Source organism: Telopea speciosissima, chromosome 9 (assembly GCF_018873765.1).
Source record: "Telopea speciosissima isolate NSW1024214 ecotype Mountain lineage chromosome 9, Tspe_v1, whole genome shotgun sequence".
Taxonomy (NCBI): domain Eukaryota; kingdom Viridiplantae; phylum Streptophyta; class Magnoliopsida; order Proteales; family Proteaceae; genus Telopea; species Telopea speciosissima.
In genome coordinates this window covers 22,242,788-22,310,752 of record NC_057924.1, presented here as the reverse complement: position 1 = coordinate 22,310,752, position 67,965 = coordinate 22,242,788, and the positions used below count along the sequence as shown (strand labels likewise).

General features: G+C 42.7%; 1 protein-coding gene across 3 annotated transcripts; it reads left to right on the top strand.

Moving 5' to 3' along the window:
- The first annotated feature begins 8,859 nt into the window (after nucleotides 1-8,859).
- LOC122640424 (protein SCAR3-like) lies at nucleotides 8,860-48,381 on the top strand. 3 transcript variants are annotated; one of them, XM_043833613.1, is made up of 9 exons: nucleotides 8,860-9,278; nucleotides 31,870-32,033; nucleotides 39,965-40,088; nucleotides 40,165-40,297; nucleotides 41,237-41,304; nucleotides 42,404-44,972; nucleotides 45,081-45,170; nucleotides 47,803-47,910; nucleotides 48,007-48,381. In XM_043833613.1, exons 1-9 carry the CDS (start codon nucleotides 9,124-9,126, stop codon nucleotides 48,055-48,057), a joined length of 3,462 nt encoding a protein of 1,153 aa, XP_043689548.1. In that variant the 5' UTR covers nucleotides 8,860-9,123; the 3' UTR covers nucleotides 48,058-48,381. The 3 variants fall into 3 exon arrangements, with proteins under 3 accessions (XP_043689548.1, XP_043689547.1, XP_043689549.1); XM_043833612.1 differs by having other exon boundaries at nucleotides 45,078-45,170; XM_043833614.1 differs by lacking the exons at nucleotides 8,860-9,278; nucleotides 31,870-32,033 and having other exon boundaries at nucleotides 40,165-40,292; nucleotides 45,078-45,170.
- The last annotated feature ends 19,584 nt before the right edge of the window (nucleotides 48,382-67,965 follow it).

The window sequence follows — 67,965 nt, the reverse complement described above, 5'->3', positions numbered from 1 at the left end:
ACGGGACGTGTCTCATTTAATGTTTTTTCCACTCCTCTACGTTATACTCCTCCCCCGTCTTCTTCGCCTTCCATTTTTCTTCTTTCCTTTTCATTTTCCCTTTCTGTTTTTTGCTTCCCCTTCCCTCTGTCCTATTCTTCGTCTGTCCTCTTCTCGTTATTCACCTTCTTTCTGCTGTAGTTCCTCTGTCTAGCTTTTTTTGGTATTCTCTGGTGGTCTCTTTCCAGTATGACACTGGGTGCTTCCTCTTCCCGCCTTCACGGTCTGGCTTCTGGTGGATCTGGCAGGGTCCCTTCTAAATCGGATTCTCGTTGTTTGGCTTCTTCTTATAGGTGTTCACCCTCCGCTGTTTGGCTTGCCTCGTCGACGCTCCCTGTCGTTTAGTCTGGTGAGGGTAGGGCACGATCGCTTTTTGCCTCTAAACTACTGTATGGGTTCACTTTGGGTTACCCTCGGCCCTCTCAGGATGTGTTGTGCTACAAGTTGGTAGATCTTTGGCAGTCGATGGGTGTGGTATATCTCTGTTGTTATGAGCAAGGCGGTTTCATGGTGGAGTTTAATACTTGTCTAGAATGTAATCGAGTTTGGGCTCTCAGGCCGTGGTGGTGTGGCCGTTCTCTAATTAACCTGGTTGAGCATGCGCTTGATGACGAGCGGTTTGCTTACGAGAGGAAATTCTTTCCCATCTGGGTCCAGCTTGGTAATGTGCCGTCTGAAATCTGTTCCTTTGACGCGGTAAAGCAGGCTGTGTCCTGTATTGGTAAACTTCTAGACCTTCACCTCTTTGGTCGTGATGATGACTCTCCGTCGACAGTGTTTCATGCTAAGGTTCTTTTCAGAATTAAGCAACAAGTTTGTTTGAACACCATTATTCGTCGAGTTTCTGGGGAGTCTATTCCAGTTTCTTTTAAATATGAAGCTTTCAAAATTTGTTATCGTTGTGGTCAGTTTTTTCATGTTGCTGACTTCTGCTCTTTTATTAAACCTCCGGCAGGCCATCGTTTACTTTGGGGTAGCTTTGATAGGACCCTTACAATACCTCTCTTTATCAACTCCATTGTCGCTCACTCCACTTCAGTGATGGATGTTGCTATGATGGACCTTGATCTTACCTCTTCTGATGAGTTTGGTTTGCTTCTAAGTCCGGATGTTTCTGTTCCTTCCGTCGCCAGTTGTTGTACCCTCATCTTACCTTATGGTGGAGTCTTCCTCACAGAGGGCCGATATTCCTGTGGAGGTTTTATGTGATGTACCATCTCAGTCTGTTGATATTTCTGATGCTCGTGTTTGTCCTCCGGCTGTGGAGCCCAGCACTACTCTGAAGGAGTTAAGTCCTTCTAGTGAAGATAATTTCATCTCCTCTCTTTTCGTGGATCTTCAGCCCATTCCTTTGTCGGGTGATTTCTTTGCTGATACTGTTTCTGTGGAAGCCTTGATTGCACCTGCACCTGGAGCAGCTGATGGTGATTGTTTCAAGCCCGATGTGCTTGTTGCTCCTGCCCCTGCCTGGTCGATTTCAGATGGCGGGAAGCCTGTGTTTTTCGATTCCTCGGTTGTTTCTCCTCCATGTAAAAAACACAAGTTTATGGCTGTGGACGTTCCCCCTCATCTCTCTTCGGCCTTCACCTCTGTGAAGGATTTCTTTGAATCGTCCCTAGCTGCTATTTCTGATCCTGATGGTCTGCTCTCCCTGTTGAAGGAGTGGTTGAATGAACTGCCACCGTGCTCGTCTTCTTCTGATGAAACTCATTCTTTATCTGGCACGTCCCTGACTTCAGACCCCGGAGTGTTACAAGAGCCACGGATCCCTAGTTTGGTACATTTCTTTTTTCTGCATTCTGATACTTTTAATTTTTGTTTGATACGGCTTACCTTTTTGTTCTGTGTTTCTGTTAGTATTTGCTTGCTTAATTCTCGTTTTCTGGCTCATTCCTTTTTTCCTCGCAGACATTTTTAGTTCTGTTTGGGTTCTTGCTCCTTTCTTTTTCATGTGTGTGTTTTCCCTGATTATTCTTTTCCTTATTGTCATTATGATTTTCATTGCTTGAAACATTCGTGGTATTAACAACTCTTTTTCTAGGCGTTGTGTTGGTTTACATGCTAAATGTGTCAATCCTGATTTGATCTTCCTCTATGAGACTAAATGCCATGATCACGCTGCTCTTCGCATCCCGAGGTTCTCCCCTTTCTATACTTTGATTACTTACTTTGACTGCCCTGTTGAGACGAAAGGTAAAGGGGTTTTTTGTCTCTTTGCTAAGACCTCTATTGTTATTCTGGAAACTGTTAGGGATTCCCTTTTTTGTGGTATTAAAATGATGGACAATTATGTGGGAATCTACTTGTGCATTTTCATTTATGCCCCTCCCCATCCTCAACTGCGTTTAGGATTTTGGACTAAACTTTTGAATTTTCTTTCTAGCTTTGTTGATCCCTATTGTGTTTTAGGGGATTTTAATGAAATTTTGGATCAATCTAAAAAGTTGGGAGGCAATCCTTTTCACCCTACGCCTTCATCTTTATTGCTGGTTGATTTGATCCGCTTGTGTAATCTTGAAGAAATTAAACTTTGCGGTTCACCCTTTACCAGGTCCAATCGTTGTAGACCACCTAAATTGATTAAGGAATGCATTGATAAAGCCTTCTGCTCCATTACCTAGTTTCAGTTGTTTCCCTTATTGTAGACATTGAATTTTGTCACCCCCCGGCGATGATGACAACAGGACAAGGATAGACATCGGTATCTCTCTCAAGAAGGACTCTTGTCCCTACATCTAAACCAAATCACCCTAACATCCCTAAAATAACTTATAAGACCCTTTTACCAAATGTTGAAGGAGGTACTGCTCACCCTCCCCCGCCACGGCGGTCCCGCTAGTCGGTTAGCGGGCCGTGGGGGTCTAGGGGGCAGGCGGCCCCCCTGCGGGGGCTGTAGGGGGGCGGAGCCCCTTGATAGAAAATTTTCTGAAGAGTCAGAAGGGAGCCAAAAACCCAAAAAAATAAGAAAAAATGGCACTGCGCCCCCACGGCGTCGTGAAATCCTTCCCACGGTGCCGTAGGCTCCTTCCCACGGCACCTTGGGGATGTGTACCGGATTTCCACGACCCCACGAGGGGGTGTGACATCAGCTTGCTGACGTCACCCACGACGCCGTGGAAAAGTCCCCCATAGCGCCGTGGAGGACTTTTCTGGCCAGGAGAGAGAGGGGACCCCTCCCTATAAATAGGAGGGTCCCCCTCCCTCATTTCTCAAGCTTTTCTCAGGTAAGGAGACCCTCCAGAGCTTGTTTTGCCCCCTTTTCACCCTCTTTTCCTCCGTCTTTTCCTCGTGAGTATGTGAGTGAGTAGAGTTCTTCGACGTGGGTAGATCCTTCGGTTAACTATCCAAGCATAGAGTGATTTTGCTCTTGGGTATTGTTATCCCGTCAGTGTACGGATAACGAAAAACCCCCTTCACAGCCGTTATTCTGTCTGTATATAGATAACGAGAATCTCTTATATAGCCGTTACTCTGCCTGAAGTTTGAGGGACAAAACTCATCTCGTATAGCCTCATCCTGTCCGACAAGAGAGAGACAAGCTGGTCGTCCGTCTCCACCTGAGCCGTGGAACATCACATATTTCGCCCTCAGTGCACTTTCATTTATTTCTTGCATTTCTAGACAGGTATCTGTCTCTTTCCCTCTCATTATTTTTGGCATAATGTAGACAATTAAAGTAACTCGTTTTAGTGTATATAGTAAATGATTTTTCTTTCTTTGTCATGATTAGTGCATCATAACTTAGCCTTACATGTTAGTATATGATATATTATTAAGGGAGAATATTCGAAAACCAGCATCTAGTAGAAAGATCGATTTATCCGGGCGAGGTGGGTGCCTAACACCTTCCCACCCTCGTAACCTAACTACTTACCCTGAATCTTTGACCAGACCATATGGAATCACGTAGCCCTTTCCGCTAACCCCGGATGGGGCTACACCCATTGGGTCCTAGGCCCTAATCTTAGGTGGCGACTCCATTACTTTATAAGGCATTATCTTAATCCCCATGATGATATATCAGAACGATACGCTGTTATTCATCGAAGCCAATCTTTGTCGCCATAAGGCTGAGGAACCCTCGTCCCGAGGACCACGGTACTTACACTTATCTTCTTTGAAAAAGGGTTCTTTTTTATGTTCTGTACCATAATCCAATCATCTTCAACACTTCCAATCTCAAAACCTCTTTCAAAAATTTCTTCCACTTCCAATTAGCCTAGACCCATCATCCCGATTTCAATAGCTTTGTTGATGATTTTTGGAAGCAGACTTCACCTGAGACTTTCCCATGTCGGTTAACTTCCTTTTCAAACCTTTTAAAACGTTGGAATAGAGATGTTTTTGGCCACATTGACAACCTTAAACGAAATTTAGTCTCTGAGTATGGCCTTCTGGAGGATCAATCTCCGTTTTGTAAGGAGGATCTTTTGTGTTGTTCCAACAAGCTTAAATGGATTCTAGTTGCTGAGGAATCTTATTGGCTACAGAAGTCGAGACATATATATTCCTTCTGGTGATAGAAATACTAAATTTTTTCATGGTCTGGCTAAGCATAATATACGACGACAGAGAATTGATTGTCTTTATCTAGAGAATGGAGATAAACTTATTGGTACCAAGGATATTGCTTTGGCTTGTGCTGATCATTTTCAGTCTATGTTCACTACCTCATCCCCTCTGGATGCTAGCTTTATCGAAGGTCTGTTTCCTCCTTGTGTTAATGTCCCTGCTGCTGGTTCTTTGTGTGTCCCTTCTTCCCTTGAGGAATTAAAACATGTGATTTTTTCTTGAGGACCCCTCAAAGCCCCTGGGGTGGATGGTTTCCATGCTTGTTTCTTTCAAAAATTTTGGGATATTGTTAAAGCCCCCCTCTTCTCGTTTATCTGTGACTGCTGCTCCTTTCTCTCCATTCTTGTTGCCATCAGCCACACTCTGCTCTGTCTCATACCTAAATCTACCTCTGCCTCTTCTGTCAGTGATTTTAGGCTGATTAGTCTTTGTACTGTTTTGTATAAATTCATTGCCAAAATCGTCGCCAAGCGTTTAAAACCTTTATTACCTTCCTTTATCTCACCCTACCAAGGTGCTTTTGTTTCTGGCCGACAAATCTCGGATAATATTATCATCTCTCAAGAAATTTTTCATTACCTTAATCATAAAAAAAGGAAAGATGGGGTGGGTGGAGATCAAAATTGATATGTCCAAGGCCTATGACCGAATGGAATGGTCTTTTATTACTTCTATACTTCATTTTTTGGGCTTTGAGCAACACTGGTGTACCTTTATCGGGCACCTTCTCTCCTCCACAACTTTTTCTGTTAAATTTGAAGGCACCCCATTTGGTTTTTTTAATGGCTCAAGAGGCATGAGGCAGGGTTGTCCTTTGAGCCCTTACCTGTTCATTATTGGGATGGAGGCCCTCTCTCGATTGATTACTGCTTATAGGGAGCTCAATCTCTTCAGGGGTATCAAGGTTGCTAGAGGAGCTCCTGAGATAACTCATCTTCTTTTTGCTGACGACATTTTTATTTTTTGCAGAGCTACTTCTGAGGATTTGCTTACCATCAAGGCCATTCTTGGTCTTTTTTCTGACCTTTCAAGACAGGAGATTAATTTGGTTAAGAGCGGTATGCATTTTAGTAGTAATGTCTCTTTAGGCGACAAATACCGCTTATGTAAAATCCTGGGAATCCCTGAAATGAAGACAGATTCCTCTTACTTGGGGACAAAACTTTTTTCTCAGAAGTCTAAGGTTAAACACCCTAGTCCTCTGGTCCAAAGAATTAAGTCTAGGTTGTCTTTTTGGAAATCTAATCACCTTTCTTTTGCAGGTCATACTGTTTTAATTAAATCTATCTTAAGTTCTCTTCCTGCTTATATAATGAGCTGTTTCTATTTTCCTAATACTATTTGCAAACAAATTGATCTGTTAGTTATAATTTCTGTTGTGGTGGTAATGAGACTTGTAGGAAGAATGGCATAGTTTCTTGGAAGACTATGTGTTCTCCTCCCCAGTTGGGGGGCTTGGGCTTTCGGCTGCTTGAACCCAAAACTTGGCTCTTTTGCTTAAACTTGGATGGAGACTTCTCTTTGAGCCTCAATTGGTTTGGGCAAAGTTTTTGAAGGCTAAGTATTACCCTCAAACTTCCCTCTTTGATCTCACAACTTTGCGGAAGAGGGGATCTTGGTGTTGGAACAGTATCACTAAGATGATTATACCTCTCCAGTCTATATGTTTTAGGAGGATAGGTAAGGGTACTGATACTTACTTTTGGACTGACCCTTGGGTTCCCTCAATCCCTTCCTTCACAATCAAACATGGTTTTACTCAGAGGATGTACCTTGAGAAAGTTGATTTGTTCCTCTCGGACTTTAGGTGGAAGGAGAATCTTCTCATGGACACTGTTCCTTCCCTTTTGCATCACATCTTAACTATCCCCTGTTCTGAAACTACTGATTCTTGGTGGTGCACTTTAACCAAGGATGGCCACTTTAAACTAAAGCTACAACTTTTTTTCTTTTGAGTAACTCATTAACTGATTTTGCTTCTATAGCCTGGTGGAAATTTTTTTGGAAACTCAAGCTTCATCCTAAGTTTAAAATTTTCTTCTGGCGTGTATTACATGTAGGGATTCCGGTTAAGGATTATGTTTCGAATTGGATTCAGATCGATCCCACTTGTACTCTCTGTGGCACTTGTAATGAGACCCTCTGGCATATCTTCCACTCTTGTGACTGGGTTAAGCACATTTGAGTAGCTGGTCCTTTGGGTTTGAGGACTGAACTCATTTCATTCCCCTCTATCAAACATTTCTGCACTTCTGTGTTGCTTGGTCGAAAGCTTAATAAGACCTCTTTAATCTAGTTTTTTTCTGTTTTATTATTACTTGTTATTTTATTTGGCAGGTTCGAAATGATTCTGTATTTAACTTTGTTGATCCTAACCTTGGTATGATTCTGAGGAAAATAAACCAGTGGTTATTGGACTTGAACATTTCCCAACCCTCCTTTATAAAGTGGATGCTTTTTCTCCTCCTGATTTGGATATTACTAACATTGTTCCTAATCCTAGGTTTGATTTACCTACTTTAGATTTTCCTATTTTGTTATGCGCAGGGTTCGATTCCAGAGAAATAGGTAAACCTGGATGGGCTTTTGGTTTTTTGATAGATGGGAAACTTCGTTTTCTGACAGCTGGGCGATGTACAAACAATCATTTTTTGGAACCTGAGTTGACTGCCATACTCAATGGTCTAGATTCTGCTGCCGTGAGAGGTTTGAAGCTGAAAGAAGTTTGGTGCTCTAATAAGGTGCTACCTGGACTTCTTCCAACTCCATCCCTATCTCCCTAACCTTTTGAAGTCCTTCCTTATTTTTTGAAGATTATGGATTGAACAAGTGGCATCCTTTTTAAACAACTTGCTAACCCTTCTCTAGTTTCTTGGTTTAAATATTGTGTTAATTCTGCTTCCCATACACCTTTTTGTCTTGATGATTGTACAAATTTGACTGTTTAGTCTTATAAAATTTCCTTTTTCATTATAAAAAAAAAAAAACACTTCTGTGTCATGCGAGTTCTAGTCCTAAAACCAGTGCTTCAAATTCAGCAAAATAGTTAACTTGCACTCCAATAAAAGGTTTTTTGGGCAAATTGGAGCCATGATATGATCTAAAATTAATTACTTTGACTATGAGCATTACTAAATAAGTTTGAGATATCTCATAAACAAACCGGTTCACTGGTAAGAGAGTCAATTCATAAAAAAAACCTTATTTTTTTTGGGACGCTGTTCTCTGTGCCATAGCGCAGCCTGCGCCCAAGCACATGGGGTGGGCGTAATGACCACCCTACCCCCTGCACAGAGAACATTCTCCTTTTTAAATAAAAAACAAAATTTATATGAAAGAACTAATTCATCATTCACCCTGATTGAACTATCCAAAAAGACCCTAAATCTCCTAATCAACCCCGTGAAGAAAAGAGCTAGATATTCAACTCCTTAGGGTTTACTTATAAAAAAAAATAAACAAATAAATAAAAAAATAAAATAAATATATATATGGGGAAAACAGATCGCATGGCCTCTGTGCTTAGACAATAGGTGAGACAAAAATAACCGCCCCACCCCCATGAAAAGGTGAAAATCCTGTCCCCCTGTGATGATAGCGTGCACGATCCTAGTGGTTCCAATGTTGATATAGGCCACCCGACTAGTGATTTCAATGTTGGCATGGTACACTGCCCTTGTGCCCAAACACAGGAACGTATGGAATGACCTCCACGTCTTGAAAATTCTCACCCCATAGAAAGACGGAATTTTCAGAGATGCGGTGGTCATTTTAAAATGAAAATTCCTAGTATGCAGTGATCATTTCGGGCGACCTTATGTCAATCTGGTCCTCACCGACCCTAAATCTTATTTCATGTATAGCGACTATTTTTGACTTAGCATGAGTTATTTTTTAAAAAAAAAACAAACACCTCCCTCACGTTTATGATTAGTCAAACCCCATTAAACTAAAGCGGCACTAAAACTCACCAGTCACCCTCATTTATTGTTTCCTAAAACCAAGGGCAAGACTCCAGGGTCAATATGGCAGTGGACCAGTCCCCACTTTATCAATAGGACCCACACCCTTCGCTTACGTGCCACGTCTACAGCCATTGCATCCACTCTAGGGCTACTTTTCGCTAATCTGACATCCACATCTGTATTTTGTCGGGACACAAGAGCCAATATTTTTTAACAACATGGGTATTTGAGGAAAATTCTAGTGTCGTTACCGGTAATGATGTATCGCTGAGATTGCCTTGCAGAGTTGGCAAGGGTCGTCGTCTTCGATCAGGGTAAGAGCTACTGTTCTGCCTGCTCGGCAGTTAAGCTGCTTACATCCAATCACCTAATCTTCCACTTCCCTCACCATTTTACCATTTTTTTTCTTAATCCATTTACGTCATAAGATGCCTTCTTCGAGCTCTCTTCTGCTTGTCTGTTTATTGATCATGACCAGAAGACCTCTCTATCAGTTTCAGATTTAAGGAAGAACCGAAGGAGAAAGGGAGAAAGGGAGAAAGAGAGAATGCCGCTTGCTCGGGTCGTTGTGAGGAATGAGTATGGTTTGGGGGCTCCAGAGCTCTACAATGCAGCCAACGGAGAAGATCCGAAGGCTATTCTTAACGGAGTCGCCATTTCAGGGCTTGTCGGGATTTTGCGACAGTTGGGCGATCTAGCTGAGTAAGTTTTCTATTTTTCGTCTCACTTGCTTTATGTTTCCCTCATTTTGAACTCTGTTTCTCTTGATAATGCGAGTTTTTAATTCACTATTTGATTAAGTATAATAGAATACAAATTTGATTTTTTTCGATTCCAGAGAACTTTTGTGGTTGTGTTATGTGACACTCTGCTGTGGTTTAGTTCGTTCAGAGTTTGTAATCTGACCTTTGCAGCGAGAAGTTATTTCTGTTTTGCTATAGTTGTTGGCACTTTGGGCTGTCTTAGTCTCTTGTTGGTTTTCGTTGCTTCAAGTCCTTGCTTCTAGTAATAGAAGGGGAACGGAGAACGTGTTCTTGATTTGCTGATGAAGATAGAATAGCGGTTCTGGATAAGGGCCGTACTGGATTTTCAAATGAAAATTTTGTTTTAATCGGGGTCTTCGGTGAGAAGCTATTGCAATTTGCTAACATGACTAATGAAAATGGAATGCTTCTGTTTGTAATTTAGTCAATCCAGTGTTGGAATGTCCTAGCGAATTACAAAGCTGGATTCCTCGTCGCATTTAACATGAAAAGTTAGCATCATGAAGAAAAATGTTAGGTTTTCATCTAGAGTGAAGGGTTAGATTGAAAAGAATAGTTGACTTCTCTTTCTGAATTCTTCAATGGAAGTATGACAGTCCGTCTCCTGCCAAGACACATGCCTTCTTTCTAATGTTTTGTCATTGCCTGTGCCATAACAAGACGATTAGAGAGACCCATCCATTAGAAAAAAGGGGGGAGATGATGAAGTTAGAATAAAAAGAATAAAGGGGTAAGTATGGCCATGTGGACATGAAATAATAATTGAAAGGTTGTACAAATCATGGTCTGATAATTTGCTAATTGAGAATAGAGAGTGATTAAAATGAGAAAGGGCAGCCATTTCTCATTAATTTTCACCTTAACTAAATTCCAGGCCTGCCAAAGACTACTCACTAACGAAAATAGGTCTAAGCCTATGCAAATGGGCTTATGACATCGATGCACAGAGTTGTCAAATGATGCAAGTTTTCAACTTAGGTAGCTGATGAACAAAACTACATATGAGGAGTGTTCCTACTTGTCTTCCAAGTGTGCTTGTCAAGATATGGAAGTCTAAGCCAAATAATAAATCTTTCATATGCCTATGCTATATGGTTGTGCTTTATGCGAGTTTTTGATATTGGAGGCCTTCTTCCTGAGCTATTTAATGAGTTGCTAAAATCTTGGAAAGCTACTGGGCGTAAGAAGAAAGGCCGGTTCTTACTTTGGCTAGTACCCCATGACATGAAGAGTGACATCTCAGGTATCTTAGGAAATATGGTGGTCTGTTGAGTATTGGAATCATATGAGTTCTGATTTTGTTGGTATTTCTGTACTTATCACAAAACCATAAGAGTTTCATCAGCAACCGAAATCCAATATTTTTTTTAATTGTTGAGTTGTATGGTCCTTTTACTTTTGTGTCTCTGAGGTTTTGCTTCTTTTCCTCCCTTCTAATAATATTTCTTTCCCAAAACAAAGAGGTGAAACAGAGTAGTGACATAACTTCCTTGGGAAGAGTGGGTTCTATATTTTGAATTTTGCATGATTTGTTTGGTGGAGTGCAAGTTGTGTTCAAATAATCATGACATCTTTTTTTCTTGGACCACTTTAATGACTGGTTGATGTATTTATCAGATGCAAGTTTAGGAGAGCTTTTCATGAACTCGACTCAACAAAATGATGTTACTGGGTTGCATTCTATCAATTTAGGGGCTTGCATTTGTCCTCCCTTTAAGTAGTCATAAAGTTCTCTACCCAATTTCTGTCTTCGATCAAATGGGACATGTGAACTGTAGTTTATGTTGTCCCGTTATACTGAATGTAATTGTAAATTCCTTTTCATGTAATCTTTCCTTTGTCATGAAAACTTTGGGGGTTGAGAAGAGAGTATGGTGTCCAATTGTCCCCTTAAAATTTTAAGTATTTGATTTCATTATGTGCATTTGGTTAATGATCTAGAGGGCTAAAGTTTGTTGACTTCAATATTGGAGATGAAGTGAAAGAGAGGTACTGAATTGATGCAGGTTGGGTCCAGATTGGCACCCTTTTCTGACAGTTGCGATAACCATCATGATGGTGCCTTCTCTTCTGATGTTTATTACGTTTTCAGTGTCTGGTATTATATATTTGATTTCTGAAAAAAGAAATTTAATCTTTGTTTGGGCCCAATCTAATTAAGTACTGAAGAAGGGCACATTGGAGTGGTGTTGGGGAGGTGGAGTCATGGAGAGAATAATTGAAAAGACAACTTTTTAGTGTGCCCAAGAGGTCTGGTTCTTGGTCCAATCAGCCCTAACATAAAACCCTAGAAGCTATCTGAATTTGTTTCCATACACATCCCCTTTTTAAACCCTAAACTGTACTGTTCCTAGGAAACCATTTGAAACCCCAAGGGTCAATCTTAGGGTTTGTTGACTTGACCTGAAATGTTGGAGGGCTAAATAATTTTGCTTGAGCCTGAAATTTTTGGAAGGACATATTCTATTTGTTGATAGCTTGGGTCCATATCTGCATTTTTTGAGAGGTCTAATGATAACCTGTCCTGCACCTTCCGGGTCATCTTGGCCAGGGTTTTGAAGAACCATAGGAGCTGGTGACCTACCGTGCTCTGGTCATTCGGACTGTCGACCTTTTCTGATGAACAGCCTACTTTTTGTTTTGAAATAATTCCTAGCCCAACCATCAGGCCAGGGATCGGACCAGTTTGCTGCCCTACTACTAAACCTGAACAATTCAATGCCCAGTCTATTGTAAGAACATTAGTTTAACTACTCCCTTATTTACACTAGAATTGTACTTCATATGTGCTGTTTATTCTAGATAATCTGAGAAAACCTTCTGATTTTTTATTCTATGGCATCTTTGCAACACTGTCATGGTATTTATATACAGAAGTTCTTCTATCTGATAATGATGAGTTCCACTAACCTGTAAGACAGATTTAGGAAAAAGGAACCCGGACAGAATCACAGTGATTAAAGAATAGATAGATAGCAAAACTGATTTGGAAGTAGTCCAATAACTTGATATCCAACAATGAGATGGGGCTGGAAATCAGATCGAGTAGGGCTGATATCCTGCAGAATATGTGCTTCAAAATTCAGTATGATCCAACGGATGGATCTGCAGAAACCAATTTGCAGTATTAGACTACCACAGTTAATTTGGCAAGTACTAGAGAAGATAAGTGTTTCAAGTAAATGTGTGGACATAACTAAAGCTATGTATGATGGTGTGGTGACTAGTGTAAGAACTGTGGGGGGTCAAGGTAGTGAATTTCCAATCACAATTGGGTTACATCAAGGATCAACTTTAAGCCCTTATTTGTTTGCGCTTCTCATGGATGATTTAACCAGAGACATTCAAGATAAGGTTCCTTGGTGTATCCTTTTGCTGATGATATAGTTTTGATGGATGAGACCAAAGCAGGGATTAATACCAAATTGGAGTTATGGAGATCAACCTTGGAATCAAAAGATTTTAAGATAAGTAGAACAAAGATGGAGTATATGGTGTGTAACTTTAGTTACATTAGGACGGATAATGAGGTGGTGAAAATTGTTGAGAGGGGGATTCCGTGAAGTGATTATTTTAGGTATTTGGGTTCTATCATAAATAAAAAGGTGATATAGAGGATGATGTTTCACAGAGAATTAAAATAGGACGGATGAAGTGGAGAGGTGTGTCCGGAGTGTTGTGTGATCGACGTATTCCTTTAAAACTTAAAAGAAAAATTTTATAGGATAGTCATACGACTGTCAGTGATGTATGTTGTGGAATGTTGGGCAGTTAAGAAAATCATATAAATAAACTCAGTGTAGCAGAGATGGGGATGTTGATATGGATGAGTGGCAAAATTAGGAAGGATAAAGTAAAGAATGCTCATATTAGAGCTGATTTGGAAGTAACTCCGATACATAATAAGCTACGAGAAAGTTGTTTGAGGTGGCATAGTCATGCTCAACATAGGCCTTTGGATGCTCCAGTACGGAGGAGTGATTTGATTCGGATTGAAGGAACTAAAAGAGCCAGGGGCAGGCGGCAGGCCTAAAGTGACCTTAGGAGCAGTGGTGAGGAAAGACATGTATAGCCTAGGCCTTGTATCAAGTATGACCTCGAATAGAGCTGATTGGAGGGCAAGGATCCATGTAGCCAACCCCATTTAGTTGGGCTAAGGCTGAGTTGTTGTTGTAGACCACCACAAAATCATCCACCCAAGTTTGAGAGCTACTGGAAACTTGAAGAAGAAACTAGATAGAAGGGGAGGAGAGAAATATGACCAAGGCTTCAACACCAAGGCCTGTGGGTAGCTTAATCACCACCCAATCCACAGCTTCACCACCAACGAATGCTGCTGTTTCACAACAGTTGCTACCTACTGATGCAGATCTGAAGGTGTTTTCAAGGAAGAAGAAGAAGAAGGCTCCTGCCTAGCAGCCACGATTTTTGGTCTTGGGTGGTTGAGTTGTTTTTGTCTTAATTTTAAGTCCTATATCTTTGTATGAACCGGTTTGTTCAGTTTAAGTTGTGGTCCAATCTAGTGGTCTAGTTGAAGTTTTTTTTGGGTGAGTAGAAGAATTCATTACCAAAGAGAAAGAGGACTACAAAACCCCTAAAAAGGGAGAGAAAAGAAATATACAAAAGCACAAGCAAGCCCAACCTCAAACAGGGGAGGCTAGGGGCTGGAAGGAGGAGGGGTGGGGGAGACCCCAGGAAGCCACAATGTGCTTGTTCCTTGGGGTAACATTACAACATAAGGCAGTAGTAGAGAGCTTTGCTTTGATGTCAAAGGAGATGGAGTCCCAAATCTGACGACTAGAGTTGGAGGTCCATTTCCTAATATTTCGCTCCATCCAGATATGATTGATGGTAGCACAAAAGGCCAACTTCCCCACTGTATCACAAATAAAGGGACCACCAAAGGCCAGTATAGCTGAAGTTATTTACCTTCTATTTTTATTATTAGTAGTTACTTTCTGTTTTCATTGTTAGTAATTGTCATCAATTAGTTCACATCAATTTAGAAACTGATTGTGCCTTGTACTCCAAGCAAAGGGGGACCAAATTTGAAACTTCCTAATTTGGGAATGATGAAATATTAGAATGGAGAGAATGACTTGTGTCAATGTGACACAGGCCAGCTTTATTTATAATAGAATAGAGGAACATTCCAGAATAAGGTACAAGACCAAAATACCCTTATGACAGTTCTACCCTTGTACCCATATTACAACACTCCCCCTCAAGTTGGTGCATATATATCTATCATGCCCAACTTGCTAACAACATAAACAAATAATTTAGGACTCAATCCTTTGGTAAGAACATCTGCAAGCTGATCATCTGAAGGAACAAAAGTAATGCACATCTGACCACTATCAAGTTTCTCCTTGATAAAGTGACGATCTATCTCCACATGTTTTGTCCGATCATGATGAATAGGATTATGAGCGATGCTGATTGTGGATTTGCTATCAGAGTAAAACCGCATATGTATCTCAACCTCAATTCCAAGATCTTGCAATAAACCTTGGAGCCAAAGGGCCTCACATATACCCTAGGCCATAGCCCGAAACTCGGCCTTTGTACTAGAACGAGCCACAACAGTTTGCTTCTTGCTCTTCCAGGTGACAAGATTCCCTCCAACAAAAGTGCAGTAGCCAGAAGTAGAACGCCTGTCATCAAGTGATCCAGCCAAATCTGCATCTGTATATGTCTCAATTTTCATGTGACCATAGGGAGAAATAGAAAGTCCTTTTCCTGAAGCAGCTTTCAAATACCTCAAAATTCTGTAGACAACATCCAAATGTGTAGAATAGGGGTCATACATGTACTGGCTTACTAGACTTACTGTAAAGGCAATGTCTGGAAGAATGTGGGATAAGTAAATCAAACGTCCTACCAGTCGCTGGTACTGCTCCCTATTCACAGGTTCTCTTTCCTTTAACCGAAGGTGACAATTAGGTTCAACAGGGGTGTCTGCTGGCTTGCATCCCAACATACTTGTCTCAGATAATAGATCCAATGTGTACTTTCTTTGAGATAATGAGATTCCTTTGTTGGACTAGGCAACCTCAATACCCAAGAAGTACCTAAGCATCCCCAGGTCTTTGATCTCAAACTCAGTGCCCATAAATTTTTTTCAAAGAATCAATCTCCTCCTGCCTGCTCTCAGCGATGACTATATCATCTACATATACTATCAACATAGTCACATGTTTGGTAGTCCTCCTAATAAATAGCATGTGATCTGCATTGCTCTGCTTGAACCCAATGGAGACCATTGCTTTATGAAACCTACCAAACCATGCCCGGGGAGACTACTTCAACCCATAAAGAGCTCGATTGAGCTTACACACCTTTCCCTGAGTTTTTGGAGAATCAAATCCTGGTGGAATATCCATGTAGACCTCCTTAGTCAACTCATCAAGCAAGGATGCATTTTTTACATCAATTTAAAATAAGTTCCATCCCTGATTTACTACATAAGACAGGAGAACCCTCACAGTGTTCATCTTAGCCATTGGAGCAAACGTCTCCTGATAGTCAATTCCATACGTCTGGGTGAAGCCTCCAGCAACCAGCCTGGCTTTGTGTTGTTCAATGCTCCCATCAGCCTTATGTTTAACTGCAAACACTCATTTACACCCTATAGCTCTCTTTCCCGGTGGAAGCTGAACCAAATCCCACGTGTTATTTTTATCAAGGGCTCTCATCTCTTCCTTAATAGCTTCTTTCCAATCCGAGTGTGCCACTACCTCCTGTCAAGAGTTAGGAAGAGACATAGAAGACAGGAAAGCAAGAAAGGTCTGAAAAGTAGGAGATAATGAGTCATAAGAAACAACATTGAAATTGAGTGCTAAGTACAACTACGTTTACCTTTCCTAGTAGCAATAGGAAGATCAAGAGTAGGATCATAATCAGAAGGAGGAACAGATGAAAGCTTACCAGAGGGTTTAGAGTTAGTAGAACTTGGAACCTCTGCAGTCAATTTTAGAGGAAAGATGGTAGTGGGCCTGTTCTGGTCAAGATTTTCTTTCCTGTCATATGTCAGTAGTGACTTATCTCCCTGAACCTTTTTTTCATTACCTTGCTGATTACTTGGCTGAATAATGGGTTCAGTGGGCATAGTAGAGGACACAAGAGTCTCCCCCTGAACAGAAACCTCACCTTGCTGTTCCTGACTAGTAACCCCATCCTCAAGAACATCCTGTTCTTCCCAAGACAGATGTAAGAGAATTTGAAGGACCTCTTCCTGGTGAATAGACTCATCCTGAAGAGGAACAGGGTAAAAGGGGATATTTTCTTGAAAAATAACATCCATGGAAACAAAAATTTTCCTAGAAGAAGGATGGTAACATTTATAGCCTTTTTGGGTAGTTGAGTATCCCCAAAAAATACACCGAAGACCCCTGAGGTCTAACTTCCCATGCACATGATGATTTCGAACAAAAGCAACACAGCCAAAAACCTTAGGTGGAACAAGGAAAGTGACACTACCTAGAAGAGTTTCAATGGGGTTCTTATTATTTAGGACACGAGATGGCATCCTATTAATAAGAAAGGCTGCCGTGGTGACAGCATCTCCCCAAACCAAACAGGGACATTCATAGCAAATATTAAAGACCGAGCAACTTCAAGGAGATGTCGGTTCTTCCTCTCTGCCACTCCATTTTGAGGTGGAGTATCAACACAGGACGTCTGGTGGACAATCCCATGGGCAGAAAAATAAGATTGAAACACCCTAACTGAACACTCAGTGCCATTATCAGACCTTAAAGTTCTGATTTTTGCATCAAACTGTGTTGAAACCAAGTTGTGAAAATGCTGAAAAATAGAAAAAACATCACTTTTCTGATGCATTAAATAAACCCAAGTAGTTCGACTAAAACAATCAATAAAAGTCACAAACCATCGAAAACCAGAAGAAGAAACCACACGGGCAGGGCCCCACACATCAGAATGAATTAAACTAAAAGGAATTAAACTTCGATTATCCAACACAGGGTAGGTGAATCTGGTTTGCTTTGCAAAAATGCAAGCATCACAATGAAAATTGTTCAAATTACAATCTTTAGAAAAACTAGGAAATAAACTAGTAAGACTTCTTAGCGGTGGGAGTCCTAATCGATGATGCCACGTATGTAAATCAGCAAGTGCTTTAGATCTAGATCCTAGGAGAGAAACCACGGTAGATAGTGCAGTAGGAGGCTGCTCTAACAGGTACAAGCCACCTTCTATCGTACCACATGCAATCGTACTACCCGTTTCCAAGTCCTGAAATACACAGTGAGAAGGAAAGAAAGTCACTTTACAATTGAGCTCACGTGTAATGCTACTAATGGATAACAAGTTAGTAGAAAAATGTGGGATATGAAGAATAGAAGACAAAGAAAGGGAAGGTGAACATTTTATAACTCCCTTGCTAGATATAGGAGAAAAGGATCCATTAGAAACTCGAACTTTATTATTACCAGCTAGTGGATAATATTGGGAAAAATGTTTTGGAGAACTTGTCATGTGGTCAGTAGCGCCAGAGTCAATAATCCAAGAAATGGATTTGACAGAGGAGCTCTGACCACAAAGCAAAATACCTGTAGAAGGATTGGCAGAGGCAACACTAGCATGGGCCATGGGCCGAAGGAGCTGAAGTAGTAGATTCCAACCTTGACATCAAACTCCGCAGGTGGGTCATCTCATCGGTAGAGAGAGGTGTACTGATTGTACTGGAAGAATCATCCTCAAAGATGGACTGATGGGCAGCACTTCCTCCAAATTTCGGCTGACCACGCCCATGGGACTCAGTTGGACGACCATGAAGCTTCCAACAACGATCCTTGGTGTGACACTCTTTCCCACAGTAATCACACTTAATAGGAGGATGCCCAGATGGGGCAGCAAAACCACGAGGCTCAATAGCAGGAGAAGCCGCAGAGGTAGTCAAAGCCCCTTTAGAGGGAGCCGTATAAAGGGCAGCACGCTCCATAGTAGGAGGGTGTACCATAGCCTCACGTCGGCTTTCTTCAGAAGCAACAATAGCATATGCCTGGGCAAGGGTTGGAAAGGGATCCCTATTCAAGACATGTGCACGAATGGGATCATACTCCATGTTCAGTCCGGCCAAAAATTCATACACCCGAAGCTTTTCTTCCCATTGGCGGTAGGCAATAGTGTCAGCCTGACACGTAGCAGTAAACTTCCCATAAAAATCCAAGGTTTGCCAGATACCTCTCATGGCATTGTAGTGCTGGCTAAGAGTAAGATCCTTCTGTTCCATCTTATGTATCTTCCGATGGGGTTCATAGCACTGGACAGCATTACCAACCTTAGAATAGGTTCCTTTGGCAACACTCTAGACTTCGGCAGCAGTCTCCAATAACAGATAACTTTGAGAAATCGTAGGATCAATAGAACTAAGGAGAAAAGACATCACCAGGCACTCATCAAGATCCCACTTATCCTGGGCCTTCCCTGTAACAGTTGGACGAGCAGTGGTACCCATCAGATGGTCTTTCAAAGCACGGGAACCAACGGCAAGCGAAACAGACCTCGACCACATGAGGTAATTATTGCCATCCAGTTTAATAGAAGTAGTCTGGAAACTAGGGAAATCCTTCTCACGATGCACAGAGGTTCCCCCTTGTCCAGAAGAGATGGCAGAATTTTCATCGTCAAAAATGGCCGTAGAGAAAAAAATTTCATAAAGCTTCACTCACAAAAGAAGCACATAAAAAAATCTAAGTGTAATGGGAGATTTTACCACATAATAGGAGATGAAGAGGGGCCCATGGTAGGATACACTCACCACCAAGGGAGGCGAAAGATGGGAGGCAGGGAAAAAGGAACCCTGCGGCGGTGGCTGTGGAGGCGGAAAAAGAAAGGAGGTCAAGGAAAGGGAAAAAGGGAAAAAAAGAAAAAAAGTTGGGAGGGAGGTGGTGGTAGGTTTGCGAGAAGAGAGAGAGAGAGACGGAAAGAGGTGGTGGAGGCGGAAGTGGTGGTGCTGCGATTTTTGGAGAGATGGCTGCCAGTGGTCTCTTACACATGACACGAAACCCTAGGTCGATTCTTAGCTCTCATACCATGATGAAATATTAGAATGGAGAGAATGACTTGTGTCAATGTGACACAAGCCAACTTTATTTATAATAGAATAGAGGGACATTCCAGAATAAGGTACAAGACCAAAATACCCTTATGACAGTTCTACCCTTGTACCCATATTACGACAGGGAATCTTTTAATTTTGGACCACTTCTGCTCCCTTCTATTATTATATAAAGCAACCCAAGACGGCACAAGGAGCCCACTATTTCTACTTCAAATTATTGCTTCTGTCTGCATGCTTGCTTGCTCCCCATGGAGTTTCCTTAGTGTTTGATCTAAGGTGGAAGGGGCTGGTGTTCAATCCAGTCGACTCCTTGCATTGGGAAGCCCAGGAGGCTGTTATCAACTTGTTTTCTTCATTCCTATGCTGTTCTAAGACTGTTTGAAGGTTGTCTTCAACTCTCCATACTCACTGTTGCAAGTTCAGACCTAACCTCTGGTTAGTTTCTAATTCTGTCCCTTACCTTCTAATTCCATCACCTCAACCCCCAGCCTTATACAACCATCAACTAACCTCCATCTTTTGTTCAAGTTTCACCCCCTTTGAGTGGGTCATTGGATACAATTTTCAGACCCTTTAGGCAAGTGGATCTGCCGCTGATGTTCCCCTCTACCCTCTCAGCCTGTCCCCTGGATCGATCCTGCAGTTTTCAGCCCAGTTTATGAAATCAGTAGGAGGGCTTGAACCTGCTTGTTGCATAGAGGCCTTTGGCATTAAACCCTACTTTGTTTCAGACCTATACCTCTACATCCCTGTCTTATTCCCAGTCCCTAACTGCTGCCTACGACCTGACTTTCTTCTATTCTGTTTCATACCCTTATCCCATCAGCTTCACTACAGCCTGCGTATCTATCAAGTGTGATTCATTCCCTCATTTAAGATCTTGTTCTGGGCTTAGTTGAAGCTTCCAAATCTGTCCTACATTACCAACTTCACAATGAAGATGACATAGAATTGAGTAGTCAAAATTGTGACGACTGAACAACCCTTCCTAGTATTTATAATATATGATAGCTGGCTACAAAAATTAGTAACTCCCCATGCGTGTGATAGCACTTGGCTTCCAAGTAATATAAAAAATGGTAATCCTTCTAGAAGCGAGGTCTAATAGCTACTACACAAAAAAGAAAGGATCAAAATAGCGACTACTAAATAGCGATTGACTTAACAACTAAGAAACTATTACAAAATTAGAAACTAGAGTAGTAGCAGCCTATAATAGAATATTCCAGTAATTTGTCTTCATACCGGGGTTCACATAGGTCTTCTAGAAACTAAACCAAGGCCACCACGCAAGCTAGACTAGCCCTGGCTTGAACCAGGGGCATTAACTGAACTCATATTCTGATTTTAGGCCTTAGTTTAAAACTGTCTCTTCTCCAACGCTGGTACTGTTTGAGCTCTACATTAAGTCTCCCCAGCTTGGAAACATTCATCCTCGAGGAATGAATAAATGACATATAACTCTCATACAAGGCAGGGTCAAGCCATTTAAAATCATCCGCATGGATCCAAGTAATATCAGTCCTTGGGCGTCCTTCTACTTGACCAAAAAAGAATGGTAGCGTCTGCCATGTCTAGTCATAGTGTAATTTTCATCCCATACTTATTTAATCTCGTCCTCAACCGGTGTCCGGTGGTGCCATTTGGGGCAACTTCAACATGTGCTCCAAATCTCCTTCATCAGAGTGATGTCCCAAATAGATAGTCAAATCAGCCACATTGAATGCATTACTCATGGCCATGCATTCTGATGTCTCTAGCACATAAGCATTAGATTTTACTCGTTTAAGGACCTTATAGGGACCCATACGTTGCGGGTAAAGTTTGTGTTTGCACCCAGGATAAACCTCTCTGGAGCATACATACCATCACCATGTCACCCAGTTTGAACGCCACTTACCTCGATGGTAGTCAGCTGCAGCTTTATTGGCATCGTTGCTAATGGCTATCCGTCTATGTACATCCATGTATTTCCATGATATGTTGTAGGAACTCATCAGCCTCAATGTTGATGTGTGCATGTGCTAGAAGTGGTACTGGATCAATTAGTCGCTCGGACTGAATTCCAAGAATAATCTCAAATGGTGTGGGGCTAGTTGTCCGGTTGACAGAACTATTGTATACAAATTCTGCTATGTCCAAAATAGAAGGCCAAGTCTTCCCATAATCCCGAACAAGACACCGTAGCAAATTTCCCAAACTTTGGTTGACTAAGTTTGTCCATCAGTCTGTGGATGATGGACTGCAGAGAATTGGATCTTAGTATTTGTCTTCATCCATAATATTCTCTAAAAATATCTCATGAATTTGATGTCCCTGTTTGACACAATTGAGTCGAGAAGTCTGTATTCACACAACCTCTTTAAAGAAGATAGACGCTACATGACTCACATCAAAGGTCTTCCAACATGGGATGAAGTGTTCTGCCTTTGAGAAACAGTCCACCACCTCTAGTATTGAGTCTTGCCTTTCTCGAGTAGTTGGCAACTCGAGCACGAAGTTCATACTTAATACTTATATCTCGCCAAGATGCATAGGGAATGGGTAGTGGAGAGTACAAACCTGTATTCTGTTTGGTCCCTTTTGCTAATTGACAAACTTGGCATCTTTGAATAACATGCTCAGCATCCTTTTGTAACCGTGGCCAATAATATCTTTCAACAACTTGTAGAAGGGTTTTATCTTCCCCAGAGTGTCCACCGAGTCCTCCACTACCCCCTATATAAAATGATGTCCATGGATAGAATTTTTGGAATCTCTTTCACCTTGCTGTGATGTCTGGTAGATGGAATAGAAATCTTTATTTGCTCTATATGCAGCCTTGATGTGGTCAATGTCCATAGCATGGGCCAAGAAAGTGTGTAGAGTCAACACCTTGCATCTTGAAGCATCTGCTAGTGAGTTCCCCTTACCGGTCTTGTGCTTCAGTATAAAGTAAAATACTGAAGATAGGTGATCCATTTGGCATCTTGATTACTGATCGTTTTATGGGAATGAAGATGCTTTAAGGCTTATTGGTCAGTGAACAGGACAAATTCCTTGCCAATTAGAAAATGATGCCAATGCTTGAGTAGTTGCACTATTGCATACACCTTCAAGTCATATGTGCATACCTAGTCGGCTAGTCTTGGTGTCATCAATTTTCACTATAAAGGCAATAAGATGTCCTCCTTGCATATCAGTGGCCACCTCGAATACTCTGCTAAAGTCGGGTTGCTGTAGAACAGGGGCCTCGGTCATCTTCTTTTTGACACGCTCGAAGGTCTTAGTGGCTTCATGCGCATAGTTGTCACGCCGGTTAGGCGACCCAAGGCGGTGGCGAGGGCCAAAATTCAAGGCAACACCAACCAGGCGAACAAGGTGCCCGCCTAGGCGATCAAGGCGTCGCCGACACCTTGACAACTATGAGTCATGTGTCCATTCAAATTTACCCCTGCTGGTTTTATACATTCTGTGACAGGATCCATAATGGTGCTGAAATATCGGATGAGCCTGTGATAAAACAATGCCATGCCGTATAAGCTTTTAGCTTCGGTGAGAGTCTTAAGTGCTGGCCAGTCTGAAGTACTTTTAACTTTCTCTGGATCTGTTCAACGCTACTTGGTGATACTATGAACCCAAGGAATATAACTTTGGGCAGCTTAAAAGAACACCTTTTCTGATTAATATAAAGTTTCTCTGCCTGAAGTATTCGTATTGTTTCTCAAGTGGTCCAGGTGGCCCTCCTTTTTGCTGCATATCAAAACGTCGTCAAAGTAAACAACAAAAAATTTACCAATGAAGGGACGCAGTACCTGAGTCATCGCATGCATGAAGGTGCATTGGTGAGACCAAAAGACATAACCTTCCATTCGTACAGATCATCCTTAGTTTTTAAAGGCGGTTTTCCACTCTTCGACTAGGGAGATGCATATTTGATGATATCCGCTCTTGAGGTCTATCTTGGAGAAGACCTTCGCATTGGCCAACATGTCTAGCAAATTGTCAAGTCGGGGAATAGGAAACCGATACTTGACGGTGATCCTGTTTATGGCTCTACTGGCCACATACCATCTTTCTTTGGTGTGAGGATGTGCTATTACTGCACATGAAGCCCTTTCTCAGCAAATCATCTACTTGACAGTTCGGCTCCATATGCTTTGTGGGGCTCAGTCTGTAGGTTGGTAAGTTGGGAAACACTTAATTGGATACCAAATTGATGTCGTGCATCGGTGGTAGTTCATTTGGCAGCTCCTCAGGCACTAAGTCTGAGATGTGTGACAAGAGGTCCGTACCGGCTTAGGAAGTTTAACTTCTTTTGGAGGGGCCACTTCTTGAATGACGAGTTCCAATATCAGTCCTAAGTCCTGACTAGTCTTTACTCTTCGCGAACTCCTTATGTGGTAGTGCCAATACCTTCTTTTCTGAAGCAGCCTCCTTTGATTGGTCCTCAGAACTAGCTTGCTTTGTAGGGAAGTTGATGGGGTCCAGAATGATGAACTTGCCCTTGAATTTGAAAATGCACTGATTTTTGTGCAGCTAACAATATGTCATTGTCATACGTCCAAGGCTATCCCAAAAGTACATCAGTTAACTTCATGGGGATGACATCACACCAAATTACCACATCAAAACGACCAAGTTTCAAGGTTATTGAACACCACTGATTCACCTCCATTGTGTTGCCATTTAGCAGGGAAACTCTGCACGGCTGCGGGTGTTTCTCAGAATGTAGCTTTGCCTTATCAGCAAAGGCCTTTGAAACCATGTTTATGATAGATTTTAGGTTGAAGAAGGAGAAGAGAAGAAAGAGAAGAGAGCAGCCACGGTTTTGGTGTTCAAGTGTTCTGTCTCTAACCTAGAGACTAACATGCTTATATTGAAAAGAATAGTAAATTACACCTAGGCCCTTGGCCTTATACAAATGACAAAAAATAAGAAAATAATATAAGGGGATATTTACACATATACCCTTGATACAATACAGCCATTCTTAACAGTCCCCCTCAAGCTGGGTGATATATGTCATACATACCCAGCTTGTCTAACATAACACTAAAGTGATTGGAGCCAAGTCCTTTGGTGAAGATATCAGCCACTTGTTCATTTGTCTTCACAAAGGGAGTACAAATAGCCTTAGAGTCTATTTTCTCCTTAAAAAAGTGTCTGTCAACCTCAACATGCTTTGTCCTGTCATGTTGAACTAGGTTGTGAGCAATACTGATGGCTGCCTTGTTGTCGCAATATAGACTCATAGGTTCAGTTGTCTCAAACCCGAATTCTTGGACAAGCTTCTTCAACCACAAGACTTCACACACACCATGAGCCATGACTCTAAACTCTGCTTCAGCACTTGACCTGGCTACCACTGGTTGCTTCTTACTCCTCCAGGTGACCAAATCGCCTCCAACAAAGGTACAGTATCCAGATGTGGATCTCTTATCAGAGATAGACCCAACCCAATCAGCATCTGTATATACTTCAATTCTCAAGTAACCATTCCTAGAGAAGAGAAGACCTTTTCCAGGGCATGACTTCAAATACCTGAGGATCCTATAAACTGCATCAAGATGTCCCATCGTGGGTGCATGCATAAACTGACTCACTACTCCAACAACATAGGTGATGTCAGGTCGGGTGAGTGAGAGGTAGATAAGTTTACCTACTAGCCTCTGATACTTTTCAGCATCCACCAAAGGTTCACCACAATCTTCCCCTAGTTTGTGGTTTTGCTCAGTAGGGGAGGAGATTGGTTTGCATCCTAAGTAGCCTATCTCCTTAAGTAGATCAAGAACAAACTTCCTTTGGAAAACATTGATCCCTTGCTTAGATCTTGAAACTTCAATCCCCAAATAATACTTCAATAGACCAAGATCTTTGATCTCAAACTGCCGAGCCAAATAAAGCTTAAGCTTTGAGATTTCAGCTTCACTGTTTCCCGTGACCACAATGTCATCAACATAAACAATGAGAGTTGTAATAGTGTTGCCCTTCCTCTGTATAAACAATGTATGGTCAGCTTGACTTTAAGTGTAGCCATTCTGTAGGAGGGCTTGTTTGAACCTCTCAAACCAAGCCTTAGGAGACTGTTTGAGTCCATAGAGAGCCTTCCTAAGTCGACACACTTTCTTTCCCATTAGCACCAGGATGCTTGAACCCAGGAGGAGAGTACATATATACTTCTTCTTCTAGGTCACCATGTAAGAATGCATTCTTCACATCAAGTTGGTACAATGGCCAATCAAGATTTGCAGCCATTGAGAGAAGTACACGGATGGACTTATGCTTGGCCACTGGAGCAAAGGTTTCCTGATAGTCAATGCCATACACCTGTGTATACCCCTTGGCGGCAAGTCTTGCCTTATACCTTTCCACAGTACCATCAGACTTGAACTTGACTGTGAATACCCATCTGCACCCAACCGGGATTCTCCCTTTAGGGAGTTTAACAAGATCCCAAGTGTGATTCTTCTCAAGAGCCAACATCTTTGTGTTCATTGCTTCTCTCCATTTTGGATCTGCCATAGCCTCTGTTACATTCTTGGGAATAGAGATGGATGAGATAGCCACAGTAAAGGCTTTACCTGTAAGGGAGATAGAATCATAGGAAACAAACTTGGCAATAGGATTAGTGCATGCCTGAGTTCCCTTTCGGTGAGCAATAGGAAGATCTAAGTCTGAGAATGGAGAATTAGAGGAAGGTATACCTGTCTCAACTGATGAAGGCTCAGGATGAGGAGACGAAGAAGGATTTTGGCAGGTCTTCTTTATAGGAAGCCATGAAGGAGGAGTATTTCTCCTATCCTTCGTATACACCAATAACTCCCCCTGTTCTCTCTTTTCCTGTGCACTAGGAAGCTCCCCCTCAACAACAATATCCACAGAATTTTTCTTCCCTTTGTCAAGCTGGAAAGGAGAAATAGGAACAAGAGAGGAGAAAGGAAATGACACAAACTCGGGAACCTCTTTATCTTCAACACCACCACCACACTCCCCCTGAAGAGGGTACTGAAAATACGGAATGTTTTCAAAGAAATGAACATCCTTGGAGAGGAGCCACCGACGGGTAGGTGGATGATAGCATTTATACCCCTTTGAGGTGGAGGAATACCCAAGAAAGATGCACTTCAGGGCCCTAGGATCCAATTTAGTGTGGGCAGATTTGCTAATATGGACATAGCAAATACACCCAAACACCCTTGGAGGGAGAGAAAAAGAAGAGGACCTTGAAGGCAAGAGATCAAGAGGAACCTGGAAGTTCAAGACACTAGAAGGCATGTGATTAATAAGAAAGACAGCAGTGAGTAAAGCATCAGACCAAAAAGTTTTTGGAACATGCATGGTAAACCAAAGTGATCTAGCCACTTCAAGGAGATGGCGATTTTTTCTTTCAGTCACCCCATTTTGTTGAGGGGTATCAACACAAGCCACCTGATGAATAATGCCATGGTCAGAAAAAAAGGTTTCCAAACCACCATACATATACTCCTCACCTTTGTCTGAGCGGACAATTTGGATCCAAGTTTGAAATTGGGTATACACTAACTCATAAAAGTTTGTAAATACAACATGGACATCACTCTTATGTTTTAAAAGAAAAACCCAAGTAACCCGAGAAAAGTCATCAATAAAAGAAACAAAATAGCGGAAGCCATGCAAAGAAGTAACAGGGGAGGGCCCCCAAACATCAATATGGATAAGATGAAAAGGTGAAGTAGATCTATTACCATTAGATGCATAAACAGTTTTACAACTTTTGGCAAATAGACAAGGTCCATAATGAAAAACATGCGAGACAGGAAAAGAAGTAAACAAATGTGGCAACTGTTTCCTCATAACAAAAAATGAGGGGTGCCCCAAGCGACGGCACCATAGCAGAATATCCTCCTGAGTACGTCCAGCTTCTTGCCCACAAACATAGGACTGAGCTTGCAGAATAGGGGAAGTACTGGTCTCCAAAACATACAAGCCATTAGGTTCACGACCACTGCCAATCACCCTCTTCGTCACCAAATCCTGAAAAAGACAATGGGTAGGAAAGAAGGTGACAAAGCAGTTCAAAGATCTAGTCAATTGACTAACAGAAAGAAGGTTAGTGGCAAAGTTGGGAACATGAAAAACAGACTTCAAGGGTAAAAAAGGTGCAACCTGGATATCTCCCTTACCAGAAATAGAAGAGAAGGTACCATCAACAATTTTTACCTTATCTTTCCCAGAACAAACAGAATAGGAATTATATAGCTGTGACCTACCAGTCATATGATCTGTGGCACCTGAGTCAATGACCCAAGAGGTGAGGCTGGAGGAGGAAGCCTGCAGTGCAATGGAAGAACCGGTGGCAGAGGAACCTGAGGAAGTGGCAGAGGAACCATCCAAATGAGCCACAATCCGGCGAAATGCAGCAATGTCCTCCTTGGAAAGAGAGGATTCATCAGATTCAACAACTCCAACATGAGCCTTAGGCCTTTTCTTCCGCTGTCCTCGCCCTCTAGATGAACCAGCAGGGGGCTTCCCATGGAGATCCCAGCAAAAATCCTTAGTATGCCCATTCTTGCCACAATGGTCACATAGGAATCGACCCTTCACAGCTCCCTTAGCAACCCCCTTATCGGCCCCCTTGGTGGAGTCCTGAGGGATGGAAGAAACAAGTGCTGAGTGCTCAACAGTGGGGGCAGTCCCCATAGCACCCCTACGGGTCTCCTCACTCTGTAGATATCCACACACCTCCTCCAGTGAGGGAAGACTTGGACGGCGAAGGATTTGCATCCTAAGAGGCTCAAAATCAGCATTAAGACCTCCAAGAAGAAATAAGACCCTCTCTCTCTCAAACAACCGATGCACCTTGACCTCATCAGCAGGGCATAACTGGAGATCTCTATAATGGTCATACTCTTCCCACAGGCCCACAACAAGGCTATAGTATTCAGAGATACTTCTCTCACCCTGGCGCAAGCTGACAATCTGTTGGAGAAGTTGGTACACCTTAGTAGAGTCCCCAACCCGATCAAAAATACGGGCCACACTATCCCAAATGTCCTTGGCAGTCTCCTTGCCCATAAATCTCCTTCCAATCTCAGGCTTCATGGAGAAAAGAAGCCAGGCCATCACCAGGGAATTCTCAGAGTCCCACTTGGGATACCCTTGCTCAGTCGGAAGAGGGGCCTATATACTACCATTGATGTAACCCATCTTTCCCCTACACCGGAGAATCAATTTCATAGACCGGGACCAATCCAAATAGTTGTGGTTCTCAAGTTGGGCAATAGGGAGTTGGATATTGGGACTCTCAAAGGAGGAAGGAAGAAATGGGGCTGTTTGGGCTGTGTCTACAAGAGGCAGGGGTGTTGCAGCATCTTTGTCACCCATTTTGACCTTTAATCAAACACTTGATAGGCCCAAATAACAAATATCTCAACCACAACAACAGTCCCACAAATACAGCAATAGAAAACCAGGAAAAACAGAGATAAATAGCCTGAAAATAGGCCTTTAAATCCCTAAAAATTGATCAAACAACAACGGAGTAAGGATGAATATTGTTCCTTACCAAAAACGATTCAAATAGACCAAAGAAACTGGTCAAACAAGAACCTATTGAAGCAACAAGAGCCAAAAACCACTGCAGCTGGCAGAAAACAGAGGCAGAACAGCCTGGCCGAGATTCCCTTCTACTCCTTGGGTGCTTCCAAGAGAAGTGGGAGGACACAATGAGAAGAAACAAGACCTCCACACGAAACTAGAGCACTTGGTTGCTCAGTATTTGGACAGCAGACAAGAGAGAAACAGGTCTGAGAAGGTATGCTATTTTCCTTCACAGAGACTGTTCTTCACCTTCCAAACAATCTTCGATCACCTTCAAACTCCAAGAGCAAACAGTTCTGATACCATAGATTTTAGGTCGAAGAAGGAGAAGAGAAGAAGGAGAAGAGAAGAAAGAGAAGAGAGCAGCCACGGTTTTGGTGTTCAAGTGTTCTGTCTCTAACCTAGAGACTAACATGCTTATATTGAAAAGAATAGTAAATTACACCTAGGCCCATGGCCTTATACAAATGACAAAAAATAAGAAAATAATACAAGGGGATATTTACACATATACCCCTGATACAATACAGCCATTCTTAACATTTTACACAGCTGCCACTATCAACAATCACCTGTGTATATATCTCCAGTTCGCATACGAGAGTAGAAGATGCAATGCCGATGCCAATCATCTCCCTTGGTTTCCACTAATAGAAGCAGCTTACCACATGTACTCCATACACATCCTCATCCTCCACTTCATCAGATCCATTTTCTATGTAACCATTGTCTAGTGGGTAAGGTGCAGTCACCTCTCTCTCATCCTCATCATCAATTCCATCGATTACTGCATACTGTCTTAAAGGACAGAACTTGACAAAATGTCTGTATTCCTAATAGTGAAAACACTGTGTGCTGGTGCCGCTGGTTATGGGGGCTGGTCGACCCATGGGCCTAGCAACTTTGGTGCTCCTCCTACTCTCCCCAATTTGAGGGACAAATCGTCTCAGGGGAGTCCTTAGTAACTCTCTGCTTGTAGAGCCTTCTGGAAGCAAATTCTGAAGGTCATAAAGGTCCACCACTCCGATCTCCTTCCGGATTTCTGGCTTCAATCTCAGCTTGAATCGAGATACCAAGTGGTCATCCTCCTCCTTGATACCCGTACGTGGACACGACGAGTAGAGCTGGTCGTACAGATGTGTTCAGAAAGTTTGTTGCAGGTTCTTGTCTTTTAGTGCTTCTCTCATCTCATTCCAAGTGGTTGGGGCTGCATCTCTCGTTTGTAATTTTCTTTCATTATTCCTCCATCATTCTCGGGCTGGTCCTACTAGTTTGGCTCAAGTTAGTTGTAGCTTCCTTGATTCTGTCAAGTCAAACCGTTCAAAAATATCTGTGGATCGTCCTTGCGGTTGTATTCTTTCAGCTCCAACTTTACTTTATTAGAATCATCCGTAAATCATCGATTAGGAGTGCCGGTCTCAAAGTAAACACGAACATGGCCCCCAAAAGAGTGCGGTGGCATAAAGGTTCTTTGTGATTCCCTCCCCAAAAGTCTTTGGCTGTTGGTAGCGGTGTAATACACTGGTGCTTCTTTACTAGCCCTTGATGGTGCAGAATTTTCAATCATAGGATCGATTCGCTGCTGTTCTATAGTAGCCACACGATGGGTGACTGTTTGATCATATCTGTAAGCTGGTTTAAGAAATCCAGAAGGTTAGTTGGATTCGAAGGTTGTGGATCACTTCTAGCCATAAGCTCTGATATTAATTGATGAGTTCCACTAACCTCTACGACAAATGTATGAAACAAGAAAATAGGGCCAGAATCACAGTGATTAAAGAATAGGTAGATAACAAAACAGATTTGTTAGGAGTCCAATAGCTCGATATCTAGCTATCAGATGGGGCTGGAAATCTGATCGAATAATGCTGATATCCTGCAGAATATGTGCTCCAAAATTCAGTATGATCCAACGGATGGATTTACAGAATCAGTTTGCAGTTTCCAATCACCACAGAAATCACCCATGTGAGTTTGAGAGTTACTGGAAACTTGGAGAAGAAAACTAGATAGAAGGGAAGGGGAGAAGAGGATATGATCAAGGCTTCAACACCAAGGCCTTCCAGTAGCTTCACCACCAAGGAGTGCTGCTCTTTCACAAGCTACCAACTTCACAATGAAGGACATAAAATTGAGTAGTCAAAATCATGGGGACTGAACACCCTTTCCTAGAATTTATAATATATGATAGCTGGCAACAAAAATTATAACTTTCCATGCGTGAGAGAGTACTTGGCTTTTCAAAAATAGTAATCCTTCCAGAAGCGAGATCTAATAGCTACTACACAAGAAAGAAAGGATCGAAATAGCAACTACTAAATAGCTATTTACTTGACAACTAAGAAACTAGAGTAGTAGCTGCCTATAATAGAATATTCCAGCAATTTGTCTTCACACCAGAGCCCACATTTCTTGTACAAACTAAACCAAGGCCACCATGCAAGCTAGACTAGCCCTGGCTTGAACCAGGCCCAGAACCAGAACCATGGGCATTAACTGAACCCAGCTTCTGATTTTAGGCCTGAGTTTAGGTCTGTCTCTTCTTCCTACGCTGATACTGTTTGAGCTCTACATCAGATACCATTGATATTTTTTTAACCATTTCTGCCACTTATTGGAACATAAAAATTTCAATAACTGGTGGCAATGATTGAAAGCAATCTGATTTAAGGGCTTAAATCAGTGTGAGGGTTGATATCTCAAGCTGGCACTTATCACTTGCTTTTTCTTAAAATTGACTTCTTTGCACATTCTATTTTGAGCAACCATGCTAATTTTAAGCTATCATTATATTGTTTTCATACATCTCGATACTGATACATGTGTATGTGGTATATCATGTATGATTACTGAGGCAACTTCTTCATCATGTCTTTAGGTTTGCATCAGAGGTTTTTCATGACTTACAGGAGCAAGTGATGGCCACAGCTTCTAGGAACCATAAAATGATGGTTCGTGTACAACAAATAGAAGCTGCACTCCCTCCTCTCGAGAAGGCTGTTATGTCCCAATCAAGCTGCATACATTTTGCTTATACAACCGGTGGGTCTCTCCTATCTGTGATTCACAGTTATAGTTCTGGCAATTTCAATAATCTAATATGTTTGATATTGAATTACCAGGTTGGCATGAGTTTATTTGCTGCTAACATGTAACATTAAGCAAATTATAAAATGCAAGATGCTTGGAGAATGTATAAAAAAAAGGAAATCTTTTATCATTTTCAGAGCAGTACTATTTGTGGAAACAACTATTGGGATTCAAATCATTCTATATAATCACGTAGCTTGCTTCACTTAGAAGTTTATTCATTCAGTTGAAGGGATAATGGACAAAATATGTGTTAGTTAAACTTTTAATGACATGCATGCATATGGGAGAATAATCTGGAATTACCAGCATCATCATCATTTGAACACATTACATATTCCTATCTGAACCTTGCCACATGGATCCAGTCTTATCATTCTGTTCGATGTAGGGTTGAAAGTTGAAAATATGTGGTAAGGTCACATAACCCTGAAGACATGGCCAGGCTTTGATATGAAAGGTTTTCAAAGAGTGAACTGGCAACTGGTAGAGTAGAAGACTCTTTTTCTCAGTAATAGTTCCTGCTTATTAGAGCCATGTTAATTTTCTTTTGTCATGTGTCATCTATTTGGTGTCCTGGTATCTATTTGTGGAAGTGTGGTTGCTTTGATTTTAGCTGTTCAAAGCTAAAGAATCTAAAGCTTCAAGTTGGAGCTTTTTTTGAGCCTGCTTTACATATTTATGGCATTACTGTATTTTGCATGTCAACTGGATGGGCAGACAAGGTTCCAGGTTTCTCAAAATTTTTGGCCTAAACCTGTACTGGCTGTACATTCTTTTTTGCAAGTTTCGATAGTTGATTTTGAGGCCAAATTAGGTCCCAAAATTTCTAGGACACCCTATATTAGGCCCTCTAAACGTAGTGAAACCTTCAATTTAAAAAAATTACACTCAAAATGGTAGTCTAACTTCGGACCATAGGTTGGTAGTGTACGCTGTATGCATTCTCTAATATGGCCTATTCTAAACAAATGTTTAGTACTAGAACACATATAATTCAAGTAAAACAACTTAAATATGCACTAGGAAAGAATAGATATCAAATTTTAAACATATCGTAAATCATGGATCATACATGGTTTGTTACAAAGAGTCAAATATAGCGGAGTCAACAATACAAGCAACAAGTCACCCCTATGCTCATCCTAGAGTCCTAGACTCCTAGTACTTCAACGAGTTCCGGCTTGCATCAAAACCACTAGAATGTTGCTGCTGCTTCCAACTCAAGTTATCCTCCGGCTGTATCACAAAATCTGGCCATGTCATAGTGTTAGAAGATGAGAAAGAATGATTGAGAGCTGAAAATGCTTGAGTGAATTATGTCTTCACTCAGCCCCTTTACTTATAGATTTCATTAATAGGGCAGAATTACAAATATAACCCTCCATAGCCGACTATGATAGCTAGAGAGGGAAATAAAGGAAATAAAGCATAGAAAATATCCAAAATACCCTTATCGGGTTTGCATATCTCGACACTCCCCCTCAAGTTGGTGCATATATATCATGCATGCCCAACTTGACTAAGCTAGGATGAAACAACTTTCCACTTAACCCTTTTGTGAAGACATCTTCAAGTTGATCACCTGACTTCACAAAAGGTATACAAATCTACCCACTTTCTAACTTCTCCTTGATGAAGTGTCTATCAATCTCCACATGCTTGGTACGGTCCTGTTGCACTAGATTGTGGGCAATGCTGAGTGCTGCTTTGTTGTCACAGTACAACATCATTGAAAGATGAACAGAACCATTAATATCTTGGAGCAGACTCTGAAGTCACAAAAGTTCACATATGCCCTGGGTCATGGCACGAAACTCAGCTTCAACGCTAGATCTTGCCACCACATTTTGCTTTTTACTTCGCCAGGTGATAAGGTTGCCTCCTACAAAAGTACAATAACCTGAAGGGGATTTTCGGTCTGGATTCCCACCCTAATCAGCTTTTATGTAAGCCTCAATGCGAAGATGATCATGTGGAGAGAGAAGAATTCCTTTTCCTAGAGATGACTTCAAGTAATGGAGAATACGAAGAACAGCCGCCATATGAGTAGAGTAGGGATCATGCATGAACTGGCTGACCAAGCTTACTGCAGTGGATTTCCGGTCTGGATTCCCACCCCAATCAGCTTCTATGTAAGCCTCAATGCGAAGATGATCATGTAGAGAGAGAAGAATCCCTTTTCCTGGAGCTGTCTTCAAGTAATGGAGAATACGAAGAACAACCGCCATATGAGTAGAGTAGGAATCATGCATGAACTGGCTGACCAAGCTTACTGCAAATGCAATGTCCGGTCTGGTATGGTAGAGATAAATTAACTTTGCCACCAGTCATTGGTATCGACCGTTATCAACTGGATCACCATCTTTCTCTTGCAGATGAGTAGTAGCTTTGAAGGGAGTGTCACATGGATGACAACCTAACAAACCAGTTCTGTGAGTAGGTCTAGAACATACGTCCTTTGGGAGAGAAAATTGCCTTTGGGAGAATGGGCAACTTCAATCCCAAGAAAGTACCTGAGTTGTCCTAGGTCTTTTATCTCAAATTCTCGTCCCATGAAATTCTTCAGGTTAAAGACTTCATCTGCATCATTACCAGTCACAACTATGTCATTAACATAGACTATAAGAAGAGTGACCTTATCTCCATTTCGCTTGATGAATAAGGTGTGATAAGCATTGCTCTGTTTGTATTCTACAGAGATCATTGCCTTATGAAACCTGCCAAACCAAACCCGAGGATATTGCTTCAGCCCATATAATGCCTTGTTCAGCCTACAAACCTTCCCATGAGTCTTGTCACAAGAAAAGCCAGGAGGGACCTCCATATATACCTCCTCTTCTAGTTCTCCATGAAGGAATGCATTTTTTAAATCCAATTGTTGCAATTCCCAGCCTAGATTGACAACATATGACAATAGGACCCGAACAGTATTTAATATTGCAACTGGGGCAAATGTCTCCTGATAGTCAATCCCATAAGTCTAGGTAAAGCCCTTTGGCACAAGTCTGGCCTTGTATCTGTCTACTAATCCATCCACCTTCTGCTTGATAACAAATACCCACTTACAGCCAACTGATTTCTTGCCTGGAGGAAGAACCACTAGCTCCCAAGTCTCATTTTTTGATAACAAATACCCACTTACAGCCATCTCTTCCATCATGGTTGCTTTCCACTTTGGATCTGCAATCGCCTCCTGCCATTTTTGAGGAATAGAAACAGAGGGAAGAGAGGACACGAATGCATGATCGGAAGGAGACAAAGCATCAAAGGAAACAAAATTGGAGATGGGATGTTGGGTGCAAGACCTAATGCCTTTACAGGCAGCAATAGGTAAATCAAGAGAAGGATCCTTACCAAGTAATGAAGCAGAGGCTGAATCTGGATCAGGATCTGACAATTGGAGAAGAGGTACGGTAGTGGTGGTCTCAACTTGCTCTTTGGGCTTCCGGGTATAGATTTTGTCAACAGGAATTTGACTCATAGGTCTACGCTCCCCCTGAATAGGAGCAGTAGGTGGAAGCTCTGAAGAGGAAGGCTCCCCCTGAATAGGAGCCGGAAGAATAGCAGACACGTCTTCAAAGCCTGGATCATGCTCCCCCTAAATAGGTGGCTGAGAATAATATGTCAGGGATTCATGGAAGACTATATCCTTAGTAACAAAGGTACGCCGAATAGGTGGGTGATAACACTTGTATCCTTTCTGGGTGGCGGAGTAACCCAAAAAAATACACCGAATGTTCCTAGGATCCAGCTTGCCATGATGATGGTGGTTGCGAGCATAACAGACACAACCAAAAATTTTGAGAGGCACCACAAAAGAGGAAGAACATTGGAGAAGGTCAATAGGTGGACGACCATCAAGGACACGAGTAGGCATTCTGTTGATGAGGGAGGCAGCAGTGAGGATGGCATCGCTCCAATATTGGGGAGGAACAAGACGAGCAAACATAATGGCCCGAGCTACTTCAAGAAGGTGTTTGTTTTTCTCTCAGCCATGCCATTCTAGGCAAGAGTGTCAACACAATTGGTCTGATGAATGGTTCCATTTTTAGCTAAATAAGTTTGAAACTGTCCCTCCATGTATTCTCTGCCAGTATCACTCCTCAGAATTTTTAAAGTGGCACCAAACTGGGTCTGAATCATGCGATGAAAGTGCTGAAAACAGTGAAAGACTTCACTTTTGTGTTGCATCATGTAAACCCAAGTGGTTTGAGTAAAGCAGTCAATAAAGGAAACAAACCAACGATGACTAGAAATGGAGACACGACGGTCAGAGCCCCACACATCAGTATGAACTAAAGCAAATGGAGAAATACTTCTTTTATTTAATGGAGAATAGGTTGAACGAGCCTGCTTGGCCAAAACATAGGCCTCACATAATAACTCATCCGGTTTACAATCCTTGACAAGATGAGGAAACAAAAAAGCTAAAGTTCGAAGTGTAGGGTGACCAAGCCTACAATTCCATAGATGGAGATCTGGAGATGTGATTGAATGTAACTGATGTGCTGAGGATGAAGCTGATGGTGAACAAGTCTGACCCGTGTCGAGTATGTAGAGACCACCATGTACCTTACCGCCTCCAATTGTGTGCCCCTTCACCAGATCCTGTATGACACAATGAGAGGGAAAGAAAGTTATTTTGCAATTCAAATCTCTGGTTAGGCTACTAATGGAAAGAAGATTAGTAGGATATGAAGGAACATGCAAAACAGAATTTAGTGTAAGGGTAGGAGAGCAGTGAATGGAACCCTTTCCATGTATGGGAGAAAGAGAACCATTAGCCACGCAAACAGTATCTTTTCGAGAACATGAAGAATAATGATGAAAGACATGGGAGGAACCAGTCATGTGGTCAGTGGCACTGGAGTCTATTATCCAAGGACTGGGGACAGCCGATGCACAATGACTACCGATTGGAATACCTGAGGCAAAGTAAGAACCAAAAGAGGCAGCAAGTGTAGACGCCGTAGAAGGTGCAGCGGAAGGTGTCTGGAGTATGCGACGGAGGGCTAGTAGCTCATCCGGAGAAAAACCAGTGTCAGTAGAGGGAACTGTAGCAGTAGGAGCAGCAGCTTCAGTCAGATTTGCCTTCGGTTTGAGCTTCCCCTGGCCTCGTTTCGCCTCAAAATCAGTAGGCTTCCCATGTAACTTCCAACACTGAGGCTTAGTGTGATAAGGCTTGTTGCAGTGTTCACACTTGACAGGCTCTGGGAGGCAGCATTACCATAATCAATAATGGTAATGGGAGGGCTGGAAGTAGTCTGTAGGGCAGACCTAGCAATAGTAGGAGCATGTAACATCGCAGCCCGACGAGTCTCCTCTGTATGAACCATGGCAAAGGACTGCTCTAGTGTAGGAAAGGGAGACTGATACAACACTTGCATTCTAATAGAGTCATACTCCACATTTAAACCTGCCAAGAAGTCGTACACACGGATACTGTCAACGTGTTTACGGTAGGCAGCAAATCAGTAGGTGTAGAGGGCTGATAGTTGCAGTAATGATCCAATTGCTGCCACAAGCTTTTGAGGGCAGCATTGTATGCAGAGACATACAACTCCTTCTGACTGAGGTCATGGGACTTCTTGCGAATCTCATACACCTGAGCAGCATTCCCAACACATTCATAGGTCTCCTTGGCGGCACTCCAGAAATTGTTGGACAGATCTGGTTGCATAGAGTGGAGCAAGTAAGACATCACCATTGCATCATGTGACATCCATTTCTCTTGCGGAGAACCTTGTTCAGCCGGCATAATGTTAGTCCTAAGAATATAGCCAGTAAGACCACGACCAACAATGGTCAAGTAAGTAGTCCAAGACCACTTGAGGTAATTTGTCCCATCGAGCCTGATAGGAGCAGCAAGAGGAAGCAACTCTGTGTGGGACTGTCCATCAAGCCCAGAAGTTGCAGAAGAGGAGTCTGAACCTGACATGATGATTCAAAGAAATGCTCCAACAAACGACAGCAACACAAGAAAGTAATTGCTGAAAATGGAAACAGCAATATCCCCAAGAAATCTCCAATAAAATAGGCTGAAAAATTGATCGAGTACTCTTCAATGATGATGAAAGAAGTCCTCAAAATTTCACACCAATCTGAGAAGGAGAACTATAAGAGGCAAATCATCAAACACTTGTTGAGCACCCTTGTATTCTGAAATCGATAGCTGAGAGGAGAAATGGTGATATCTTGACCAATACTTGGAGGAAGAGCCTCAAATTCGGATCGAGTACTCCTCTATAATGAGGAAAGCTTCTCTCAAAAAATCAGCAACAACAGATATGGGGAACCCCAAATTGATTTGAGTGTCATGGTTTTGAGAAACCTGATAGTTGAGATCGAATTTTTGGTTGAAGGGCTGAAACTGCTGTTGAAGGGTGCTGATGTGTGCAGAAAGAAGATTGATAGAAGCTGTCCAAGGGTGCTGAGGTGGATCTTCAAGGATGGAAGACTCAATCTCCAATATTTGGGCAGATTCGATCTTCAAGAGATAAAGATTCCAAAATGGCAGAAAGTGGCAGCAGCTATCAATCCAAGAACAATCTTCTAAAACATAATCTGATTGAGGTAGGTAGAGGACAGCACAAGATCAATCGATCACCTCATATGTGCTGCCCTTAGTGCAGATTTCAGATAAAGAAGAAAGGGAGAAGAAGAAGAAGACGGTGGGGAAGGTAAAGAAGTTCGAAGGTGAAGAGAGGGCTGTTAGAGAGAGAGAGAAACGATGGGGTTAAAGGCTGGTTCTAACACTAGATCAGATTAGCTCTGATACCATGTTAGAAGATGAGAAAGAATGATTGAGAGCTGAAAATGCTTGAGTGAATTGTCTTCACTTAGCCCCTTTACTTATAGATTTCATTAATAGGGTAGAATTACAAATACCTCCATAGCCGATTATGATAGCTAGAGAGGGAAATAAAAAAAATAAAACATAGAAAATACCCAAAATACCCTTATCAGGTTTACATATCTCAACACATAGTATGGCTGAACTCTGAAGAAACACACGAAGTCCTCCACAACAAGTCAACAACCCTATAAATGAAATCATCAACATATTGGAGATACCCTAACCTAGGGTATAGATCTTTGAACTGTGAATCTTGCAAAAATTAGTTTTTTGGGAAAAGTGATATACCTCCAACTTTGAATCTTGCACATATCTTCCAACAATGTAGTCTTCACTTCCTCTGTGTTCCTCTACTGCCCATGTACTTGTTCCAACATTGTACAATAGTGATTTGACCAAGAAAGCACATAAATTGGGTTTTCAACCTTCTATGTCAAAACCAGATGAAATGAGCGAAACTGGTCAAAATTTCGACCCATTTTGCTCCAAGTATGGAATTTATACTAAAGGCTTTGAATAGTTTCAACCAAAATATCAGCAAAACGAAACAAAAAATTGGCGAAAACGCTGAAATTGCGGTCGGAACATCGCAATCCTTCAGTATCGCAGGCTGTTTCGTTTCGACAGTCTGTGAATCCAAAATATTTTGGTTGATTTCGTGAAATTTCGTCGAAACCTTGAACCATGGGAGCAGATATTGCTTTTTAGTTTTTCCCTCAAGTTACACAGATAATTTATGATGCCTGTCCATGATTATGATGCTGGTTCTTGATGCTTGTAAGTGTTTTTTAAGTGCATTGACTATGAATTTTAACCAACTAAATGTAACTTTTGATTTTTGTTACATAATTAAAGCATGATGAGTATTGGACAGCTATACTGTGAAATAATAAAATTTACAGGTGTTTGACTAACGGAAACAGTTTTATGTTGCTTCAAGGTAGTGTTGTTTCTCAAGTGCCATGTGGTTGATTGCCATTGATAATACTATTCAACTTCTTAACAGAAAGCAGTTACTCTGCAGGTTCTTACTGGCATCACAAAATTCAAACAGAACAAAATCATCTTATCTACAGTGACCTGCCACAATTCATTGTGGATTCTTATGAAGAATGTCGTGATCCACCATGTCTCAACTTGCTTGACAGGTATGATTTTATTATTAAAATTTTGGTTTTGATTTTTGATCCTGATTTATCTGAAAGTATTTGTTTTTGTTTTTAGATTTGACAGCGGTGGTTCAGGAGCATGTATGAAAAGATATTCAGATCCATCCTTTTTTAAGAGAGTACTGGCTAGTTCGGTATCCACAGATGCTGATAAAGTTCAAAGAGAAAATAAGGCTCATAAAAGTAAGGTATGTGTTTGCTTAGTGAAGAGAAAAAAGAACCCACGAAATTGTTTGAGGGAGTTCATTGGATTCATCTAGAAATACAAAGTTAAAAGCCACTTGAAGTTAATGAAATAGATAATGTGGATTCTCAGTCTCCCATTAATTGCCATAACATGAGTACTTGTTAAATTTCATGGTTGTACATCTTGCCTTTGTATGAGATGAATTTTGGTTCTTGGACTTTCTGAGGATCTTGGCTTCAGTTGAAGGAATTTTCAGTTCTTCTTTCTTGCATGTATGTGTAAATATCCAACCCAAAAGTTCAAACTATTGGATGGAGGGACTCACAGGTTGAAGCGACATAAAGTTTTAGCGGTAACCGATGTCAGACTAGTCTCCCAACACTTCCCATCACGTGTAGGCAGGACAAAACTGTGTACACGTGCACGGATGAACAGAGGCTAGTCTGGAGACACCCGCTGCAGGACTGGAGAAATCTGTCTCTGATACCATGTAAATATCCAACCTAATAGTTTGAACTATTGGGTGGATGGACTCACAGGTATATGAGGTGACAAAAGGTTTTAGGGATAACCAATGTGGGACTATTCTTCCAACAATATGTAGAAGTGTCAGTATTTACCCAATGTGAACTGCAATAGTTGCTCCATTGTGACCAAGTGGTCACGGGTTCAAGTCTGGAAACAGCCTCTCTGTGAAAGCAGGGGTAAGGCTGTGTACATTATGACCCTCCCCAGATCCCTCATTGGCGAGCCTCATGCACTGGGTACGCCCTTTTTGAACTGCAATAAAGGGTCCATTATGAAAGCAAGATGATTTCTTCATGTTTACATTGTTTATCCCACCACAATACATATTTTTGGTGGAAAATTCATCCATTATTTATTGTTATTTCTGCATAAAAAAGTTTCTTTGTGGTAAGCTATTATGTTGCATGGACAGAAAAGAGGATCAAGGCACAGGAATGGAGAAATCTCACGTGTTGGGTCAATGCCCCGTCACAGTGGAAGGTATGTCTCTACGTGTTTGTGACTGTGTGTGTGTGTGTGTGTGTGTTAGAGAGAGAGTAGGGTTTTGTTCCCTGTCACTATGCCTAGTGAAGTATAACGCTTCACTATTTGCCACATGGCAGTACATGGATTAGTCTATGTGATAAAGAGCAAGAGAAGCATCTCATTAGTACAATTTCAGTTTAAAAATGAGTAGTGGAAGTGGCTAAAATTATAAAAGATGCCATTTTGTATTTATATTCATCTCCATCTGATGGCATTTCGGTAATTTTACTAAAACTGAGTCAGATTTTGAGCAACTTTCCTTCCTTACTTTGGACTAAAATTTGTCCATTAAGATAATAAGATGTATGTGGGGTCATCTATCACATGGACTGCCAAGTTGCAAATAGTGAAGCGTTATACTTCACTAGGCATAGTGATGCCTAGAAGGACCCTATTTTAAAAATTGGAATTTGTTTTGAACATGTAGCTCAGAGTAATTCTTTCCTCCTTCAATCAAATATAACCAACAAATTGGTGTCTCAATGAACAGAACACAGTTTAAGTCTCTGAATATATAGTCAGAGCACTGCTACCAGACTGTCCCTTTTTATGATGTGAGATCACATTCTGAATTGCATGACCACTTCATGTCTTTTGATTTGTCAAATAAAGTGGGAAAACTTACAAAATAGTATGTGGGGGTCCAACCCAAAACCTTAAGGCATTAGGTGGAATTAACTCAAGGACATCCAAGGTCCCAGATAACTAATGTGGGACTGTAGCGTTACAACTCTTAACATCTCAGCATTCCTTCTTACTTTTAGTTTTGGCATACAAGTGGATATACATCTTAAGGAAGACATCAAACGGACTTGGCTCTGATACCATGTTAAATAAAGCGGGAAAGCCCACGAAATAACACTTGGAGGTCCAACCCAAACCTCAAAGCATCAGGTGGTATTTATGGGCTTTCTCACTCTATTTAACATTGTTCGAGTAGCAGGTCGGGATATATTAATCCATCCAGGCTGTTTGATTTTGAATATTTGGTTTAGAGTTGTTTCTTTTTTCATCAATTAAATGGAACTAACAAGTTGGTAGTCTGGATGAGCAGAATGCAATTTGCTTCCCCAAAAATATACGGCCAAAGATCTGCTCCTGAGACAGTCTCTTTGTTCAATGTGAGATCAAATTCAGAACTGCACGATCGTTCATCATCTTTTGATTCAAGAAATAAATCAAGTTTTATGGAATCTGTTTTTGATGGAAGTTCTTCCATGCGGACCGACAATGAGGGAAACAACGTATTTCTTACTTCAAGGTTGAAGATACAGTGCACTGAAACCCTTGATTCTGTTCTTCCTGAAAAACAAAATGGACCTGCAGTTGATGATTTGCCACATAGCTCATTGAAAGAGCAAAGCACCACCAATACATCTATTGCTACTTGGGATGAAAAGTCAGAAATAGTAAAATCTGAGATTCAACAATGTGACAGTATTATTGATGACCAGTTTGAAGCTTCAGAGTTGCACCCGGTAAGCTCTGGAATCAGTAAGTTGGGAAAGGAAACTTCAATTCTTGGATATGCTGATTCAGAAGATGTCTTGTTTATTGATGTAAACATGCCAAAATCAGTCTCTGTTGGGAATCAGTTTGATGAGATTGAAAGTGAGCTAGACAATTACATGGATGCACTTAATACTATGGATTCAGAAGTTGAGAGTGACTTGGAGTGCCAGACCAAACGAGAAGTAGATTTCACCTCAAACTTTGAAAATACTCAAGTGGAATGTGAATCTGCCATAATGGAAAAGAATGGTCAGAATGCAGATTCATTTGATACTGAGCATTGTACTGCATCTTACAGTCCCTTGAACAAAAAAATGTCTCAGAACTCTGTCAACTTGATAGCTGTGGAGTGTTTGCCCCATCCAGAGGCACCGCAAATTACTGGGATGTCTTGTCCTAGTCCAGATGGCCCAGCGAGAACCGACTTTTGTGAAAATAATGACATCCCTAATGTTTCAAGAGAAAATGGGTCTGGGTCTGAATCAGTTAGCTCTGATCCATCACCCTCCAGCATTCCCAATTCACATGCTCCTTTTGGTGATAAGATTGAAAGCAGCCTGTCCAACTCTCAAGAATCGCATATTGAAACTCCAAGTACATCTCCAAATAAGTTTTGGACAAATGGTGGCTTGTTAGGACTTGAGCCATCAAAACCTCCAGATTGCAGTTTATCAAATGTTCCAAGTCAGACTTCTCTGGGTGATATGAATGATGGCTCATGTAATGTTTCAAGACATGGTGTTATGCCAATATCCCATTCTGATGAATCTGTAGGGAAACTAGAAAAGGAGCTGGACTCTGTTGGAGGAATATTTAGATCACCTAATATTGTCCACACAACTGAGGTTCACTTGGTCAGAAACGTGGAAAACAACATGGTCCAAATAATCAATCAATCTCGAAGCTCCAAATCAGGCAATGATAACCAAAATGATGATGACTCCAGGAAAAAGGTTCCTTGTGAATCCATTGTCCCAGAGACCAATCTTGAGAAATCTGAAGGTTCACATCATAGCATCTCTAGTCATGCACCTGAGTTGCCAGTTGCACCAGTTGTCAAAACCCCATTTGACGAAGTCCACCGAAAAAATACTGAGAGTTCATCCAATATGTATGATCTTGGCCACAGATTACTGGTAAATGGTTTCCGAAGGAAAGCATCACTTGATGAGACATCTGAACCTGCTTGCTTGGTGAAAGTTGGTCCAGTAATGTTGCAGGACCCTCTTTGCAATGAGCAGATGAAAGGGAAAGCCAGAGTTGAACATCAAACTGCTCTTGAAACAACTCCAAAAGAAGAAACTGATTGTGAATCCCCGGAAAATTCGCCTTCCTCACCACCATTAGGACATATGAAGATCTCATTCCACTCTATAAATGGCTTTGAGACTTCCAAACTGAAACTAAAATTTCCTGATAGAAGTTATTTCCATGAAAATATTAGAGATGTTATATTTCCTTCATTCCAGTTACTTCCAGAGCCTTCCACTCCAAAGCAGGATATTGATTCGGAGTCTGATGATGACACATTCTGTAGATCATCTCCATGTATGCCTGAAGATATGCTTAGCCATCATTCTGAATCAAGTTCTGAGCAGTGGGAATCTGGTGACTCCACTGGAAGTAAGGGCCATGAAGTACATGATGCTTTACACAGAGTCTCGTCAACTGAATCCATCTCTGCCTCCTTGGAACTGCAGGGGCTGATACCTTCTTATCCTTGTTGTGGATTAAAAGACCCAGTAACCGAGAATGGCCTAGAACATTTTCATTCAAGTCCTTCACTTGATCTTCCAAGTTTTGGTGTGTTGAATCCTTTAAAAAATCAGCATGTAAGTATAAGCAATTCTGTTTCAAAGGAGTTCCTACAATCACAATTGAAGTACCCTAATGAAACACTGGCACCACCGCCTCCACTACCTCCATTGCGATGGCGCACAATGAAGCCCCACTTGGCTGTAGTGGAAGATAAACAACGGGAGAACTCTGAAGCTGCCAATCATCCAAATGATCTGCTAGTTCCAGTGTCAAACAATTCTCAGAAATTCATTCCAGCTCCACCGAAGCAACCACATATTAAGGAGCGCAATGAACACCCACTAAATAACAAGGTGATCAGGATTTTGTTCTCCATTTTTTTTCTTCCCTTTTTCATATTGAGAATTGATATTTATAAGAAACAAATTGGTTTTAATCCCTGTGTGATGCTGGATCAGCAGAAGGTTAATAAACACACAGAAGTTAGTCAGACTACAAATGTGAAGGAAGTGGATGAGAGGGAAGATTTACTGTATCAAATCAGAACAAAGGTGAGTAATTTTTTATCTTATGGTGTGATAAAGTTAGAAGTTGATATAGGAAATAAAAAATATATATGGCGTATAGTACATGATTTAAATGATTATACTTCATAACTAGAGTGCAGAAAATTGCAATCAAATACCTGCATGCTTGTTGGTGCTGGTGATTTGAAAGTTCTGCACTAAGCAGCTCTTCTTGGACATTATTTTATTTCAAACTAAGGAATTAAAAAAAAAAAAAAAAAAGAATGGAAGAAATAACAGGGAAATAATATAATAGGAACAGGGAATAGGGTAGAAGAATAAGACGGGCAGAAAGGAAGATTTATCTAAGAAGGAAAAGGAGGGGAGGAAGATGGTACCTGATGAGAAAGGTTCAGAAGTCACAGAGGGAGAGAAGGTCGCACAAAAACTCAAATTAATCGATACTCAATTCATTCTATATCCATCGGTAGGTTACACTGAAGTCAACTCAAATTGGGAAACCCGATATCCTACGTAATTTAGATTACATGATTTACCCAAAATAGAAATAAATCCTAAATATCATACCAATCCTTCTTGGACCAAAAGTCGGGTTTGGGTTGGGCCGATTCCGTCTTGGCTTAGGCTTCCGCAGCAGGACGTGCCGGTCCAACCATGACAGCACTACTGCATCAGGTGGCTAGGTAAGGTAATTTAGATTACATGAAGTCAACTCAAATTGGGAAACCCGATTTACTACGTAATTTAGATTACATGATTAACCCAAAATAGAAATAAATTCTAAATATTATACCAATACTTCTTGGACCAAAAGTCGGGTTTGGGTTGGGCCGATTCCATCTTGGCTTAGGCTTCCGCAGTGGGACAAGCCGGTCCAACCACGACAGCACTACTGCATCAGGTGGCTAGGTAAGGTCTTGGATGGAATGTTGAAGTTTTGATAGGATGGATTTATAGAAGTGTGGGGTAGGAAGTTTCTTCTCATGTGGATGGTAGGTGGTTATGAAAGTGAAAACAAGTAACGAAAGTCAGTAGAAAGAGGAAAAGAGATAAAAATCTAGTTAGCATCATACAATTGTTTTCTGGAAATCACGCCTAAAACTGACAGAAAGAAGCATGCTATCAGGAGATTATCGAGCACTAAAGCCAGCAAAAAAGCAATAGAATTCTTCACTGACTACTGCAGGAAAGCCACATATGGTTCTTATGGAGGCCTGATGGTTTGGGGTCTTACACTACTGATTTCGACAGGGACTTTTGACTTTCGGACACCAATTGAAATTTATCCTTGGAGAACTCAATACTATGTTTCGACATGTAGTGATACTTGAGAATTGACCCAAACAAAGCTAAAATTGGCAAACCAGATTGCAAAACTTCGAAGTTAAACCAAAGTGACCATGGCATCTGCAATATGGGGATTCTAGAAAACTCATAAGGACCGAAAGGGTGATCATCAGTCTCTGTCCCCGATAAATTTTGTTCTTCCACTTGGTATGGCCCACTGCATCCACAAAAGACCAAATGTTGAATCCATTAATTAGCAACTTCCGAGAACAGCATCTACTCCTGATTCTTTTGTTTTTTACTTCAGATTTCCTTTTACTAAGATTTTAGCTGCTGATTGTACAAAAATAAACCAAAAAAAGGCACTTATTTTATTTGAATTTAAAATCTTTTTGTAAGGCAACTTAATTTCATCAATGCTGGTCCCGTTGGAAAGGGATCTGGTTGAAAGGAAACATAAGCATTTCGACATTCACTTGAGACCGTGAGAAATTGGCCCATGTTTGCATTTCTAAGCCACATGTGATATGCTGATTACTGGTTAATTTTAACTCTTGCATTCAAATAATAATGTTATGATTAGGGCACTTGTCCAGTCACTTTGAGACCTAGCAATATTTTTAGGATGGTGGTTAGGCCCTGACCAAACCAGACAGTTGCGCCAGTCAACCGATTAGCTGTTCTCTAACAAGGGATGGATGGCATGCCAAATCATTAATTTGCCAAAAAAAGGGTCTGGGGTTTTGTGGCTGACTGGTTGGTTTTCCAATAACTCTATGGGGGTTTCTCAACAATTAAAAGAAAAAAAAATACTCCACTTTTTTATTCCATGAGAAGACAGATGGTGGTTAATCATGCAAAATGGGAGGGAGAAAGAGATGGGTATTACTATTTTTCTGCACACTGATCTCCTTGTTGCTACCATTGCTTGTCCCTGCCATTTTCTGTGTGCTGCACTCAACGTCTCCATTGCTCACCCTTGCTCTTTTCACATGGCATAGGATGGAGAGCTATTATGGGTGTGGAGAAATTCCTAAACTGAGTTTGGAGAATGAAGTTAATATACAACAAGATAGGTTAATTATATAAAGTTGGGGGAAACTAATTCATATAAACATGTTTTCATGATAATGCGTAAATCGTGAGGCCAATAGGGCCCCTTTCTGGATTAGTGGTTGGTCTGAATTCAATAACTATGATTAAATGCTCCAATAAATCAAGATTATGTGTGCTTTAGCTTAGCACAAGTATAACCAACTTCCCTATGGATTTTCATCCCATCTTTCTTTTCCCAACTCATCGGCCTGCATTCGAAACATGGAGTAATTTATGACTAATGTTGGTCCTTGATTTTCTTGTTGAACTTCAGCAATTCAGCCTCAGGCGTACAATACCTCCAAGGCAGTCCATCACACCAGATCCGCCAACCAATGTCAAGGTAGCTGCCATTTTGAAGAAGGCAAATGCAATCCGCCAGGTACTGTCTCCTGTTTGTTTTCGCTTTTCTTTTTTGTTCATCTCGCTGTATCAAGTTGTCATTACTTCTGATTTTACAACAATGGGAAAAACTCAGGCTTGTGTGGGAAGTGACGAGGGAGAAGATGAGAAGTGGAGTGATGGTTGATTTTATCGGGGCATGATCCAGTCATTAAATCATGGGCTGCCACACTCTTGTATCTTGCAATTGATGAGTTCCAGGTGAACCTGTATCATACATGTGAATAACCTCAGGTCCTTTCTGTAATTAAGTTAATAGTGTTTATATTGTATCTTATACGGTTTTTTTTTATCTTATTAGTTTCAAATTAGGCTGTAAGCAAGCTAAGATGACTGATCCATCATCATATGTTCTAAATCTCTGGATTTTAATTTTTTTTCCTGAGAGGAAGACTATGTGCGGCCAATTATTTCTTCATAATGCCTGAAAATTGGGCTGGCCTTCATGAAATTTGTTTTATGGCTAGTCTCTGCAACATCGGTTGTTATTGCCTTGTCAAATATCAAATATGTGCATTTCGAGTTCTCATGGGAGAGTGAAATTGCTGAATTTGTGTGTTGGTTTCTCTGGTAAGAAGATTGTGGATATATATTGCTGTAGATTATTATTTGGGAAATATTGTCATTTAAACAATCTTACGTTATTTCATGTTGTAAATGAACGGCTGAAAGTAACTCTACGGTATAGAAGAAATTGTGGAGGAAAAATGTTTGGTTATTAGTCCTATTTGGTTATGCTGGGTTTGATGCTCTGTTCCTCCCAATATTCATGGAACCGAGGGAGGCTGTTTAAGGGACTGTGGTTTCTGATTTCATCGTTTTAATTTCTACCTTCTTTCTTTCTAGCCATTTGGAATCAGCGATCATCCCACCCTGTAATAACCTTCATTTGAATTGAGTTTTATCATATGCTACCATGCAAATAAGGACGAACATGGAATTTACATCACAAAACTGTCCATCCTCCATGTTCCACGTTGCATGATAACATTAATGTCGCAATTTTGACTATTGGATAGAATGGTACAGGGTTTGAATTAGTTATGTCAAATTTTAAAGTCTTATTCAATCAAATATATTTTCTGTGTATTGATATGCATCCCCATGTATGTCCATGCATTCTTATGTGACTCTGACCACCAAGGTTTGAAAACTTGTCTCGTTTCAATGTCAATCAGGTCAAAATCACCAAAATTTTGCCAAAACCATGTTTTTTTTTCCCATGAGTTGCGCTTGGTCATTTTTTTGGGGGGTGGGGGGGTGGGGGGTGGTGTGGCTGAAATGGCGGAGATTTCAACAAAACAATGCATTTTTAGACCAAAATGAGAGAAATATCGAATGAAATGACCAAAATTTTGGCGCATCCTGTTTTGTCTCAGAAATGTCAAAACTATCAAAATATTTTTGAGATTTTTGAACTATACTGACTACTACTGTGTAGTCTCCTATTGTTCTGAATTTTTTAAATTCTATTTTGCCACTTTGCAAACTTTATTTGGAGTAATTTTACATGTGAGCAGAGACTTGGGACCCACCTATCTACAAATGTTGGTTCTGTAATATGTCATTGTTAAGTACTTGATCGATATGCCAAAAGCTCTGGAACTGATGGAACGCATTAAATCAAGCTCTTTAACCTATCCTATACTAGACTAGATCAATCTAGTGTCCATACATTAGAGTAGGTCCCATTAGACACACAACAATCACATGGAAGACTTTACCCAAAAAAAAACAAACAATCACATGGAAGATGTTTGGGCTGCCTTGATAAGCTTATCAGGGAAGGCCATTATGAAAAGTTTTACCCTCTTATCTTATATGAAAAATAAGATCATTTGTGCATTTCGAATTTCCAACTAAATGATTGCTTCATCGTTCTAGCGGAGTCGTGCTTTGGAGCACTGGTTTTGTTCATTCTGGTGATGAGAATGCGAGAGTTCTACAAAAGCGATATTTACAAGAAGTTCGGAGTGGAGGTAGAAGCGGCGGAGAGGGAGATGGCACTGTCATCTGCCACATCCAGCGACGAAGTACGCCGCTAATTAAGATTGAAACAAAGAGAATACATCCCTGCGTAGTTTGTTTATATGTAGGCTTGGAAAGGTTGGAGGTTAGACTTGGAGGGCATGGATAAATTTAATCTGCAATTTTTTTGTTGGTTTTGGGGAGGGAAGGGGGGGGTTGGTTCTTACCTTTCCGTGTATTCTTGTGTTAGAAAAAAATTGTAAGAAGTATCTATAGATCTCTTATTTAAATTTGGTAGAAGGTCTAGCTTACCAAGTAAGAGATGGGCCGAGTTTCCCTCCACTCATGGTGAATGGGATCGGGATCCCGTTCACCGAGGACCGGGAGAGGACGGGAATGGGTATCGAGATGATATCATAGAACGTACATGATACATCCAAGATTCACCGAACCAGTCAGCGGCTGCCACATGTCACAAAGCGACCCGCTCCAGAACCAAGGAGAACCAATCAGGGGTCCCACCCGGGCGCGGCCTGCACCCAGGCACGGGCCTCACCCAGGCGTGGCCTCCCACCTAGGTGCAGCCTCACCCAGGCGCGGCCTCACCCAGGCACCGGCCTCAGCCAGGCACGGGCCTCACCCAGGCGCGGCCTCTCACCTAGGAGCGGCCTCACCCAGGCACGGCCTCACCCAGGCATAGCCTCACACCTAGGCACGGCATCGTGGACACAGACATGATGTACACGGACACTGAGGCCGCTCATCTATGACCCAATCGTATCACTACAGACTTATGCCACCACCAGGACTCTGGGCCACCGCTTAGAGGACACGTCACCCAGACGGATTCGAGCACCAATGACGTTATCACCACACGCGAGTATCTATCCGCCAAGGATCTTGATACCACCAGGACACTCCCTCCCGCGGGGAGATGACCAATCAGGATAGAGCCCTACTACCCAGGGCCTCTATCCACTCAACGGCACACTCGCCATCAAACTGGGACTCTCCACACCGCCATACACTACTATAAAAGGAAAGGTACACCACCCTCAGGGGGACATCTAAACTCATATTGAATAATCACTATTCATCTATTTGCTCAGGAGATCTAACTTTGGCATTGGAGAGCCCCAGGCTGGAACCACACCGGTTCTCTCTATTGACCCCTTGGTCCACTTGCAAGTGACGGCACTCGCAGGACCGCTCGATGATTTCTTAACGCAACAGATTGGCGTTGTCTGTGAGAACGACCCTAGCCATTACATCTACTAGCTGGCTTCCATATACATTCAATGGCACGAAGGAAGACTACCACCACCAACAACAGAGCGAGGAATGGATCACCACCCCCAGAGTGCTCTCGTCGCAGAGCCAATGACCAGGACCATGTCCCTCTGGAGGAAGAGATCCCCCTTAATGACCAGTTTGTGGTCGACGAGCCCAACAATGACGAGGCGGGGCGATGTGGTGGTGGAGGTGATACCCGACCCCAATGCTCCGAGCCCATGTGGGTCGATCAACGACCGCAACGACAGATCCTCGATGAACAACGACTCTTTTGAGAATACTTGACACAGCGTGTGACATCTCACCGCCGAAGGACGTCGCCATCAGCAAGGGTGGAGTTTGTACCTCAACAAGAGCTGAACCCTAGGAGATCATCTCCCAAGGGCGTAGGATCAGAGAGACTTGCGTAACGGGCAACCCCCACTCCGCAGTCGGGGGAGCCTTCCCAGCGTCCCAGGAGAACAAGAGACCTCTCACCACGGTCAAAACGTGGGAGGACACCAACACCTAGGGCGAGGGTGCCTAGCCCCCAGAGATCGGTCCGGAGGTCTGTGTTCGACGGACGACTTGAAGAAGGTCACATACCACGACGGAGCCAGACCTACAGAGAGGAAAGCCCCTCACCTTCACGATAAGGTTCATCACGGCGTGACCATACACCATCCCGCCAACAGTCAAGGCTGGAGGTGACATCCAGGAGAGAGCGTGAACGAAGTCGCAACGAACATCCTGCCAGGCGTGAGGGACAGACACTGGACGAGGAGCTCGATCAAAGACTCCGCGACCTGGATGAGAAGTTGGAAGGGCTGAAGAAGCAGACCAAAGGCGAGACACATTCCATACTTGGACAACACCCATTCTCGACAGAGATCATGTCAGCCACGCTAGCTTTTAGGTTTCGACTACCCACCTTCGAACTTTACAGTGGTACTACTGACCCAAATGACCACATCAACTACTTTAATGGCATGATGACGTTGTATGGTGGGTCGGACGTGGTCTCCTGTCGGGCATTCCCTGCATCCCTCAAGGGAGCAGCCACATCATGGTTCTCCAGGCTACGACCGAGATCTATATGCTCGTTCACAGAGCTATGCGAACAGTTCGTCACCCGCTTCCAAACCAGTGTCAAGCAGAAGAAGACCACCGTCAATCTACTAAACGTGGTACAGAACCCTGGGGAATCTCTCAGGGAGTACGTTAGCAGGTTCACCAAGGAATCCTTGGAGGTTCAAGACTTGGACGACTAGATACAGCATGCAGCCCTAGCAGGAGGTATCAGGGACCTGGACCTGATCAAGGACCTGGCACGTCATGAGACCAGGACTATGAAAGAGCTCCTGGAGCGGTGCAACGAGTTTACAAATATGGCCGAGGTACTACAAGCTAGAACGAAGATAATCGAGGCCAAGCCGCAGGACAACAAGAGGTCAGCACCTGATGACCGTAAAGAAGGTAAGAGGTCGAGGACAGAGCGTCGACAAGAGAAGGGCGACCGCCCATCTGCTAGGACAGACCGTCGCCTAGAGAGAAGTGAGAGGGCAAGCACCCCTAAGTTCACGCCACTGAACACCACCAGGTCCCAGATACTCATGCAGATCCAAGACCGTGACCTACTCCATTTGCCATGGCCCATACTAGTAGGACTAGAGAAACGAAACCCTAACAAGTACTGTCTCTTCCACAAAGAGAATGGGCACGACACAGAGGAGTGCTATCAATTGAAGAGAGAGATAGAACAACTTGTAAGAGCAGGGAGCTTGAACAAATATGTGAAGGGGAGACGTGACAACCGCTGAAGCCAAGGAGATAGAGGTCATGACGGAGACAGAGTGGAATCGAGATGAGAAGAAAGAAGAACAGATCGAGAGAGAGACCGCCCAGAAGAGCGGAGAGATGCAACAGAACCTAGTGGCACCAAGGGACCTCCTATCCTCACCATACTTAGAGGACCGGGGCAAGAGTCCACCAGAAAACCTAAAGCCCATGCCAGGTTTGTGGGAGTGGCAGAGAAGCCAAGCAAGATAGCCAAGACCGAGGCGGTGATCTCCTTCTCGGAGGAAGACCTGGAAGGACTAAACTTTCCACATAAGGATGCCCTGGTAGTACAGGTAGAGGTAGCCAACCGACCTGTACACAGGGTACTGATAGACATAGGGGCATCTGTAGACGTACTCTCCTTGGACGCCTATCGACAGTTCGGGTTCGGGGACAATCAGCTCAAACCAGAACCCACTTACCTCCATGGATTCTCAGGTGCCACCGCCTCCATCAGAGGTACCATAGAACTACTCGTCACTTTCGGGGTACACCCTCGACAAGTGACTATCATGGTGAATTTCATGGTTGTCAAGTCCGTGGTGTCCTTCAACGGCCTCCTATGGCGACCATCTCTGACAGCCCTTAGAGGAGTCATATCGCCACTCCCCCTGAAGATGAAGTTCCCCATCAAGAATGGGGTAGGCAAAGTCTGAGGAGATCAGAAGAAAGCAAGGGAGTGCTACGCCACCTTCATGAAAAAGAACAATGGTAACACCCGCGGAATGGCACTCTACCTCGAGAACATGGTCAGTGACCAGAGAGATAAATTGACAGAGAGAAGAGGAAGACCAGTAGAAGACCTCATCCCACGGCCCCTTAGCAGGGACGACCCCTCCAAGGTCGTACAGGTTGGCTCGCTACTAAGCAAGGAACAGAAAGAAGGACTTGGACACCTCCTCCAAGCGAACATGGATGTCTTTGCATGGTCGACCTCCGATATGCCTGGAATACCACGTTCCATAGCAGAGCACCGACTACATGTCGACCCAACCAGGAAGCCCATTCAACAGAAGCGGAGTAACTTCGCCCTAGATCGACAAGCAGCAATCAAAGAAGAGGTCGAGAAGTTGAGCCAGTCAGGGTTCATTAGAAAAGAGAAGTTCCCAACCTGGCTCGTAAACGTGGTCATGGTACCAAAGCCAAGCGAGAAGTGGAGGATGTGTGTCGATTACACCGATCTGAACAAGGCATGCCCAAAAGATGAGTACCCACTGCCCAGGATCGACCTACTGATCGACGCCACCGTCGGCCATGAGATGTTGAGTTTCATGGATGCCTACTTCGGGTACAACCAGATCCTCATACATGAGGGTGATGAATCCTACACCGCATTCCAGACAGACAAAGAGAACTATTGCTACAACGTCATGCAATTCGGGTTGAAGAATGCAAGGGCCACCTATCAGAGGATGGTCAACAAGATGTTCGAGGAGCAGATCGGGCGTAACATGGAGGTATATGTGGATGAAATGCTCGTGAAAAGCATCCGCGCCAACCAACACCTGACCGACCTAGCGGAAGCATTCACAGTACTGAGGAGGAACCAGATGAAGCTAAACCCTACAAAGTGCGCCTTCGGTGTAACGTCAGGAAAATTCCTGGGGTTCATGGTCTCAGTATGTGGAATAGAAGCCAACCCATCCAAGATCAAGGCCATCCAAGAGATGGCACCTCCTCGGACGGTTAGGGAAGTGCAGAGGTTGAATGGAAGGGTCGCCGCCCTTTCCAGGTTCATGTCATGATCAGGTGATAAGTGCCTACCGTTCTTCAAAACATTGAAGAACCTCCGAAGCCCTAAAGATTTCACATGGATAGAAGAGTGCCAGAAGGCGTTCGAAGAATTAAAGGAGTACCTAGAGAGCCCACCACTGCTTGGGTGACCAGAACCTAACAAAGAATTGCAGCTCTACCTGGCAGCCACCCCTATCGCGGTCAGCGCAGTACTGCTGAAGGAAGAAGACAAAGTCCAGAGGCCTATCTACTATGTCAACCATGTTCTGATTGATGCAGAGACCAGGTACACCAGGATCGAGAAGATAGCCTATACATTGGTAATCGCAGCTAGGAAGCTACGACCATACTTTCAAGCCCATACCATCACAGTCCTCACAGACCTACCTCTGAAGAAGATACTCCACAAGCCAGACGTCTCTGGATGATTGATAGCATGGGCGGTGGAGTTAAGTGAGCATGACATTAGGTTCCAACCAAGGATAGCCATCAAAGGCCAGGCCCTTGCAGATTTCATTGTAGAGTGTACCCTGTCTGAGATCGAACCAGAGATAGGGGAACCCGAGGAGAAGGATCGTGGATCGTGGGACATGTTCGTGGTCGGGTCGAGTAATGCGGCGGGAAGCGGCGCTAACCTCATATTAACCAGCCCCGAAGGATTTCGTATCTAATATGCTCTCCGATTCACCTTCCAAGCATCCAATAATGTAGCAGAATACGAAGCACTACTAGCTGGACTCCGGGTGGCCAAAGCCATCCAAGTCACACACCTATCCACCCGGAGCGACTCCCAGCCTATGGTGAATCAGGTGAATGGAGAGTACGAGGCGAAAGATGATAGGATGGCATCATATCTAGCACGTGCTCAAGCATTGATCGAGGGTTTTGTGAAGTTCGAGATGGTTCAAGTTCCTAGGGACGAGAACGCCGTCGTCGACTCCCTATACAAGCTAGCTAATGAGGAACTTTGAAATTTGGCTAGTGCAGTCTATGTTGAGATCCTGCATGAGCCAACGTATAAGGAAAAGCAGGTTAACGAAATTAAGGAGGGACCTAGCTGGATGGACCCTCTACTCAACTACCTCCAGAACGACGTCTTACCAGGAGACAAGGCCGAGGCAAGGAAGATCAGGATGAGAGCTGCAAAGTACACCGTCCTAGATGGGGTACTGTACAAGCGGGGGCAACAGCACCACTACTCCAGTGCCTAGGACCCAAGGGGGCAGAGTACGCCCTAGCAGAAGTCCATGAGGGGATATGTAGAAGCCACATGGGGGGACGAGCCCTAGCCTACAAAATCCTTCGCCAAGGACTATACTAGCCACGAATGCAAGAGGAGGCCATCCAATATGCCAAGAAATGCGAGCAATGTCAGTTGTTCGCCCCAGTACCCCATCTACCCGCCACCAAGCTGACATCAATCCTCAACCCCATACCTTTTCCCATGTGGGGGTTGGACATCTTAGGAAACTTCACCGCAGCACCGAAAAATAGAAAGTACCTGGTCGTCGCGATTGACTACTTCACCAAGTGGGTCGAAGCTAAACCCTTGGCCAAGATAACAGAGACAAAGATGGAGAAGTTCATCCACGACGACGTCATCTACAGGTTTGGGGTACCACAGGTCCTCGTCTCAGACAACGGCAAACAATTCAACAACCCCAAATTCCAAGCATTCTGTCACAGCTACAACATCGACTATCGGCCTGTATCGGTAGCATACCCACATGCCAATGGTCAGGTGGAGGTCACCAACAGAACACTGCTGAAAGGAGTCAAGAAAAGGCTAGAGAGAGCCAAAGGGAAATGGGTCGAAGAGCTACCAAGCATTCTGTGGGCGTACCGAACTACCGTACGGACACCCACAGGAGAGAGCCCATTCCGCCTAGCATATGGCACTGAAGCATTGGCGCCAGTACAGGTCTACGCCATGTCCCATAGGGTTCTACACTTCAACGAACGTACCTATATCGATGGACTACGGGCGAACCTAGACTCTATAGATGAGGTCCGTAAGAGAGCACTCCTAAGGGTACGTGAACGGCTATTCCATTAGGGAGATCTAGTCCTAAGAAGGGCAAGTGCATCACAACCAAGAAAAGAAGGGAAGCTATCAGCAAATTGGGAAAGACCCTATATAGTTTCCAAGCAGATACGTCCAGGGACATACCACTTGAAAACTCCGGGGGGCAAGAAGGTAGATCGCACCTGAAACTCACTACACCTGAAGAAGTACTATCAGTAGAAGTAACTACAGCGGAGTTTGACACCACCAACAGTAGCAGTAGATGGCATTACAGTTTCAAGGGAAAAATTTTTTGGGAATACTTAGCTTCTTCTACTACTCAACCGAGGCTTTATGCCTAAGGCGTTATGCCACCAAGGTCCACGGACCACCTAGATAAGACATGCGAGGCTTTATGCCACCTCTGAGGCTCTATGCCTAAGGCGTTATGCCACCCCCGAGGCTTCATGCCTAAGGCTTTATGCCACCACTGAGGCTTTATGCCTCCACTGAGGCTCTATGCCTAAGGCGTTATGCCACCCCTGAGGCTTCATGCCTTAGGCTTTATGCCACCACTGAGGCTTCATGCCTAAGGCTTTATGCCACCCCTGAGGCTTCATGCCTAAGGCGTTATGCCACCCCCGAGGCTTCATGCCTAAGGCTTTGTGCCACCACTGAGGCTTTATGCCTAAGGCGTTATGCCACCCCCGAGGCTTCATGCCTAAGGCTTTATGCCACCACTGAGGCTCTATGCCTAAGGCTTTATGCCATTTCTGAGGCTTCATGCCTAAGGCTTTATGCCACCACTGAGGCTCTATGCCTAAGGCGTTATGCCACCCCTAAGGCTTCATGCCTAAGGCTTTATGCCACTTCTGAGACTTCATGCCTAAGGCTTTATGCCACCACTGAGGCTCTATGCCTAAGGCGTTATGCCACCCCTGAGGCTTCATGCCTAAGGCTTTAGGCCACCACTGAGACTTCATGCCTAAGGCTTTATGCTACCTCTGAGGCTTCATGCCTAAAGCTTTATTCCACCACTGAGGCTCTATGCCTAAGGCGTTATGCCACCCCTGAGACTTCATGCCTAAGGCTTTATACCACCACTGAGGCTCTGTGCCTAAGGCGTTATGCCACCATTGAGGCTTCATACCTAAGGCATTATGCCACCATTGAGGCTTTATGCCTAAGGCGTTATGCCACCACCGAGGCTCTATGCCTAAGGCGTTATGCCACCACTGAGGTGTTATGTCACCACTGAGGCGTTATGCCACTAAGGTCTGGGGACCACCGAGACAAGACATCCCTATGGACCGCCAACCACATGAGATTGCATAGATCAATATCAAAGCAACAAGGATCAAATCATATCAACATCTAAAGAAAGAGTCAAGTACATACAAAAGACAAAAAGCAAGCATCACAATCCAAAAGTTACCATCCAAAAAGTCAACATCCAGAAAGAACATCTATAAAATCAGGGAGCATCTAGTGGAGGAGCAGCCTCTGATCCAGAAGGAGACATCATATCAACCTCATTCGGACGAGCAACACTTTCCTCTGGTAAGACTGCACCCTCCTCTGTCACCACAACATCATCCTCAAGAGAGACACGAGCCACTATAGCAGTCTCAGGTAGTAGCGTAGTGACCTCGGGGAACCTTGAGAAGTCATAATCATGGGTCTTCTCCAGAACGCGAACCGCCAACTCTGAGGAAGTCAAGACGCTAGGAATGGGAGCCAACTTACTCCTAGGGTCACCAACAGAAATAGAAGCTCTGGAGGCCCTACGACCCCTACTAGGGGTGGAATCTCCAGAAACCTCCTCCTCCCCTTCACTAGCAACAGGGGAAGGCAAAGAAAAAGAAGTATCCGCGGGGGAAGACGACCCCGAAGAAGATTCCTCAAGGGATCTAACCACCACCGCAGTCGGATCAGAGTCATTAGGTGATGACATGGACAAATAATGAAGCAGACTAGCTACTTGCTCAGAGCAACGATCTCCCGAAAAAGAAGCTAGCAAGAAAAATGAAATGAAGACCACCTGCAAAGTATAAACAGTAGATCCATCACAGACAAGAAGAAGGAGAGTGGAGAAGCATGAGGGTCCATCGTACCCACGGGCGTGGCCTCACAGCCATAGGCTCGGCCACACCAATAGGCACGGCCCCACACCCATAGGCGCGGCCACTCTAGGCGCGGTCTCACACCCACAAGAGCGGCCTCACACCCATAGGCACGGCCACACCCGCAGGCTCGACCACCCCAGGTGCGGCCTCACACCCGCAGGCGCAGCCACCCCAGGCTCGGCCTCACACCTGCAAGCGCGGCCACCCTAGGCGTGGCCCTGCATCAAAAAAAAAAAAGAAAGGGTTGAACTTACCTTAGGGGGGAGCAGACACACGACGATGCGACCACACCACGGGCACGATCAAGTGACAGAGACCACCAAATGCAAGGCACTCAAGCCAAGCACCACTCAAGCCCTCCAAGTAAGCAAGGCGCTAAGTGAGCACAAGGCATGCACAGGGACCCAAAACCAAAGGAAGGAAAACCAAAAAGTTGACACTAGTCTAGGTGACCCAAGGACAAGCACATGGTGGGCACCAAAAAGAGGACAAAAGACAAAAGTGCAATGCAAAGGAGAAATTCAAGAAAAGCAAAAAGTGGGAGACAAAAAGTAAGAAAGAGAAATGATGAGGAAAAATGAGAAGTGATATATCTACAAAAAATAAAGCAAAAAAGAAGAAGGAAAAGTGTAGGAGGAAAGGTTTGAACCTCCAACCTCTCCTACCTCACTAACAGATTTACAGGCAAGCCCCACAAAGAAAGTTCATTCACAGCGGACACCTCACTATATAAAGGCATCTACTCTCTTGGACATCCTATCTCAAGAGAGTGGGGGCGCAAATGACACATCCAAGATTCATCGAACCAGTCAGTGGCTGCCATGTGTCACAAAGCGACCCGCTCCAGAACCAAGGAGAATCAATCAAGGGTCCCACCCGGGAGCGGCCTGCACCCAGGCGCCGGTCTCACCCAGGCGCCTCTCACACCCAGGCGCGGCCTCTCACCTAGGTGCGGTCTCACCCAGGCACGGCCTCACCCAGGCTTCGGCCTCACCCAGGCGTGGCCTCTCACCTAGGCGCTGCCTCACCCAGGCGCGGCCTCTCACCTAGGCGCAGCCTCACCCAAGCGCGGCATCGTGGACGCAGACGTGATGTACACGGACACCGAGGCCGCTCATCTATGACCCAATCGTGTCACTACAGACTTATGCCACCACCAGGACTCTGGGCCACCACTTAGAGGTCACGTCACCCAGACGGATTCAAGCACCAGTGACGTTATCACCACACGCGAGTATCTATCCACCAATGATCTTGATACCACCAGGACACTCCCTCCCGCAGGGAGATGATCAATCAGGATAGAGCTCTACTACCCAGGGCCTCTATCCATTCAATGGCACACTCTCCATCAAACTAGGACTCTCCACACTGCCATACACTACTATAAAAGGAAAGGTACACCACCCTCAGGGGGACATCTAAACTCATATTGAATAATTACTATTCATCTATTTGCTCAGGAGATCTAACTTTGGCATCGAAGAGCCCCAGGCCGGAACCACACCGGTTCTCTCTGTTGACCCCTTGGTCTACTTGCAGGTGACGGCACCCGCAGGACCGCTCAACGATTTCTTGATGCAATAGTACAAAAATCCTAGGAGGAGTTTGTGAACCCTAGGATGGTGGGTGAATCGTCATCCTCTACAGGTGGAGGAAATCTTTGTACACTGGATATGTAAGCTTTTATGGGTAGTGAAAATGTGACACTATAGGGACTAATTAGGTCCACTCACCACTTTTTTGTCAAAAAATGAACCAAGGGAAATGATGAAAATAGAGTTTACAAAACACATTTGTTTTTAATTATTAAAACAACTGAGCAAGACAAAAAGATTATGGCTCAATGTACTCTTATTGGTTACCAAAAAAAAATTAAAACCTCAGAAAAGAAACAAAGGTATTTCATTTTGTTTCAAACATGTATGCTTGCTTACCTTTTTCATTTGTTTTTTCAATGTGAAAGACATTGTATTTATAGATTAGAGGAGGATCACATGCTTTTAAACACATCTTTAGATTACAAGACCCCCTCCAAATTATCTATAGGGAATTTTTCTAAGTTGTTATGCATCTATGTTATGCAATAGGCCAACACACTTGGCCAATCACTTAAAGCCACGTAGATTTTGTTCAAGGAGGTTTCTTAGGGGCAAGGAATGTTTATAATGAGTTTTAAGCTTCCAAATTGAGTTCCATGCGCAATAGGGATTTAAAATCTCCCAAATAAGGAAACCACAATATTTTGTGAATTTGCAAAATTTGACATCGAAAGGGTTGGCTTGACAACGAGAGCTTGTTGAAGAATAACCTTCAGCGTCAAGTCGAGGGCTTGGAATGTCAACCAGAGCCGAGTGCATGTTGAAATCACTATCCTTTCCTGTTATAGCACGGTGCAGTAGCGCATCGTGTGACGTTGCAGAGGCTATGTGGGACAGTAGGCCCCACATGGTGCACATGGCCTCTGCAGCCATCACACGATGTGCTACTGCACCGTGCTGTAACAGGAGAGGATAAAAATTTGTGCATGTTGACATGTGGTTTTGACAACATCATCATATTGAAGGTGTTGCTCGACATTTAGAAGGAGAATGAGATCTTCGACCAACGGATGTTCGATGGCTGCATGAGACTTTTGGATGCCGACCTTCATTGGAGTGTTGAAAATAAATATTTTACCACCTTAAGCCAATTCACTCTTGAACCGAGCTAGTTCCACTTAGAACTGGGTTGGGCTGGGCCCATCCAAGATTGATTTTGGAATGTTAGAATACCTATATCTTAGGTTCTGCATGTCTGAATTGGATGAATCATGAGTCACATTTCTTTTTTTTATCTCGCATACTTTGTGTCATACCCCACTCCCCAGAGTGTCGTAGATGTGACTAGGATGACAAGACCTCCAGGATCTCAAATGCAGTACCTTACACTTCATAGTATACCATTGAGAATCATAAATAACAGAGTCAACGGAAGACTTAAAGTATAATAACATAATTGATTCTCAAATCGGGGTATTCTATTATGATAGAATATTACATTAACAAGTTCATTCTATTTCCAAAAAGGGCCAAAACATAATTAATAAATATTACATAAGACAATAGCCACTGAAAGCACAATTATCACAGGCACAGTGCGGCTCATGATCACTGGACTCAGGAGTGCACCATTGTTCTATCACAGAGGAGGGAGCATCATCATAGATCATCGGTGCGATACCTTCAACATCATCTAAAAAGAACACGCAAGTTGTGTGAGCTTCAGTAAGCTCAATGAGGGGATGGGAGCATGCAAGCAAATACATATAGTCTATGATGCAGTGCATGACTTCATTATTAATTAACCTAGACAATAAAACTAAGTCTCGGGTCAACAATGCTACTACAACACACTAGGATATATCCCTGGTCCCCGAATGCGTCATGAGTCTCCCAGCGATACAATCCTAGTTGCGAAAGGGAGCTTGCCAATCCTCGAATGCGCCATGAGTCTCAAAGCAAACCCAAATAAACCCCGTCGGTCTTGGAATTACCATCGGTCACCTTGCTCGGTCCGCCTCCGACAACAATCACATCATAGCGCAAAAGTGGCAATCCAAAAAGATGCATCGGACCTACCACTGATAGGTCATCCAACATGTAACCTCCTGTTGGCTAGGGGTTGTAGCACAGGAATAGTTATCCTAGCCATATGCCAGTCTACATGACAAATATCCCATATATACATATATACAAGAGGCCGGCGATCACAATACCAGAATTCCCATCGGCCACACCATCCTCCCATTTCCTCAAGTATATACATACACATACGATTGAGTATGGCGAATACGGTATCGAAATTCCCATCGACCACACTACAACCCATTTCCAAGCCTAAACACACGAGTTGCTAGTACAACAGTTATATAATTTAAATACAGTTAGTATGTCGAATATGGTACCGGAATTTCCATCGGCTTTAAGCCTAAGCCTAATGAAACATGCAGTGCACAACATCAATAGTATGGCAATCACGGTACCGAAATCTGCCTCGGCCACACCGTAACTAATTTCCACACATAGCATATAATCCAATCATTTACAAGTGCAACACACATAGTTCAATGAGCAATAGTATATAATTGAAATGCATAAAATGGAACATTCAACAATTATAAAAATAAAAAACACTCCTTAAATTAACTTAAACCACACCAACTCACCTTGTTTCAAAGACTTGGCGATTCACCAAGTGACTCCCTAGTAGACCTCACCAGGTTGATTGTCTCTGACCTAATTCTGTTTACAAGGTGTTAGAACAAGCGTTGGAGGAATGCTCAAAGAATTCCTACAAGGCTAGAGTATGAATCAACTCTGGGAACTCACCAACAGATGTCACCATCTGATCATGGATCAACCTGTGGGTCACTAGCAGATCAGGTAAAGGCCATTGATCAAGAAATGGTCCACCGGATGATCACACCGGTTGATGGTGATCGACCAGTCATGGAGTCAGTAGCCTCCAAAACTTGGGTTGGCTCACTAGTTGATCACTACTGGCAGATGGGGATTCGATGGGTGGGAGCTCCGAGAACTGTTCTTCAGTTCAGGCTTGGACCAGCATGGATCCGGCTCATTTTTATTCCATAAAGATTGTAGAAGGGTCCACCTATTTTATGAGCCTAGTGGCATCGAGTTTCACAGGGTGAAATTGGAGAAATGATTAAATTTTCGATCGAAACCCTAAAAGCTAGGTGTTGACAGATTTCATCCAAAAGTATTGGGATTCGATCTGTCACAAGGTTGGGGGCATGCATAAGGGTGCAATACCCTAAAACCACAGAACACCAACTGAGCATAATGCTTAGAACCGGATTTCAGGTGAAATCTAACCAAAAATCCTAAACCCTCGGTTGGTAAAGGTGTAGAAATGGAGAGGGAGGGACAAGGAACAACTGTTCCTACCCGGGACCAAGTTTGGACAGCAACAACTGGCAGATCCAAGCTCTTCTTTCTTTCCTTTCTTTCTCTCCTTTCCTCGATTTTGGTGTGAGAAATAATGAGCCCTAAAGGCTCATTTGATATATAGGCAAAGGCAACTAAGGCTTGTTTGCCTTTGCACCCAAACCTGACTAAACTCATTCATTCTCTGGTTTGATCCCATGGGCCCACCACCTTGATTCCACACTAGGTGTGTAGTGGTACAAGGGTAACACAACATGATGGGATACTTGAAGGAAGTTTGTCCCAAAACACCAAGTCCCATAAACAGTAACTCCATACTGGGGAAGTCAGTACTCCACCGGCTGAAAGTCACAGGCAGATCGGATTAGCCTGTGATGATCGACTGTTGGGTCATTGCTGTGTTGTTTAAACTGGATTTTCTCCAGTGTTCTCACCCGCTCTCAAGGGTGCTTTAATAGGGGTTTGTACACAGTATAATGGTGATATCCTACCATGCTCTTGAAAGTTAAAATGACACAGTCCAGTTACTTAGAGGAATACATCATACCTAATGAGCCGATAAAATGAGGGTACTTCGATTGCATCTCGTTTTCACGTTCTGAAGATGCCTTCTGAGTCGAATGATTCCTCCATCGCACTTTGACGAAGGAAGTTAAAAGGGAGTTAAAACCAGCACTTCAAGCCATACTTGGAAGTTGTGTTAGAGATGATAATGTTGTGTCATCATTGCATCAGCAGAATTTACCTCTCAAGAGGATCTCCACCGATGATAAGACAATGACACACAATCAAGGCTGGGTTCTAGGCTATCAAGATAGCTTTTCTACAATAGAAAATTGCTCCACACAAGAACGTGCTGGCAATGGTTATCTTAGTAAAGCTACAGCAAATGGAATAAACTATTTTGAGAAACTCTCAAGAGAGCCACTACTTGTTACTATAAATAACCAAGGAGAATCATCCTTAAATAGGATTGTATACCAAAGGATTACATACTGAGAAATATCCTTTACAGTGGATATAGGTTATCTTAACCGAACCACTCAAACCTTTTGTGTTCTTCCTCTATCCTTCTCACTCTCTCTCTCTACAGTATGAGTTCTAACATGGTATCAGAGCACAAAATCCCGTTATCTTCCCAAATCCTGATTGATTGCTGAAAACTCCATCGAAAACGATTACAGCGGCAGGAATCTCTCTTGGTTCTGTCAGAAAAGTCCACTTAGCAGTCCTAGCCCCTACCCTAGTGTCCCCTTCTTCTCTGGCTCGGTTCGGCTAGAGATTCTCTCTCTCTCTTTTCCCTTTAAGCTTTCTTTTAAAGCCTAGTATCTTTTTAGGATTCTATCTTCCTATTTCAACTAAGAATCCCTAATGTCAAGTGGGAGGATATTGTAGGGATTGATTATCTATTGCAAAAAAAACTTAACCGTAGGATTGTTAGATGTATAACAGATCTTGAGGAGTTTGAGGTAGAAATTACCTATTTTTGGTTCAATAATTATTATCCTTTTAACTTCCAAAGTAGATGAATTTTCTTTGTATGTATCCAATCCAAAGTAAATGAATTTTCTCCTCTCTCTCTCTCTCTCTATAAACTATGTTCATCTCTCTAGCCTTAATCCCATGTGTTTGGGTGTTGAGGTTCATTACAGAAGTCATGGTCTCGGTTCCACTTTATATGTATCTAATGAATTTTCTTAAATATCAGATTTTTAAATAGTGAGAAAAAAAGATTAAGGTCTACTGAATTGTAATTACTAAAGACTACTAGGTTGTCCATTTAATATGATCTTTGTTTTGATAGAAGGCTTTGAAGAACTGAACCTTCTAATCCTGTTTGACATGTGGAAGACAATGTTTTGTTTTAGAATGTATAACAAGTTAGGGGCTTTTGCTTAAAGTAATGGTAACATGTTTAGGCTGCCAGGGCAAATGCCCGTGTTTGAGTCTTAAGGGCAACTACTTTGTCCCAAAATACCAAAGGTTAGGACCGACTCCAAACTCACCTTTCCAAGGACTTCGCATAGGCAGGACCAGCATTGGGTAGTGGCCATTTAATGCTATTTATAACAAGTTGATAATATGATATTTTTTATGGCATATTTTTCTTCTCTGAAATCTTTTGTTGTAATCTTAATTTTGACGTTCTTTTTCTCTCACATCCTTTAATTTTGTAAATGGGGATGCCATTCTTCTAAAGTCTTTTGAGACATTTGCTACTACTACTCTTAAGCATATAATTTGGAATTTAATTTCTTTTCATGAGACCACATATGACTTTTAGCGTTTGCTTTTCATCAGGAATTTGGATTGAATTTAGGGATGGAAATTTTACTTTATGGCCCATTGGGTTGTGGAAAAGCATTGATTTCCAAAGCTGTACCAAAAGAGGCAGGAGCCAATTTTATGCACATAAAGGTTTCATATTTAATCTTCTTCATCACTTTCATCATTGTCATGATCTTATGTTTGTTATTTCTCTAAGATGTCTTCCAACAATCTTAGCATTGGATGGTCCTACATTTGACATTTTAATAGAGCATACTTATGACCATGTTCTGTTCACTATTTAAGTCACTCAACTTCTGAATAAGGAGGTTGAAGAAAGTCAGTAGACAGTTAGAAAATTTTTCAGTCGTGCAAGGACGTACTCTCCTTGCATACTTTTCTTTGATGAGGTATTGGTTTCTTAGTCTCTAGCCATTTTTGTTCTTTTTTTCAAACGTGATGGCTCTCATAATTATTTACCCAATGGTAGAGAAACGGCTAATAGTTTTAGTTTTTAATGATTGAACCTTTACTTGGTGAGGGGTAGTTGTACAAATAAATATGGTGCGATGTATGATTTTAAGTTTTGACCTTGATCAACCATCCTCTATTTACGAGACAGGAATGATGTACGGTGATGCTTTCCAAGCTCACATGTCTCACACACTGTTTCTAGGTTTCTTTGGCTGATTTTGAAATCTGTGCATAGTTAACACAAAACACAAACTGATAAACCTCTTTGTACTTAAGCTATAAAGCATCTTTGACGAATAGGTCTACTTTGGCTTTTTCCCATCTATCGGGCTCACCAACCCCGCAGATGCTCCTGGCGTCTCTCCTACTACACCTGGCCTAGGCATTCCTCTGGTTGTTGTTGCCCCTTCTCCCATGTCTCTCCCCAGTTCATTTCCAGCTGCACACCATTATTTTATCTTTCAAGCTCAATAACAAGAACTACCTTTTCTGGCGTACTCAAATTGTCCCCTATCTGCGTGGCCAGAACCTTTCTGGTTATATCGATGGCAGTCTCTTGCTGCCCACTGGATTCAACAGGACTCTTCTCTTCTCAGCCTCGTTATTGCTTCTCTCTCGAAGGAAGCATTACCCCTGGTTGTCGGCAAGACAACCAGCAAAGATTTATGGGAGGCTCTTCAAGTCATGTATGACTTTATGTCCAACACGCGCATCTTATCTCTTCACATGACCCTCTAGGAGCTCACTCATAAAGCCGATGAGTCTCACTCAATTTTTGCAACGTGCGAAGACCATCTCTGATAAACTTGCTGCAGCGGGTAAGCCCACTGCATTCTGATTTCAAAATTCTCATTCCTACGTTACTTACTCGCATGGATCCTATATCTTATGATGAACTTCATAGTCTTTTTCTCAGTCATGACTTTTTGAATAGCACTTCTCTACATAAAATGACACTCCACGAGTCTTCATCTATGTAGCTTCCTTCCGTGAACATTGTTCATACTACTCCATCTCCCCCCCTCCAACGATTCTCCATCTTCCAACCCTGAAGGCCGTGGATGTGGCTACCGTGACCATGGGGGACGTGGACGTGGGGGTTCCTCTCAGGGCCGTCTTTTTTGTACTGTTTGTCATCGCACCAATCATATTGACTCCAACTGCTTTTACCAGCGCAACACCATCTAGAACCTACCCCGCACATCATCACCATATCCTCCACCGGCTGCGTATCTCTCCCATTCATAAAATCTCACTATTATCCTCTGGCTTCCCCACCACCTTATCGTTACTTTAACCACCAAAGACTTGATACCCGGACATTGGTGCTTCACACCACGTTACCCTTGACCTCCAATCACTAACCTCCTTTGACACTTACAACGATCAGAATCAGTTAC

What these genes read in the sequence shown, in the direction of transcription:
- LOC122640424 (XM_043833612.1), top strand. Translation starts at nt 9,124, where the DNA reads ATGCCGCTTGCTCGGGTCGTTGTGAGGAATGAGTATGGTTTGGGGGCT. An exon ending in TGTATCAAATCAGAACAAAG is followed by an intron (nt 45,171 to 47,802) that starts GTGAGTAATTTT and finishes GTTGAACTTCAG; the next exon opens with CAATTCAGCCTCAGGCGTAC. An exon ending in AGGCAAATGCAATCCGCCAG is followed by an intron (nt 47,911 to 48,006) that starts GTACTGTCTCCT and finishes GGAAAAACTCAG; the next exon opens with GCTTGTGTGGGAAGTGACGA.